This window comes from Cannabis sativa, chromosome 3 (assembly GCF_029168945.1).
Source record: "Cannabis sativa cultivar Pink pepper isolate KNU-18-1 chromosome 3, ASM2916894v1, whole genome shotgun sequence".
Taxonomy (NCBI): domain Eukaryota; kingdom Viridiplantae; phylum Streptophyta; class Magnoliopsida; order Rosales; family Cannabaceae; genus Cannabis; species Cannabis sativa.
In genome coordinates this window covers 72017451-72089539 of record NC_083603.1, presented here as the reverse complement: position 1 = coordinate 72089539, position 72089 = coordinate 72017451, and the positions used below count along the sequence as shown (strand labels likewise).

Here is a 72089-nt window from a genome sequence, read left to right as displayed (position 1 = left end):
CAAAATTTCAAAATTAAGTTGAGGAATTTTAGGCATTGGTTATTAAGATTCTTTAGATATTTTTTAAGTTAATATCTTTTCGAATATTAACTTAAAATGGAATATTTTCAAATTAAGTGGTTACAACTTAATTTTTGATATTTAATTAAATTTAAATTTGAAAAATATTTAAGTTCTAGATTTTTTTCTAATACAACTTAAATTAGATATTTTTTCAAATTTTGTGGAAAAGATACTTAGTCAAATAAGATATTTTCTAGATAGTTATTTCTAGACTACTTATTATTTCTAATATTAAATAGGAAAATATTATACATTGTGAAATTAATTATTTAAATAATTAATTTTGGTACAATTTATTTTAAGTATATTTTTTCCTAGTATTAAACTAGAGATTAATAATTAAGCCTTCTCTACACTTAATTATTTATTTCTTGAATTTAATACATTTAATTAATTTGAAAATTAAATATCTAAGTTGATTTTTATCATCATACTTAAATATTTCTTTTTCATGACATTTAATTAAATAGAAAATTATTTTTAGTTGAAATTTATTTTTTCAACTAAATTTAAATAATTTTCAAAATATATTTTTTCTTTATTTTATTAATCAATTTTCGAAATTGCATTTCTTAAATGCTAGAATTTCGAATTTTATCTTGAAAAATAGATTAAGTTGTAAATTAATTATTTTAATTAATTCTTGGATCAACTTAAATCAATGATTTTTTCATTTATTGATTAATTTAAAATAAATTGAATTAAAGTATATTATTAGAAATAGAATTAATTAGTCAAAGGAAAATCTAGATAGGTGATATTTTTGCTTGAAGTATTTTTCTAGTGTATTTAATTAAATAGAAAATTAATATTTAAGTTGATTTTCATCATCATACTTAAATATTTGTAATTTTTCTTATATATTTAATTAAATAGGAAAATTATATTTTTTGTTGTAAATTAATTTTATTAATTAATTTTGGGCCAACATTAAATTAGAATAATTTTTTCCAGGATTTATTTTTTATTTTAATATGCATTTTTCGAAAATTGTATTCTTATATACTTTAATTTTTCGAAATGCAATATATATTTATAGAAAATTAAATTTGAGTTGTAAATTAATTTAAATTAATTTTGTAACAACTTAAATATTTTTTCTAAATATTTATTGGAAATTATTACTAAGATGGAAATAATTCATGTTATTTTCATATCCATCTAAGTAAAATTTATAAATATTAAATTAAAATTTATATTTAGAATTTTTCATTCTAAATTGGAAATTTTAATTAAATAAATATATATTTAAAATAAATAGAATAAATAAAGAGAATAAAAGAAAATACAACTCTTTTCAAATATTGAGCTTTATTATAGAGACATTCGATCTCCATTGTGGGTTTTACACCGCGTTTGTTTTAGTGAGTAATCCTCCCTAATGGAGGAACGTTCATTAGCAATTTCGCACCGTTTAACCTCGCATGATAAGTAGTTTGTAAGTGTTTTGTATGGTATGGATCACCCTAATGGTGGCGACCATACTTGACTTGCAAATTATGAAACAATGGTGGAAGCTCATAAGATAGAATTGCCTTGACTCTCGCCTAAACGGGACAACGCTGAATTCCAATCTTGATCGAATAAAAGGTTGCTAGAATGTTTAACATTTTAGACGAGCTGACAACTCTATTCAATGAATGGTAGCTTTGACTCTCGCCTAAACGGGACACTGATATCAGTTTGTTGAAAACCTTGGAAATTATTTAGGATTGTAAGTTTTAGTATTTTCACTTGTCATTCCTACTTGCTATATGCTTATAATTTCTGAATTGTGTATGAATTTATATTGAACCATGTGATATTACTAGTTATTAAGTTGTAGTTTAATTTCGAATCTTCATTGTTGGTCTAACTTGGCTTGTTTATCTAATGAGATAAATCCCTAGTGGATTTTCACCATTAGACATACATAATAGTGTTAGATCTCGAAAGATAAATATTGTATATGCGACATCTAGCTGTTCATCCATTGATGACACCTTAGACTAGTATTTTTATGATATGAAACAAGAAGATTATATAAATAAGATTACTTTGACTTTCGCTAATCGAAGCATCGTTGGATTCTTATTTTAAACGAAATTATCCTAATTCCTCTTAGCTTATTCATTTCGAATTAGCTTTCAAAACATATCATTGGATGAATGGTCTATAAATCATTTCATGTCATTTTATATGACGCATATGATTATAATCCCGAAATTCTATTCCCAATTGATATAAATCCTCAATCTTAGAAATCTCCTACTTGTATGGGCAAACTGACTTAGAGTTTGTATTAGTAGTCCGGTCCAAGATAGAATTACTCATAATATTTGGTATAAATTTAAGTCTTTGACTTTAATTTTAGATTCCAAATAGAAATTTTCTTATATTTCTAATTCCAGAATACAATACAGTTACACTTTTTCAAGTGTTTAATATCCATCTTCTATTAATGGATTAAAACTGTATGGAATATGAGTTAGGTATTCTGTGACCAGGATCCACTTGAAGTATTCTAAGAACTCTTTGATGTAACTAAACCTATGTCATCATAGACACTACCACATTTTCTTAATCTATGGCATTTGTATCTTGTTCATAGTGGATTTGACAAGATCAATCTCTGCAAAGAGTTAATATGCTCGTATCCACCGAAAGTAGTTCATCTCATTCGCGAGATGAATGTACATTCAGGGGTGGATATGAGTTTTTCGTTGTATTCTTAAAACGATAACTCTAGATTATACCTTATGCAAAGAAATTTGAAATGTTTGAAAAATTTCATAAATTTCTAGCAATGGTTAAAACCATTAAGGTAAGTGGTTAAAGATCTTGCGAACTGATAGGGGTGGAGAAATAGTTAGTAGATATGCAGTTCAAAGATCATTAAATTGATTTTTGAATTATATCCAAACTTACCTCCCCAGAAATTTCGAGTTGCATGTTGATGATTAGTTACTAGTCGTTGCCTAAATCCTTCTATGGTAATACAATTTCAGAATGATGTAATGGTTGTATACTTAATGTAAATCATTACTAGATTCATGGATGACCTAATCAAAATCTTAAGAAAGGCTAGAACTGTTAACCATGGTTTGTTAGCTTTTCTAAGTGATTAGGGGTGGACCATCCCATTGTCAATAGATAAGAAAGTGTTTGTTCAAACAAATACTACTTTTCTAAGAAAATGACTAAGTCTGAAAAACAAGTAGCAAATAAAGGAGATATTTATTCTTGATTCCAAAAGTGTTCTATCATCTTATAACATATGATGATCCCACTGCCTCTGTTGTCTTGTCACAACCGAAGAGATCAATACCATTTAGTTTTCTTCGACATAATTCACGGTACCTTGTCGTAGTGGGAGAGTTTCTAGGAACTCACCTTCTTATGACTTGGGAGACACAAGTGATTAAAATCCATTGTGAGTTTAAACAAGTAATGGATTGTCAAGATAAGAAACTAAGAAGAAAGCCAATAGAACTATGGTTTAATCCATTCACATGGAATGACCTAAAGTTTTCTATTACAAGGACATAAAAGGAAATTTTCGTTAATAAGTCTATTCTATGGACTTAACAAAACTTCCTGTTCCTAGTATTATAGGTTTGAGTTTATCTAAACCTATGGCTTGTGGTATACCTGGTAATTACTTACTCTAATGCAAGCAACTTACTTTAGTAAGATGCTGAAGCATTTTCTTTCTAATGGCAATCTATAGAAGCTTCACAACTTCTTAGGTATAGATTTTATTTATCTAAGGAAAAGTCTTAACTATTCCAGAAAAGATAAAACCATGAAAGAATTTCTTACATCAACAGTGAGAGGTCTTAGATATGCTTTTGTATGCCTTAGACCAGACACCTGCTTGTTGAGTGGGAGTAATGAGTAGGTATCGGATTAATCCGGGAGAAGAACATTGGAAGACAATCAAGTAAATCCTAAGATAAAGAAGAGGAACTATATGTTAGTCAATAAGGGTGTGTTTAAAACTCTTAGACTACACCATATCAGATTTCGAAATTTGCCTATGTGCTAGTAAATCTTTCTGATAAGATGGTGATTACTGGGGGTGGAATAGTGATTTCGGAGAAGTGTAAAAACCTATCCGAAGTCTCTAGGTCTACCAGAGAGAGACCGAATGTTAAAGGCTGCAGGAAAGGTACTTATTCGGTCTAAGGAAAGTTCTATACATCTTTGGCACCATTCCAAATTGCCTTAAACTACTAGTGTTAATTTCACGATTAACCAAAAGTAGTTGCCAAAGGTATAGAATCCGGTATCCCAAGAGAGTAGACATATAGAGAGGAATTTCACATTATCAATGGTTTTGTGATTAAGGAAGAGTAATGGTGGAGAAAAGGTTGTGTTTAATTCAACCTTTCAGATCCTATTACGAGGAGTTTACTACTACTACACTTGATTTGTATATCAAGGTGTTGAGATTATTTGAAACGCACTTTTTGTTTTATATTAGTGCAAGTGGGAGTTTGTTGGGTTTAATGCCCTAAATAAAACTCATTTCAATATAATCAAATTTACTTATTAATATAGATCAGAAACAACATTTAATGTTGCATGGTTCACATGATTTATTTCTTGATTATATGTACATAATGTATAAATTCATGCGAAACCCTTTTCACATACTTGATCCCGTTTATTGTGCCGTCAACACATTGGAAAGTAAACATGACTATGTGAATAAAGTTTCCTAGATTTATCGGACACGGGGTTTTACCGATATGATAATCTACAACAAGAGTTTACTTGTATTTGGAGAAATACTATGTTCTTTCCGAACATTGGTTAAAGTAAAGCTTAGGTTGGATGCATGGAGTATGCATCGGAAGGGACCGATATTGAACTTTGACTTAGATTTATTAAACTTACCGTAATATCTATTCAAGTCAATATCGCCAAGTTGATCCTAGATCAAATGATCTTAATCCTGATATGATTAGGCTCAATCTTGAAAGGCTATTCGTGTTCTTTGATTTGTTAGTTAAGCCTACTTTTAGGTCAGGGTGATACGTACATTTTGGGAACACGGTAGTGCAATTGAGTGGGAGCGCTAGCATAAACATGGAATCTATAGCTTCTATCAGGCGAATAGTAAGCAAAGGATGATCTCCTTCGAGCTTGACCAAACGAACATAAATGGTGGAGTACTCATTTCACATTAGCCGAAATATCATTTATACGGGGTCAAGTGTTTTAAGGAATAAATACATTGTAGGGTGTAACGGTAATTTAATCCCTTTACAAAGGTGTAGATCATTCATATAGAGGATCATTGATCACATTAGGATTATAACAATGGATAACTAATGATGTGTCTATATGGTGGAACATATAGAGCATTCTATATACTGAGAGTGCAATTCTAAGTTCTATGCGTGGATTCAACGAAGAATTAATAAGTTAGTGAATTTTAGTGCTAAATTCTTGATCTACTTATTGGAAGCTCGGTTATATAGACCCATGGTCCCCCCACTAGTTGAGATAATATTGCTTGTAAGACTCATGTAATTGGTTTTGATTAATCAATTATAATTCTCAAATTAGACTATGTCTATTTGTGAATTTTTCACTAAGTAAGGGCGAAATTGTAAAGAAAGAGTTTATAGGGGCATATTTGTTAATTATGATACTTTCTATGGTTCAATTAATAAATATGATAAATGACAATATTATTTAATAATTATTTATAGTTATTAAATAGTTAGAATTGGCATTTAAATGGTTGAATTAGGAAATTGGTATTTTTGAGAAAATCAGATACAAAAGGTGTTAAAATTGCAAAATTGCAAAAAGCAAGGCCCAATCCACTAAGTGTAGGGCCAGCCACTTTTGTAGGAAATTTAAACTGATTTTTTCATTATTTTAATGCCAAATAATTCAAACCTAACCCTAGTGGAATGCTATAAATAGATAGTGAAGGCTTCAGGAAATTTACACTTAAATTTTCTATTTTTCCTTCAGAGAAAAACCTGAGCCTTCTCTCTCCCTATCTTTAGCTGTCACTTCTTCTCTTCCCTCTTGAGAATTTCGAAATCCTTAGTGATTACAGTAGTGCCCACACACATCAAGTGATACCTCAATCATAGTGAGGAAGATCGTGAAGAAAGATCATCAGCAAAGGAGTTTCAGCATAAAAGATTCAGAGAAAGAGATCCAGGTTCAGATATTGATAATGCTCTGCTACAGAAAGGAATCAAGGGCTAGATATCTGAACGGAAGGAGTCATATTATTCCGCTGCACCCAATGTAAGGTTTCTTAAACTTTATATGTGTTTAATTTATCGTTTTAGAAAGTTCTTATTTAGGATGTTAATAAACATACTTGTGAGTAGATCTAAGATCCTGGTAAAATAAATTCCAACAATATACTCAACATTGGTCTCCCTGCGCTCCCACAAGATGATTCATGGCACTGGCTGGGAGAGAAGAGTGGTGTTTTTACAACAAAATCAGCCTACCACCTTGTTTCAAAACACTCCCTTGAAGACCATTCTAATTGGATTTGGAAAGCCATTTGGAACTCTCCATTTCATGCACGATTTAAACTACTTTGGTGGCAAATCCTTAGCAACTCCCTCCCTACTAGAGAGAAACTGGGGAGTGCTTTTCCCGTTCCTTCCATAGACTGCCCCATTTTTCTAATTGTCGAAATTGTATAACTGGTATTTTTACAGAGCGATTCGCTGCAACGGATCCTGCCCTTGCTGAAGCTCAAATGTTGGGAAGTGCTGCCACTTTCGCAGTCAAAAAGCAGTTTCAAAAAGTCATTTTCTACTACGACAATGCGCTTGTGGTCACCTTCTTCAACGATCGTGCTAAGGAAAGGAGTAATCTTAATTTGGAAGGTGCTGCCACTCGGTTATCTAACACTTGCCAATCCCTGGATTGCTAAAAGCTGCTCAATATCCCAAGGAAGGACAACTTCATGGCCCATAACTCAGCTAAATGGGCACAAGCTAACTTGACTATAGGTGAAATTGAGCTTTCTGCTATCGACGGGGAGGTCCTTTCTGACTTCCAGGAATGGTTCCCGGATCCGGGCTAATGGGATCCTTGTTCTTCTAATGATCCTAGTCCGTTAAAGTACTTCTTCCTTCTTTTCTGTTTGTGTTGTTGTTGCTGGTTAGACTGTTTTTTTTTCTTTTCTCTTATCGTTGTATGTGTTTACTGCTTCTGTGATGAACTTCGTGTTGGAATTTATTTTACCAGGATCTTAGATCTACTCACAAGTATGTTGTTTAAACACTCTAAATATGAACTTTCTAAAACGATAAATTAAACACATATAAAGTTAAGAAAACCTTACATTGATGCAGTGGAATTAATGTCTCCTTCCACTCAGATCTCTAACCCTTGAATCCTTTTTGTAGCAGAGTATTATCAAGATCTGAGCCCGAATGTCCTTCTTCTTTAAGTTTGATCCTTCACAGTCTTCCAATCTATGATTGAGTTACTGCTTGCTGTGTGTGGGCACTTACTCTTTCACTAGGGTCACGAAATTTATGAAGAGAAAAGAGAGAAGAGGGTTTCGGCCAGGTATAGAAAGTAGGGAAGGCTCAGTTTTCTGAAGAGAGAAATTTCTGTCAGATAACTTATGAAAGCATGTGATTTGACTGAGCCATCACTTTCTATTTATAGGCAACTATTAGGTTTAGGTTAGGAATTATTTGGCATTAAAATAATGAAAAAATCAATTTGAAATTCCAGAAATAGTGGCCGGCCATGGTGTAGTTTATGGGCCCCACTTGATTTTGCAGTTTTATCAAATTTTATTTCAATTTTCTCAAAAACGCCAATTTTCCAATTCTAACCTTTTAAATGCCAAAACTAATTATTTAATAACTAAAATAGATTATTAAATAATATTGTCATTTAATTTAATTATTAACTAGACATGTAAAGTCCATTAATAAATAAATAAACCTAGAAACTCTTTTCTTTACAATTTCACCCATGCTTAGTGAAAATTCATAAAATTAGACATAGTCTAACTTTAGAATTATAATTGATCAATCACGAATCAATTAATGAGTCTTACAAGCAGAATGTTCTCAACTAGAATGGGGACCATGGATCTATATGTTGAGCTTCCAATAAGTGAACCAAATTTACCAAGTAAATTCCTACTTATTAATTCTTCGTTGAATCCACTCTTAGAACTTAGAATTGCACTCTCAGACTTATATAGAGCATATTATATGTTCCACAATATCAATATGCTATCTCATTTAACCATTATTATAATCTTATTGTGATTTAAAGATCCTCTATATAGATGATCTACATCGAGATGGGATTTCTTTACCGTTCTCACCCCTCAATGCATTTTGCCCCTTAAAACACTTAGCTACCTGTAAATGGTGTTTAATGATCTAATAATTAGTCAGTTAAACAAGAGCTCATCCATTTACTTATATTTGCTAAGCTCGAAGGGAATCATCACTTGACTTCTATACAGCAGTAGAAGCTATAGATTCCATATTTATGTTCAGCACTCCCACTCAATCATACTATCATGTTCCCAAAATATACGTATCACCCTGACCTAAAAGTAGGCTTAACTAATAAATCAAAGAACATGAATAGGACTCCTGAGTTGAGCCTAAGCATATCAGGATTTAGATTCTTTTAATCTTAAGATCAACTACTGATATTGACTTGGAAAGATATATATAACGGTAAGTTTGTAATATCTTAACTTAGTTGCAATATCGGTCCAGTCCAATGTATACTCCATACATTCGAAACTAGTATACTTTACTAATGTCCTGGAAAGAACATAACACTTACTCCAAGTGTAAGTACACATCATCGCTGATTATCACATTAGTGTAAATCCAATAACACTGATGAAACAGGGACCAAGTCTTTTGATTCACATGTTCACAATCACATTCCACTGTGTTGAAGATACTGTAATTGTGAATAAACATATGATCTGGATTTAACTGATTCTGTGTGTAAATGTAATAAACATATTTAAACCATTAGCATGTAAAATTCATGCAAACATCAATCACTTCAAATTTCTTATATTGATAACTAATCAGATTGTAAAGAGTTTTATTTAGGGCATAAAACCCAACAAACTCCCACTTGCACTAACATAAAACAAACTGTGCAAATAGGTCAATCTGATGTCTTGATCTTCATATCAAGTGTAGTATATTTGAATCCACCCAAACTTCTGGAAACTAGTTCATAGATACACTTATGAAACATCCTTTACTATATGCTTTACTCATCAAGGGATACTGAAATCTTTACTGTTTTTAAAGTACATCTGAATTAACAGAAGACATATCTCTCATATTTTAAAATATGGAATTGAGATAATACAGTGTAGACTTTTCTTCAGCAATATAACTTTCTTGTAATCTCGAATCTACAAAGTTATAACTCTTCTCTGGTAGAGCTTGAATTATTATAGAATAATTCCTCCACCCCCAAAGTAAGCACCATCTCATGAAATCTCGAAATGAGTTGGTGAGATACAAGGACAACTGATACACAGTTCCTTAATATATAACATATAGATCACTTTCATAAATCTTTCTTGAATATCTTCTAATGTTCCCTATTTGATTACATCTCAGATAGCTCCCACTCAATAGCAGATGTCTGGTTAAATAATACTTTTAACCTCTGATTGATTGGAGAGTTACCTAGTTGTGACTTTTGTACTGGTCTAAAACTTTAAGTTAAGACTAAGTCATCAACATAGCAGACTAGTATTTGAAGTGAAAAATACATGCCAGAGATTAAGTAATCAAAATTAAGATACCATAAAATTTTATGAGAATTAAGAATTCTTGGTTCAAGTCATTCGAATGGACTGAACTAGCGTTCTTTATCTTATTCTCATAATTCTGATAAGTTATACCTATCCATGTGTATGGTTAGATTTGCTTTTCAGTAGTGTTCTTAAGTACCTATCACAAGTATCAACCTGATGAAGATGGGTATAGAGCTTTAAAATTCTCCCACTCAATTAAGGTAGTGTGAAACTTTATCAAAGAACTTTTATAGGTATCAAACTTTTACTTACAACAGTAAAATCGAAATGGAACATACAATCAAGATGAAGAATTTATATTGATAATAGCTAACTCATTATATTACTTCCATGTTCAAGGAAGATGTGTGTTACATAGGGAATTGTGGAACAGACTCCACCCCTAAGTATATATATATAGGGTACTGTGGATAACCTCCACCCCTAAGTATATAGAGATTATGATCCTCCCCGAAAGGTTGTAAAGATCATGATTCTCTAAGTGTGATAGAGTTTATGTGGAGTTGAATACTATCCAGAGTTCATTAGATATAAAAGATCGTTGAATTGCATAGTTTTCTTAACTTTTCTCCACCCCTATCAGATCAAAAGATCCTTTTATTAAACAAATTCTTAATAATTGTAGTAGAATGAACAATTATAAATAAACATAGAATTAATTTCTAGTGTTTATTTAATATAACTCTATGAAGAGTTGTAAATATTATAGAATTTGATTCAATAATAAAAACACTTACACATACAAACATATAAATATAATGTGGTAATAATTGATGAAGATTAAATAAATGAAGCTCAATCTCATAAATTGCAATGGTTGAATTCGAAAATAAAGAAACTTTATTAAAAAATATTGCAACAATATGAGAAAAACAGGGATAAATATCCCTAACTAAAATTTGAAATCCAAATTGTCTTTAAACTAAAACAATTAATTCAAAAATAAATTGAAGAGCTTCATCTTCATCTGGACGATTTCACCCTTGGTCTAGCTTTCCGATCCAACTCATCTGAGTTCAAGTAGCTTGGCCTATAAGAAGAAGAAAACAAATAAACAAAGTTAGTCCAAAATCCTAAATCTAATTGGATAATAATTCACTAAAACTTTAAAGTTTATAAAAAGAAATACCTTGTTTCTTTGCAAGAAGTTTAGGACATTGGGGTTTCCAATGACCTTTCTCATTGTAGTAGAACCACTTTCCCTTAAGTGTAGTATCACCAGAAGGAGCAGCCTTTTTATGCTTCATGGCTTTCGCTTCTTGGTGTTCTTCCACTTCTTCTTCGATTTGGGTTTCAAAGCAGAGGCAACATTTTCTTCAGGTTTGTTCGTCCCATTACCATTCCCAGGATTGTGAGGTTTACTCCCTTTCTTCTTGGGTCCTCTAATCAAATTTTCATAAGTTTGAAGGTCATTGACTAATTCATGAAAGTCAATTTCCTTCTTATTCATGACATAATTTGATGTGTATGGTAGAAATGCTGGAGTCAGGCTATTCAAGATAAGGCTTACTTGAGTAGCACTGTCCATTTCAGCACCATGATCCTGGGCTTCTTGGAAATAACTCGCCATGAGGAGAACATGGTCACGCACGTTTTGATGAGGTTCCATCCGTGCATTAATGTACTTCTTAGTCGCGTCAAAGCATGACTGAAGTGATGTCTTACCGAATAGTTCATTTAACTTCGTCATAACTTCAGCAGCCTTCTCGGTTTTAGAAAACTGAGTTTTGAGGGTGTCAACCATGCTGGAAAGCATAAAGTATAGAGCTTTGTCATTTGCTTTCTCCCAACGCTCATACTTTTCTTTCACAGCTTTGGATGCATTGTCCCCATGTATTTCAGGTGGCGGCTCAGTTAAAACAAAAAAGGCACTTTCTCCTATGAGAGCAATATTAATGTTCTCATTCCACTTAGGAAAGTTAGATCCATTCAGCTTATTTTCAGTTAACAGTGATAACATGGGATTCATTATGACAATACAGGATACTACAAAATAATAGAAATCAACAAATAGAAATTAATAATGGTTTAACACAAAAATAATTCAGAAATTATAAGCACATAGCAAGTAGGAATGATATGAGAAAATACTTAAAAAAAATTCAATCCTAAATAATTTCCAAGGTTTTTCAATAAACTGATATCAGTGTCCCGTTTAGGCGAGAGTCAAAGCTATCATCTATTGAATAGAGTTGTCAGCTCATCTAAAATGTTAAACATTCTAGCAACCTTTCATTCGATCAAGATTGGAATCCAGCGTTGTCCCGTTTAGGCGAGAGTCAAGGCTATTCTATCTTATGAGCTACTACCATTGTTTCGCAATTTGCAAGTCAAATATGGTCACCACCATTAGGGTGATCTATACCATATAAAACACTTACAAACTACTTATCTTTCGAGATTAAACGGTGCGAAATTGCTAATGAACGTTCCTCCATTAGGGAGGATTACTCACTAAAACAAACGCGATGTAAAACCAACAATGGAGATCGAATATCTTAATAATATTAAAGCTCATTCTTTAAAATGTATTTTCTTTATTATTCTAATAAATATACTCATTAAATTCGAATTTAAAAAAAAAATCAAGAAATAAGAATTTAATATAATATTTATAAAATTATACTTAGATGGTGATTTGAAATAAAATTAATTATTTCCATCTTAGTAATAATCTTAAATATAAATATTAAGCAAATTAATTTAAGTTGTATTAATTTAAATTAATTAGCAACTTAAAAATTTCCTTGAGAATGTATTTATTGTATTCGAAAATAAAGTATAATAACTATACAAATTTCGAAAATAATAAAACTTAGAAAAGAAATACTTCAAGCAAAAATATCACCTATCTAGATTTTCTTTTGACTAATTAATTCAATTTCTAATAATATATTTTAATTCATTTATTTTTAATTAATCAATAGATGAAAAAAATCATTGATTTAAGTTGGCCCAAGAATTAATTAAAATAAATAATTAATTTACAACTCAATCTATTTTTCATAAAAAAAATTCAAAAAATATTGCATAAATAAAATGCAATTTTTGAAATTGATTAATAAAATAAAATATATATATATTGAAAATTATTTAAATTTAAGTTGAAAAATTAAATTTCAACCAAAAAAAATAATTTTCTATTTAATTAAGTGTCATGAAAAATAAATATTTAAGTATCATGGTAAAAATCAACATAGATATTTAAATTTTTCAAGTTAATTAAATGTATTAAATTCAAGAAATAAATGATTAAGTGCAGAGAACGCTTAATTATTAATTTCTAGTTTAATACTAGGAGAAAAATATACTTTAATAAAATTGTAACAAAATTAATTATTTAAATAATTAATTTCACAATGTATAATATTTTCCTATTTGAATATTAGAAATAATAAGTAGTCTAGAAATAACTATCTAGAAAATATCTTATTTGACTAAGTATCTTTTCAACAAAAATTTAAAAAAATATCTAATTTAAGTTGTTTAGAAAAATCTAGATCTTAAATAATTTCAAATTTAAATTTAATTAAATATCAAAATTAAGTTATAATCACTTAATTTGAAGATATCTTTTTAAGTTAATATTCGAAAAGATATTAACCTAAAAAAAATATCTAAAATATTCCATTTTAAGTTAATATTCGAAAAGATATTAACTTAAAAAATATCTTAAGAATCTTTAATAACTAATTGTTGCTCCAGAATTTGCCCAAAATACGTGGACCAGTCGAGAGGGGACACGTGGATCAGATAACTTGGAAAGATTTGCTAAGTCTTTTTGTGCCACCAGGAAGCGCTGTTAGCATGGGTCCCGGAGGAGACACCCGGAGTATAAGGTACTCCAGGAAGCTAGTATAGCATGAAGGCTCTCCGGGATATGTCAGGTCTCTCCCGAGCAATCAAGTTGCATTTAATGCTGCATGGGAGGAAGCGTGTTGGGACTGTAACACGCAATAAAGTCTGACGGCACAACCCCCGAACAGCAGCGCTACAGTAATGATCATTTAAGTCTAGCGACGGCTACTCTGCGAAGAGTCACGTCAATCACAAGGCAAAAAGGACATTCTCCATAAAAACCCTACAGCACCTAGGGATTTGACCATGCATCACCCATGGTATATTCATCGGAAATGCCCAACTTTATGGATACTTACAGACACATGTGTAAGAATAATTCTATGGATTACCCCACCAAAACACTATAAATACCCCCTCAAAGCTCATTTAATGGGGTCGAGAATCTTGGTTGCAAAAGAGCAAGAAGAGAAAAAACTCACCAAGAACATTCTCTGTATTTAAGAGAAAAACATTCTCTCAAGTGTAGAATCTGTATTAAATACATCCATTAATAGCAGTGGCTCGTGGACTAAGGCTCATTAACGCCCCAACCACGTAAAAAAATCTTCATCTCACTTTCTTACAGCTCCTTATTATAATTATATTTTAATAGTTGCCGAAAACCTCGGTCAACATTTTGGTGCTTTCATTGAGAGCTGAGGAAAGCTGCTTCACAACAAGCATTTAACTTCACAACAATGGTGGAGACAAGAGCTACACGTCATCCTCGCCCTCTAGAAGACGCTCAAGACCCCAATGAGGAAGATGTAGCCTCAAGGGCAGCAGAGGAGTCCGAGGAAGAAGAAGAAGAAATAGTTCCCGATGAAAACTACGAGGAACACCTCGACGAGTATGCCTATGACGGAGGAAGCTACTCGGAGTTGGTGCTCCTTAGACAAAAAGCTATCGATCATGAAGCTGAGATCGAAGCTCAGAAAGCGCAAAATCAAAAAATGCAGGAAGTGATGCTAGCCATGCAGAAAGCCATGGAGGCAGCTGGTATCCACGTGCATCCCAAGGCGATGGCCGCTGGGCTCGACGGGGAGCCAGCAACGTCTTCGCCTAATTCCCAGCAGCAAAGGCCTAGGGAACCTAGCCCTATAAGGCACCCTGCTGAGGAAAACCAAACAAAAAACCCTACTTCTGCCCCTGGTCGAAAGAAAAAGGTGCAGGATCCGCGAAAGGTCCGCTCGGATTTCCCTAAAGGGAAAGGTCCGCAGAGGGGCAAGCCCCAAAGAGGGAGTCTTGGCCCTCAGGATCGAGGGGACCGGAAAAGCGTTTCCGTGCACCAGGAACCAGGGGGTAGAGGAAGAAGAGGACAGAGACGTCCACCCATTGACCTGAGAAATCAAATCAATGGGAATCAAGGTGACCTCCGGGATCACCTTGACCAAAAAAGATACGGGCCCGTGGTCTCCTCGGGTACTGTAAACGAAGGGATTATGGCGGAACTCGCCATACTTCGAAAAGATATTGCTCGAGTCTCCCGGAGGCAGAAGGGAGACGACTCCGACTCGGACAGTGAGGATCGGGAGCCTTGTGCCAAACATATCCTGCAGGCGGAGCTCCCTAAAAACTTCAAGATGCCCGAAATGGCAGCATATACTGGGAACTCCGACCCCAGTGATCACTTGTCACGATTCAACCGGGTCATGACAGTCATGCGGGTCAGTAATGACGCCAAATGCTTATGCTTCCCCCTCACTCTGAGCGGCTCGGCAGAGGAATGGTTCAAGAAATTGGAACCAGGATCGGTGGGTTGTTGGAACAAACTCCAAACCAACTTCCGGAGACAATTTGTCGCTGCCAGGAAGGTCAACTTGGAGGTTAGTGCCTTGACCAACATCAAGCAACTGCCCACCGAGACCTTGAAGAATTACATCAAGAGGTTCCGAGAGGAAGCCTCGAAGACCAAGAAGGTCGACGACGGACAACAGCTTGCGCTTCTCCAAGCAGGATAGCGCACTAGGACTCCCTTCTGGAACGAATTACAGCAAGAAGGCGCTGCTAGCCTTCAGGACTTCCAGAAGCGAGTCCAAAAATATATTAACCTCGAAGAAGCCCAGATCGTGGCTTACGGAGGCTATTATCTCACCGGGATAGCGGGATACATGCCAGGAGTGTCGCCCTCGGGTACTGTCCCGACCGCGACTCCTCCGGTAAGTGGCATACAGTTCTCTGCTACTCCCGGATACAGCCAGGGCCAGGCTTTGGCCCCGGCATCTTCCCATTACGGCAACCCGTCCGGGGTGAATGGACGGGCTCCTTCACAAGCTGCCCCGACTGCTAGCTTAACAGGCCCTACCCAGGGGTCGAGGAGCAAAAGGTCCTCCAAGGGCAGCACCCGAACGGGAGAGAAGCGCCAAAAGAAGGGGTACACACCCCAATACACCCAGTACACAGAGCTCACGGACTCTCAGGAACGTGTATATTTTGCCACAAGGCAGAATACGCACTACCGGAGACCCCAGCCATTGTACAAAGACAGCTCCCGGAGAGATCCGAGTAAAAGGTGCGAGTACCACAACGACATTGGTCATAGCACCAATGAGTGTAAAAATCTCAAAGACGAGATTGAGAATTTGATCCGTTTGGGCCACCTCTATGAGTGGATCAAAAATAGGTTGCCCCACCTTAATCCAAGGCAGGTGGCAGGGGGTATGCCTCCGGGAACACCAGGGGGTACAGCAGGAGTATTGCCTCCAGCTGCTCCCGCAGGTGACACCCAGCATATACCCGGACTACCGCCCCGGCCTAATGGACGGGTAGCCATGATCTCCGGAGGTCCCCATATCGGAGGAAACACTCGCAAGGAGCGAAAAAGATATGCCGAGGCCGCAAGACACAGTGAGGTGTGGGAGGTCACACAACTCCCGCCTCAAAGGCCTCGGCTAATGGACCAACCCATAACGTTCACGGAAGAAGACGCCAAGGCGGTGCGTTTTCCTCACCACGACCCGCTGGTCATAGAGACCCCCATCGCAAATAAGGTGGTGGCTAGGGTCCTGATTGACAATGGGAGTTCCGTGAACTTGCTCTTCAAAGAAGCCTTCATTGCGATAGGGTTGACCGACCGGGACCTTTCGCCTAGTGGATCGCAGCTCACAGGGTTTAACGGGACGACGCTAATCCCGATGGGAAAAGTCAGGCTCCCGGTTACTCTGTGTCCCGATACCCCCCAAAGCACATTCAAGTATTGCACCTTCGTGGTGGTAGACTGTCCAACAGCCTACAACGCAATATTAGGCCGACCGGCCCTCGTCGACTTTGGTGCAATTACTTCAATCCGACATCTATGCCTAAAATTCCCTACCCAGGAAGCCGGAGTCGGAACGGTGAGGGGAAATCAAGGAGAGGCCAGGCAATGTTACAATGTTGCCACCCACTTGCCAGTACTCATGGTCCGGGGGCCCCCTGAGATAGAAAAGGCTGAAGAGGACGAGTTGGATCCTCGCATAGGGTCCGAAAGGGTCGTGGAACCAATGGAGGACGTCGAAGAAATACCAGTGTGCGACGACGACTCCACAAAAGTACTCCGGATAGGGAGGAGCCTGGATCCGGAGGAAAAAGATAAAATAATAAAAACACTGAAGGGTGCCATCGACATTTTCGCATGGCGCCAAGAAGACATGACCGGCATCAGCCCTCATGTCATCACCCATGTACTCAATGTCAACCCGGACATGCCCCCTGTACAGCAAAAGAGACGCCCGCTCGACTCGGTGAAAGCCGAGGCCTTAGAGAAAGAGGTGGACAAACTTTTGTCCAATGGCATGATCCGCGACGTGTATTATCCGGAATGGCTGGCCAATCCGGTCCTGGTGCCCAAGCCGAACGGGACTTGGCGGGTTTGTATAGATTTCACAGATCTAAACAAAGCCTGCCCAAAGGACTGCTTTCCGCTGCCCAGGATCGACCAGATGGTAGACGCCACGTCCGGATTTAAGCTGTTGTCTTTCATGGATGCCTATGCTGGGTACAACCAAATAAAAATGCATACGGCAGACCAGGAGTGCACTAGCTTCAGGACCGATAAGGGGGTATACTGTTACCTAGTCATGCCTTTCAGACTGAAAAACGCCGGAGAAACCTATCAAAGAATGGTTAACCGGATGTTTAAAAGCCTCCTGGGACGAAACATGGAGGTATATGTAGACGACATGCTCGTCAAATCCAAAGCATGCAACAGCCATGCAAGCGACTTAGAGGAATGTTTCGAAGTCGTCCGGAGATACGGCATGAAGCTCAATCTGAAAAAATGCACCTTCGGGGTCAAGTCGGGAAAATTCCTGGGCTTCATAGTCAGCCAAAGGGGGATCGAGGCGAACCCGGAGAAAATCCAAGCTCTCCTGGATATGCCATCCCCCAAGAAACATAAGGACGTGCAGAGTTTGACCGGAAAGGTAGCCGCACTGAGCCGCTTTATCTCACGATCCACGGACAAGTGCATACCCTTCTTCAACATACTGAAGAAATGCCAAAAGTTCGAATGGACAGATGAATGCGAGGAGGCCTTCAAAAGGTTAAAAGACCACATGGCCAAACCTCCTATCCTATCAAAACCCGTCCTTGGAGAAGACTTGTTCCTTTACTTGGCCGTCTCCGAGCATGCGGTCGCGTTGCACCGGGTCCGGGAGGAAGAAAAAATTCAGCACCCCGTGTACTATGTCAGTAAGCGCATGGTAGGGGCCGAGACAAGGTACCCGGTTATTGAAAAATTAGTATTCTGCCTCCTGATGGCATCGAGGAAGTTGAGACCATACTTCCAGGCCCATCCGATCAGAATCTTGACCAATCATCCACTCCGGCAAGTTCTCCAGAAGCCTGAGGCATCCGGAAGACTCCTCAAGTGGGCGATAGAGCTGAGTCAGTTCGACTTACATTACGTGCCCCGGATTTCCATAAAAGGCCAAGCCTTGGCGGACTTCATCACCGAATGTAATGAAGCCGAGGCGACAGCCAATACACCAGAGCCACCAATCCCCACTTGGAGAGTATTTGTGGACGGAGCTTCTAATGAGAACGGATCAGGAGCCGGAGTGGCTATGATATCACCTACTGGATTGCGGCTCCAGGCAGCACTCCGATTCAACTTCACAGCTTCGAATAATGAAGCCGAATATGAGGCCCTGATAGCAGGGCTAAAATTGGCTAAAGCTGTAGGAGCCAAAAGGGCGGAGGTCTACAGTGATTCTCAGCTGGTCGTAAACCAAGTTTCCGGAGAATACCAAACTCGCGGCGAAAGGATGGCCGCGTACGTAACAATAGTCCGAGAACTACTCCACGAATTCACGGACTATAAAATAGAAAGAATCCCCCGAGAAAAGAACGCTCACGCGGACTGTCTGGCTAAGTTAGCCTCGGATAGCGAAATCGAAGAGCTGGGGGTAGTACCAGTGGAACGCTTGGGCAAGAACCCAGCTGGATGGTCCCCATCATAAAGTACATAACCACAGGTGAGTTGCCCCAAGAGAGGGCACTGTCTCGAAAGATTCAGTATCAGGCTCATCGTTATGTAATGATTGATCAAATTCTCTACCGGAGAGGACTCAGCATGCCTTATTTAAGGTGTGTATCGGACCCTGAAGCTAGACAAATCATGCTGGAGGTCCATGAGGGATTCTGTGGAGATCATACGGGAGGACCCAGCCTCTCAAAGAAAATATTGAGGCAAGGGTACTTCTGGCCAACAATGAAAAAAGATTGTATAGACTATGTCCAAAAGTGTGACTCGTGCCAAAGGTACGCGAACATACCGAGAGCCCCTCCAAATGAGATCACTTTGATGACCAGCCCCTGGCCCTTCGCGGTCTGGGGAATAGATCTCATCGGGTCTTTACCTACGGGAAAAGGAGGAGTAAAGTATGCAATAGTAGCAGTCGACTACTTCACCAAGTGGACAGAGGCTGAGCCTATGAAGACAATAACTGCTAAGAAGGCATTAGACTTTGTTATTAAAAACATAGTGTGTCGATACGGCTTGCCTCATAAAATAGTCTCAGACAATGGAAAGCAATTTGATTGCGAGGAATTTACTGACTTCTGCAACCAACACAGAGTGGTAAAAAGCTTCTTCGCGGTAGGCCGGCCTCAAACAAACGGCCAGGCGGAAGCAGTCAATAAAATCCTAAAGGTCACCTTGAAAAAGAAGCTGCTGGCCTGTAAAAATAACTGGCCTGAAGAATTGCCAAGGGTATTGTGGGCCTACCGGACGACCCCTAGAACCACAACCGGTCACTCGCCGTTCTCAATGGCGTACGGTTGTGAAGCAATGGTCCCGGTGGAAACATTATTCCCATCCCACAGGAGGACGACTTATGATCCGGCCACCAATCAGGCCCTGCTCCAAGAGGCTCTGGATCAAGTCGAAGAACTCCGGGATGAGTCTCATATACGGATGGCTGCTTATCAAAAGAAGGTGACCAAGTATTTTAACTCCAAGGTTAAAAACAGAAAATTCGCTATTGGGGATATGGTCCTAAGAAGGGTTTTTCCAGCCACCCAAGAACCCGGAGTGGGGGTACTTGGACCAAATTGGGAAGGACCATATGAAATCGAGGACGAAATCGGTTCTGGCACTTACAAACTGAAAAGAATGGACGGAACTACTGTCCCAAGAGCCTGGAATGCCGATCACCTCAGAAAATATTACCAGTAGCGAATTAAACTTAGATTTTGTTCAAAGGGTTTGTACCGTCTAAATGTATGCCTCCTCTATATTAAATAAAACTGAGTGCCTTAAAAACAAAGTTTCTATGCCACTCAAGGGGGTACTAGGGTATACCGCACGGACAAACAAAAACAAACTAAGTAAAATATCCTGACCCAAAGGGCAGGTCAATCTAAGTAAAATATCCTGACCCAAAGGGCAGGTCAATCTAAGTAAAATATCCTGACCCAAAGGGCAGGTCAAAAAATATGCGCAAAAATAAAAAGCATAAGTATAAAAACCCTGAGCCAAAGGACAGGTTAAAATATCTAAGTGTGACAAATAAAGATCGCATATATAAAAATATCCTAGCCCAAAGGGTAGGTCATATACATATGAATGGCCCGGGGACAGGCCTTAAAATATAACTGTCTCCCCTTCAAATGAAAGCTGTCGCCTATATGTAAATTGTTCTAAGGCAGCAGCAAATATGTACAAACAAAAAAAAAAAGAGTTATAAGAAGAACGGGTAGAATCTGGGTCAATAATACGGCAGCTCAGTCAGCCCGCGGAGGAAGACGAGGTCCAATCCGTGCCTCAAGCGCAGCATCAAGCTTCTTTTTCTTTTCCCGAAATCTGGCAATCATTTCCTCGGGTTTGGGATAAAAAGTAAGCTTGATACTCTGATCATTGGTGGCCCAAGCCATATAGACACCATCATCAAAGCGCTTCGGGCACCGGGCGCAGGAAACAGGAGAAAGGAGCTCGGCCCTCTTCGCCTTCCTGGTGGACTGTTCTTTGAAATCCCTAAGCTCCTTCAACTCCGCAGCTAGAGCGGCCTTGGATTCGATATCCGACTGGTGAGTCTCCTCTAGAGACCTCACCTTGGCGGCCATTTCATCCAAAGCCTCCCTGGCCTCCCGGAGATCTCGCCTGGCCTTCTCGGCAGCCTCGGTTTGAGCCCGTAATTCCTCCTGATGATGGGCCTCCATCCTGTCTCTCCGCTGGGCCTCGTCCCGGATCATGGCCTCCACCTGAGCCTCCCTCCGTTTGGCCTCCTCTTCCTTGGCCTTGGCCGCTGCCTCCTGGCGCTCGGCAGCCTCCTGGTAGATCTGCCTCTCCGCTGTAAGGTCTTGGAGGACCTTCCTGACGTCGTTCATGTCCCCAAAGTCGGACAGAGCGAAGCCATGGTTTATGATGTTCCTGGAGAGGCGGCCAGCCTCAGCAGCAAGCTGAACCATAACGAAGTATAAGGAAAAATTTCTCAAAGGAAGAAAACAAAATACAAACAACAAAAAGGAAATGCAAAAAATTGCAAAGTACTTACCACTGTGAGCGAATGGCTGAGGTCCTGGACCTGGAAGATGGAGTTCAGGGAAGCACAAGTGGCAAACCGCTTGGGCGCACAACGTGTAAGCTGAGAAGCGAACTCGCCGGTCATCTCCGCGGCAAAGGGAGTCAAAGTCGGCCCTAGGAGGGGACGGAACCAGTCCGTTAAGGGGTCCAGATTGAGGTTCCACGGATCATGGTAGTCCGGGTGGTTGATGCTCGCCTCAACCTCCGCTCGCAGAATCCTCCTAAGGGCCTCCACTTCAGCATACCCCCGGGAGTACTCGTCCATAGCATAGTTGTGTTTGGCGATGCGAAGCTCCTGCCTCACCTCATCCCCCGGAATCGGGGTAAGCTCAATGTGGGGAGGAGTAGGATTTTCCTCCATCGGGGAGACCCCGCCGTCTAAGCCATGAGCAGGAGTGTCGGCCCTCCGAGGCCTCTTCGGCTCGTCCTGGGCAATCATCTTGCCCTTGCGCTTGCGAATCAGAGCCACTTCAGGCTCCTCCTCGTCCTCCTCTGCTACCTCCGGAAGGGCTTGAGGCTCTCCTGTACCCTCAACGGCTTCCTCCGAGAAGCCCCACCCTTTCCCTTGGCCTTCTCCCGGAAGCACCTCCTCGTCATCCACTAAGTCAATGGTTTCGGGGGGAGCGCCGGAAGGAACCTTCAAGGAAGGGGCCGGGGGAGAGGGGGTGAAAGCCGGAGGAGCCACTGGAGTATGAACCCCGGCAAGCTGTTCCAGGATGGCATCCATGGAGGTACCTGTTCCAAAAAATAAGCAAGTGTTAGAAGTTCGTGAGGAACCGCTTATAAAAGATGCAGCAAATAAGCTACTCCTACCCGAACTTCCTAATTCGGCCCTAGCAAAGTCCTGAACCTTAATGCTGGCAGCATCATCTCCAAGATAACTGTCCGAGGGCCGAAACCAGCTGGACGCTATGTAAGCCGATGGACCTAAGGGAATAGGTTCCGGAGGGCCGGAGCCCATCCGGGACCGACCTAGGTAATCTCCTAAGTTCGTAAAATAAAATTCCTTCAAACGATCCCCCCACCGGGTCGACGGCATCTTAAATCTATGGAGACGCTCGTCGAACCCTACGGGCCTATGACTGGTATATTCATCAACGGAAGGAACATAGCGAATTATCAAGGGAGACTTACCGCCGGCACCGGAAGTGCTAGCACCGGGAGCACCCGAGTTTGGTTCGGGGGCTGAAGGCTGAGGCCGGGAAGTCTGATTCTCAGAAGAACCTTCAAGACGAAGGGGCCTCCCGGCGGAGTGATCCCCAATCTCTTCTTGAAGTATCTTGTCAAAAAATTTAGCTTCGGACTTCCCGCCAATGGCTTGGCTCCTTCGCACCACCGGACTCCCCACGCGAAGCCCTCTCCCAGAGGCAGCCTGGGCCTTAGAGTACGCCTTCTCCTGGGCCTTCCGGTAGAGATAATCTTGGTACTTCTCTGCCGTAGCAATGAGCTCATCCCGGAAGGCCTTCTCCGCAACCGGCGCCCTCACATTGGGGCAGATGACCCGTGAGAGGTTGGAGTCATCCACGGATTGATGAGAAAGGATAAGTTTGGCCTTCCTACAATTCTCCGTGGTGACTAGGCCCCCGACATCCAGATCGGCGTGGTCGTAGGAGGCGAAGGCTTGGGCCCTTCGAAGGAAAGCCTGAGTGGGAAGCGTCTGCTGGTAAGGTGGGATCCGCACCCACTCCGTGAGAAGCTCCGGGTGGTCCACGGCCCTAAACCCGGACGAGAAGAAAAAGCGGTGGCGGTACTCCTTAACATGAGTCTGCCTATTATATGGAACCACCCCCTCGTTAGCAGGGTGGATCCGGAACCCATAAAAACCATCCTTAAGTTTGTCCCCTTTCTTGGGGACGGATACAAGTTCATAAAAATATAAAATTTCCGCCGGGCTGGGAGACCCCCAGCCACGGGCGGTGTAAAAAATGAATAAGCCTGAGAGCAGGCGGTAAGCTTGAGGAATAAGTTGGTATGGCGCAAGGCCGACAAATACAAGAAAATTCACAAAGTAATCTTGGAGCGGGAGCATGGCACCGGCCATCAAATGGGTCTGACTCCAAGCCCCGAAGCCGTCATAGTTGTGATTAGGCGTCTCCGAGTCACGAGGAGGCCGGTGGAAGGTCCCTGAGGTAGAGGGTTTGATCCCAGCCACATTAATAATGTTCTCCAGCTGGTGAGGACAAGTCAGGGTCGACCGAAGCTCGGCCGCTTCCCAACCAGTTGCACGGGACTTGTACCCCTCCTGGGCAACGGGTCCCAGAGAAACCTCCTCCAGCGTGGCCATACTTTTCCCTTTCTTCTTCGAAGATTTTGAGCCAGAAGCAGACATTTTGTGTTCTGAGAAAAACAAAAGGGAAAAAGAAAAGCCCAGCAGTTAGGTCCCATGCCAAACCCTAAATCAAGAAAAAGGGAGTGGGGGTCCCCTAACCGCTGGAAAGAGGCCCCCTCCGGACACGTGTCACCTGGGAAACTCTGGAGAGAATCCCTCAACCAGTGTCGGGTGCAGTAAAATCGCAGAAAGTGGTTTCGCAAAAAGAAAAAAAAAAGGAAAAAAAGAAAAGCCATTCTATGCCCTAAGCAACTGTTAAACGAAGAACACATGGCCCTCTTCAAACAGAACTGTATAACTACAACAGGGGCATGATAAATGGCGATTCTACAACTAATACAGTAAACATAAAACAGAACTCGAAGAACTTAAACACTCACACACCTAGAAGCCTCTAAGTGCGAACCCAGACAACGAACGAAGTAAATATAAGCATGTTATTATCTAAGGATGCAAGAAACTTACAGTCGATCGTTGAACTGGAGGTACTGAAGGTGGTTGAGTGAGAGTTGAGAAGCACTGACAAAATCAAACACTGGAAAATTGAATGAAGTGTCTGGGTATTAAGACAGTTCGTGCTACTTCGAGAAATTTTCTCTCTAGGAAATTCGAGCAGAAATGGCAAGGAATGGAAAGTAACCAAAATGAAGGAAAGGTGGTGGCTTTTATAGGCAAAAGTGCATGAGGAACAGGCGTCATCACCTACCAATCGCACGGTGGGGGAGACGCACGATTCGAATTCCCAAAGATCAACGGACCAGATCAATCTACCATTAAGGCGGTGGAAACGTTTGAGTATCCGTCTGACACCATCAATGCGCCGCATCAATCATGGGGCGTGAAACGAATTGACCTCTGCAAAAGCGAATCATTGCATTTAATGCCATTATCAGACGCACCTCCACGCGCCCCCAAGTTCGTATCAGAAGACCGAGGAGGCGGCTGGAGACATTCCTGCAAAAAAGCAAATCGCTGCATTAAATGGCATCATTTAATTTGCCCCCACGCGCTCGAGGCTCGAGCTAGGGAAACGAGGAGTCAACCGGAGACACTTGAACAAGCCTTGGTTTATTTTTACTAAGTAAACAAGGCTTGGGGGGTAAATGTTGCTCCAGAATTTGCCCAAAATACGTGGACCAGTCGAGAGGGGACACGTGGATCAGATAACTTGGAAAGATTTGCTAAGTCTTTTTGTGCCACCAGGAAGCGCTGTTAGCATGGGTCCCGGAGGAGACACCCGGAGTATAAGGTACTCCAGGAAGCTAGTATAGCATGAAGGCTCTCCGGGATATGTCAGGTCTCTCCCGAGCAATCAAGTCGCATTTAATGCTGCATGGGAGGAAGCGTGTTGGGACTGTAACACGCAATAAAGTCTGACGGCACAACCCCCGAACAGCAGCGCTACAGTAATGATCATTTAAGTCTAGCGACGGCTACTCTGCGAAGAGTCACGTCAATCACAAGGCAAAAAGGACATTCTCCATAAAAACCCTACAACACCTAGGGATTTGACCATGCATCACCCATGGTATATTCATCGGAAATGCCCAACTTTATGGATACTTACAGACACATGTGTAAGAATAATTCTAGGGATTACCCCACCAAAACACTATAAATACCCCCTCAAAGCTCATTTAATGGGGTCGAGAATCTTGGTTGCAAAAGAGCAAGAAGAGAAAAAACTCACCAAGAACATTCTCTGTATTTAAGAGAAAAACATTCTCTCAAGTGTAGAATCTGTATTAAATACATCCATTAATAGCAGTGGCTCGTGGACTAAGGCTCATTAACGCCCCAACCACGTAAAAAATCTTCATCTCACTTTCTTACAGCTCCTTATTATAATTATATTTTAATAGTTGCCGAAAACCTCGGTCAACACTAATGCCTATGATTCCTCAACTTAATTTAAAATTTAAATAAAATATTCAGATTTAAGTTAGATAAGAAAAATCAGTTGATACAACTAATTTATACCTTAAATGGGAATATTTAATTAAATAAGCTACAGAAAGAATCTAGTTAGTTAAAATTCTTTATTTAATTAAATACAAGAAAAATACAAATAGTTTATCTAGAAATAATATCTAAAACTAAAAGTGTTTTTCTTAAAATTAACTTTAAAATATTAAAATGAAAATAAATTTTCACATATATTTTAAAAGTTAATTATGTTGCTAATTCAATTTTATTAGGTCAAACTAATATAATTAACCTAGTACAGTTATTCAAATCAGGCAAATGGGCCTTCACAATTGAGGTAGTTCATGTGAGGGGGTGCTTGGTTCAGTATGTCGTACTCACTTCTATGGCTCCCAACTCTCACACAAGGCCCAAAAGAGAGGAATTTAACCTTAAAATAAATAACTATTATTCATTGAATAGGTCTAATAACTAAATGGACCTAAATAAAATCTATCAAGGTGTGACATTTTACTTAGCAACAACTTATATGCATCTATATAATAAAATAAACACATAGGCTCACACAGGTACACACTTGGATGGATCCTATCATGTTGCTAGGTCATACATAGATGAAAGAAGATTGTAAAATTTACCTGTTACAAATTATCAACTTGACCAAGGGAGCCATCAGATCATTAGATCTGGCAAAAAGGTAACCATGGCTATTTGCAATCAAGTAATAATAGGTTTTGAAAAACTTACAAACAAGCTAAAAGCACATACTCCTGCAACAAGGTTAGTTGGATAGTTGGGAGTAGGATTTATTTACTTTTAAATAAATAAATTTCAAAATTAATTAAATTAAATAATTAAATTAAAATAAATATTTAATTTTGACAAATAAAATAAATAATAATAATATTAATTTATTTTTCGAAAAATAAAATAAAATAAAATTTAATTTTCGAAAAAAAATTAAAATAAATTTATTTATTTTTGAAAATAAAATAAAAAAAATATTATTAATTTAAATTTTGAAATTATTAAAATAAATATTTAAAATTAAACCTACAATTTTGAAAAAAAAATTAGGTTTCAACTAACCTAAATATCATTTCAAAATTTGCTAACTACTTTTAAAAAAAATGTTATTTTATAAATAAAAATTAAATAAAAAATTAAAAAAGATAAATTAAATATCTTTTTCAGATTTTAAATTTAATTTAAATAAATAAAATAACAAAATTTAAAAGTTAGCAAAATATCTTATATCTATTTAAAATTACATGATTATAGTTATTTTATTTTAAATTTAAATAAGGTCAAAATATTAAAAAAAATTTAATTTAAAAAAATTTAATATCTGACCTTAAATTTAAAAATAAGGTAAGATATAATCAAATTTAAAAATAAGATAGATAATTAAGCAAAAGAAGATAGATATTTACTAATTTCAAATTCAAATTACACTAATATCATTAATTAAATAAAAAAAATATTAAATAAATTAATTATTATAATTAGAATTGAATTAGGAATAGTAAATATATAAATACAAAACTACACAAAAAATTGGAACTTAAATCCATGAAAAAGCATGAAAAAACGAAGAAAAACGAAAAATTTGCGAGCTGTACGGACAGTATGACAAGCATACTGTCCGCGCGCACAAGGGAGGCTGCATGGGCGGGTTTGTGCGGCGCAGAAGGCTGCAAGCAGCCATGTCCGCGCGCGGAGCCCTGATTTCAGACAACCAGGTTGTCTGCGCGCGTGCTGTCCGAGTGACAACTAGGGTCACGAAATTTATGAAGAGAAAAGAGAGAAGAGGGTTTCGGCCAGGTATAGAAAGTAGGGAAGGCTCAGTTTTCTGAAGAGAGAAATTTCTGTCAGATAACTTATGAAAGCATGTGATTTGACTGAGCCATCACTTTCTATTTATAGGCAACTACTAGGTTTAGGTTAGGAATTATTTGGCATTAAAATAATGAAAAAATCAATTTGAAATTCCACAAATAGTGGCCGGCCATGGTGTAGTTTATGGGCCTCACTTGATTTTGCAGTTTTATCAAATTTTATTTCAATTTTCTCAAAAACGACCATTTTCCAATTCTAACCTTTTAAATGCCAAAACTAATTATTTAATAACTAAAATAGATTATTAAATAATATTGTCATTTAATTTAATTATTAACTAGACATGTAAAGTCCATTAATAAATAAATAAACCTAGAAACTCTTTTCTTTACAATTTCACCACTGCTTAGTGAAAATTCATAAAATTAGACATAGTCTAACTTTAGAATTATAATTGATCAATCACGAATCAATTAATGAGTCTTACAAGCAGAATGGTCTCAACTAGAATGGGGACCATGGATCTATATGCTGAGCTTCCAATAAGTGAACCAAATTTACCAAGTAAATTCCTACTTATTAATTCTTCGTTGAATCCACTCTTAGAACTTAGAATTGCACTCTCAGACTTATATAGAGCATATTATATGTTTCACGATATCAATATGCTATCTCATTTAACCATTTTTATAATCTTATTGTGATTTAAAGATCCTCTATATAGATGATCTACATCGAGATGAGATTTCTTTACCGTTCTCACCCCTCAATGTATTTTGCCCCTTAAAACACTTAGCTACCTGTAAATGGTGTTTAGTGATCTAATAATTAGTCAGTTAAACAAGAGCTCATCCATTTACTTCTATTTGCTAAGCTCGAAGGGAATCATCACTTGACTTCTATACAGCAGTAGAAGCTATAGATTTCATATTTATGTTCAGCACTCCCACTCAATCATACTATCATGTTCCCAAAATATATGTATCACCCTGACCTAAAAGTAGGCTTAACTAATAAATCAAAGAACATGAATAGTACTCCTGAGTTGAGCCTAAGCATATCAGGATTTAGATTCTTTTAATATTAAGATCAACTACTGATATTGACTTGGAAAGATATATATAACGGTAAGTTTGTAATATCTTAACTTAGTTGCAATATCGGTCCAGTCCAATGTATACTCCATACATTCGAAACTAGTATACTTTACTAATGTCCTGGAAAGAACATAACACTTACTCCAAGTGTAAGTACACATCATCGCTGATTATCACATTAGTGTAAATCCAATAACACTGATGAAACAGGGACCAAGTCTTTTGATTCACATGATCACAATCACATTCCACTGTGTTGACGATACTGTAATTGTGAATAAACATATGATCTGGATTTAACTGATTCTGTGTGTTAATGTAATAAACATATTTAAACCATTAGCATGTAAAATTCATGCAAACATCAATCACTTCAAATTTCTTATATTGATAACTAATCAGATTGTAAAGAATTTTATTTAGGGCATAAAACCCAACACTTCGTTCACTGCTTTTGTTTTTGTTTTCCCAGTTTGATGAACTAGTGCTTTGCACCTCCTTTTCACCAAAAAAAAATAAAAGTGGCAATATCTTTGGTCCTTAACCAATTAAATTACGAAAAACTCCTTTTACTCTCACCATTTGTATTTAACACCTTAAGTAAAGCATTTGGTTATTTTATATTATCCAAATCACATTCATTATTAATATTATTATTATTATTATTATTATTATTATTATTATTATTATTTGTTGTTGTTTTTAAAGTTCACATCAATATATATGTTATAATTTTAATACAACTATAACAATTAAGTAATTATGAAAATGTGTATTTGATAATAATTTTGTGGGTATTTCAAAAAAAATTGTGATTGTCCATAATTACAACGACATAATTTTTAAATTTCATATATTTTGTAAATATAGTAGACATTTAATAATTTTCTTAATAATTTACATTTTCAAAAATAATATTCAAACAGTTAAATACACACTTAATTTTTTTTAATTATTTATGACAAAACAACTAAATTGTTAATAACAGTTTCACATAATTTTTTTATAGTAATTAAGAAAGTCCAATATATTTGATATGACAAATAAATTAAAAAATAATAACTAAATAAAACTATTGAAAAAATAGTATTAATATTATAAAAGTAACTTCATTTTACTTAAAAATATAATTATAATAAAACTAATTGTTAAGATAAAAAGTAATAAGTTTTCAATTATGATTATATTATTTTATTTGTTCTTTTTATTAAATATTTTGGTTTAATCTATTTTATATTTCAATAATTAAAATTATAGGCTAATATTTTTATTATATGTTGACAATAAAGATAATATATTTTTTTTTGAGTGAATTTTAATTAGTTTCAATTAAGTAGTGATAAATAACAAATTGTTGGCAAAAATATACAAATATAGTACAATTTCGCAGGATAGATAAGAATTTGTCCCAAATACTATTACAATTGTAAAATTTGGTTCTCTAAATTTTTGTTCTATTGCTTGAATTTTTGTTCTATTGCCAAAATTCTTTCGACTAGAAAAAATTACAATTTAGTGTAATTTCTATTACCTTCATCAATTTTTTTGATGTAGTCACATGTCACAAATATATTTACATTACGATAATTTAGTTATCTAACTGACATTATCTAAACTTTAATTTATTGATGCTAAACATACAAAAATTAACTCTTAAAATATTCTTAAATTTTTTCTTTAGAGCACAATTTATGCTTGTATTTTTTGCTAATAAGATTTTTGAATCACACCATATTAACGGCACATCAGTACTACATCAATAAATAGTTTTCAAAATGAACAAAATGTAATATAAAAGACATATTTGCTATAGTTGCTATAGTTTAAGGGAATTTTCTTCGTACAAAAAAAGTTAATAGAATGTGATTCTACAAATTTTATAATTCAAGGAAAATATTTAGTATTTTAAAGTTAATGAACGCACTTTACTACTCGTACTATAAAATTTGTATTTTACGTGCGTAGCACGTGGAGCGATAACTAGTAATAATTAAATACAAAAAACTCAAAACAAAGCACGAACCCCAACCTTTAGAAGAAATTTTGTTGCAAAAGTCAGAATTGCTACCATCAATCAAGTCAATTGAATCCTCACTTTCATAATTTTCCATGAAATTCTGCGTAAGTGACATCACTTTCTAATTATAAATATTCTCTAACAAAAACGGTAAAAACGTTAAAACTAGCATGGATAAATCTATAAATGTAAGGCGTAAACTTAAAAAAATAACACAAAAAAGTGGTCAGAATACATAAAAAAAAATAGGAGAATTTTTTTAAACCACCTGAATCCCAATTCTAAAGTGACATGTGATTACACTCTTAGAACGAATAATAATATACAAAAACGTAAGATCTCCACCTTTTTCTTGTTGGAGTTCATTGCAACATTTTTAATTTTCAAGCCTATTTCTTCTATATTTCTAAAATATATTGGGTTTTTCATAATGCTTGTTAGTCCAAGTAAATCATGAAGATATACAAATAGTTTTTTCTCACTTTTAATAAATTTCTAATAGCTCAAAGAATAATTAGTATTTTTGCTCCTGCACTTTTGACAATACCTGATTCTGCTCCCTAAATATAGGGTGATTCTACAATGCACCCCTTAAAAGTGATGTACTGATGCACCCTTGACTTGTTTCGGCATCCAGAAGAATTTTTTAGTCTATTTTTTTTTTCATATTCATGTACGTTATAGCTATTTAAGTTAACCTACTAAATTTTGAAAAATTCAGAATAATTTACAATATAGAAAACAATGTTCAAACAGTCTATTTTACACGCGTATAAAATAAAATAGTCACACGTGCAACACACTGTTTGAACGTATTTTTTGGCGTGCTAAACTTTTCCGAATTTCTTAAAATTTTACTGGATTTCTTAAGTAACTATAACGTACATGACCATGAAAAAAAATTTAACTAAAAAATTATTTCGAGTGCTAAAACAGATAAGGGTGCATTAATATATCCATTTTAAGGGGGTGCATTATAGAATTTCCCCTAAATATATGACTTGTTAAAAATTCCCCCTAAAATATAGCAATTATATAAGTGTGTCCCTTCTGTTAGGTTCTGTTTCTTTTACCATTAAAAATCAATATTCTTACCTCCTAAACTTTGACCAATACAAAATTCTGCCTCTTTTTATTAAAAAAATTAATTTTAAAAATTACACTGTTATATTAATTCTGAAAAAATCAATAAAAGTTATTAAAAAACCTGACAAAAAATATATAATTAATTAAAAGATATATACTTTACTTGAAAATTTTAAATTATTCTTAATTTTTTTTTTCAAACTCTATTTTATTTATAAACACTTACCTTAAAAAATCAAACTAAACTTGTTGAATATCCAATAAATAATTTAGAACAAACTAAGATTTTTTAAAGAAAAAATCAAGTTTATTATATTTATAAACTCATTAAAAAATAAAGAAATATAATTAAAATTTCAATAAAAATATAAAATTATTTTGAAAAAAAAAATAGAAATTAAACTAAAAAATAGTTATGTTTACTTAAAAAAATTTAGATTTTTAGGGAAAAAAAGAGACTCAAACTTGTTCCCCTAAAATTTAGTTTTTACAAAAATTAAAATTTTAATATATTTTTTTTTTATATCTTAATCTATTTTCTAATAAAAAAATAAATAATTTTTTAAATCAGTTAATTAGTTTTAATATTTTAATTTCTTTTTTAATTTTCTTAATTATTCAAAATAATTTTTTTTAAAGATCTAAATTAATTTTTTAAGCTTTACTAAAAAAAATATTGAATCATTCTCATTTTTATTTTGAGGGAGTACGATTTGATAGTTTTCAAAGTTTAGGGAACAAGGGTGCTAATTTACAAAAATATATCGGCATTTAAACAGAATAATGAGACGAAACCTAACAAAATAACTAAATTTCTAATAATATAAAAGTTCAAGGGAATTTTTAACAAGTCGTATATTTTAAGGAACATAATTAGTATTGTCGAAAATTAAAAGAGCAAATTACTAAGTATTCTAGCTCAAAAATAAATAGTTCATGACCCAACATTAGTGTGTAGTGTAGTAAGCCCATAATTTTTTCTTAGAATTTCTACAATATTAAGCCTAAACAAGACTTAGAAAAATGTGAATACATATATTTGTAGAACACATACGAAAAAAAGCTAATACAAATAAATAATTAACCTAAATAAGATGAATAAGCATGAGGTGGTGAGTATTGAGGATGGTAATAAATTAACAATACTACAATACGTGGTGAAAGGTAGAGACTGAGAGATAAATATTTGTCATCATTAGGGGTGACATTTCGTGTTTGCGGGTCGTGTTCGTGTCGTGTCGAGACTCATGTATAATAAGTATATACTTGACCCGAACACGACTTGTTTATAAATGGGTTGACACGACATGACCCGTGTAACCAATTTATAAGCATATTTTGTTTAACATGTCAACTAATGACACGTTTATGAAGTATTCAACAAGTTTATAGCACATTTATCACATGTTAAAGTACTACAATAACTTTAAATAGGTCATTAACGAGTTAATTTTGTAATAGCCGTGTCAACCCGAACACGACCCGTTTATTAAACGGGTTAGACAAGTCAACCCGATTCCATTTAAAGCAAACCCAAATCCACTAACTCTTGTGCAAGTTTCAAGTTGTGTTATCATGTCTGACCCGATTTGTTAACCCTAGTTATCAATCATCTTGCATTATTTTTGTGAAAACTAAGATAAACAAAGGGAATTTTTTTTTTTATTATTAAATAGGAAAGTTATTTTTGAAATACAATAAAATTCTTGTGAAAAGTAAAAATAAAAGAAATTAAAAGGATAAAGTTGCAAAAATGTGAAATACAATAAGATAGTTGTGAAAAAGTTAAAATAAAAGAAATTAAAAGGATGAAGTTGTAAAAGGTAAAAACTAAAAGACATGAAATCCGATAAATAAAGTAGGGCTGTACAGAAATTTTCGTAAACCGCCCAACCCGAATAACCCGACCAAACCAAACCGACAAAACCGAAAAAAAATACAGACCGACATAACTTGACAAAATTCTAAACCGCCCAATCTGTAAATTGGGCGGGTTGAATTTTGACCCAAACTGCCCAATGAACCCGCCCAAACCGATTTAACCCGATTTTCAGTTTTATTTTTTTTATTTTTTTATTTTTTATATATATATTATATAATATATAATAATATATAATATATATTAAAAAAAACCCAAACCCTAAATTGAATTTAGATTTGGAATATTATGTATTTAATGTTATTAATTTTTATTTTAGTTGAATCTGAAAAAAAAAAAAAAAAAAACATCCTAATTCGGTTTGGGCGGGTTAACCCGCCCAACCCGTCGGTCGGGTACAGAATTTTTTTTTTTTAAATTGGGCAGTTTGCATGCAGAATTTTATAACCCGATCTTTATGTTGGGTTGGAAAATATATAGTATAAACCGACTAAACCGACCGATGTACAACCCTAAAATAAAGGGAATTAATTGTTTTTATTAAATAAGAAAGTTATTTTTAAATTACAATAAAATTCTTGTATAAAAAATTAAAATAAAAAACATTAATCAAAGGGTAAAATTGTAAAAGAGTTTGGAGGTGAAAAAAACTCTTATTATATATAGAGCATTGTTATTAGGTACCAGTGGTGCCTGATACCTTTTCGACATATCGCGTTGCGATTGGCTAGCGATACTTCCTAAAAATTATTATATTAAATTATATGGGATCTCATACTTAGTTGGACCAATAGCGATATTAACACATAGAAGGGTGCTAGACACCACCGGTACCCTTTAACATTTCTCTTATATATAATATAAATAGTCAAATCAAAAGAGCTCATCTACACATGTACATATTGGTAATGGGAGACTACTTACTTCTATAATACATAGAATTGTGTTGGTTTTTTTTTTTTTCAAAAAAGATTATATAAGATTTTTTTTTCCAGAACTATATCTTGTATTTTGTTGTGACCCCTAGTTTATTTGAAAAGAAAAAAAAAAGTACCTCAAACTATTAACAGTGTTGTATAATTCAACTTCTATCCATTTCTTATCATAGAATGATGATGTTAAGATTTACATGGCCATCATTTAACTTGCGGGCACTGTGTGTACGTAGTTGGCACTATCATGTGTATAATCTAAATTAAAAAATACCACAAAAACATATTTTAAATAATTTAATCAATAAAAATTAATTTAAATTATTCACAATCCTAAATAGCCTATTAATGAATTAATTTGAAACTTTTAAAATTAAAATTGTACTTGAAATTTAGCCCCAAAATTGTACTTAAAATTCAATCACAAATATTTATATATGTTAATAAATCAATAAATTAAAACATTTACATTGTATAATCTTTTAATCTTCAGCTTCATCTTTTAGTCCAACAATAAAGTATAAATAGATAATAGTTTTGGGGTACAAATTAATGATAAATAGTTTTAATTTTTTTTTATTTAAATGTTTATATATTACAACCATGCATAACTTGGGACTCGAACCCAGAATCTCCAACACACACACTCCTATGGCCACTTGAGCTAGGCTCGAGTGGTTCAAATAGCTTTAATATTAATATATGAAAAACAAATCTTAATATTTTTTTAGCACTTAATGAATTTTCATATTTAGAATGAAAAGAAAAATTATAAAGAAAAGCACTCAATTTAATAAAATTTTCTACATCAAACTTTAAAATTTAATTAATTTTAAATCAAAAAAAAATTAATTAATTTATTTTTTTCTCTAATTTTTTTTTTTTTTATATTTTTCATATCTTTTTCTTTCCTCACAAAAATTCAACTTATAAATTATAGCCTTAAAAAACTTTAAATATATAAATGTATTAATTAATAATAACCACCTATATTTGGGGCTTTAAGCAATTACCTAACTTTTTTTTTTTTTTGATTCAAGCGTTTATATATTACATCATGTTTTACCTGGGACTCGAACCCAGGACCTCCAACACTCACACACCCACCTATGGCCACTTGAGCTAGCCCCAAGTGGTTATTACCTAACTTTATTTAAAATTAGGCAGCTCTTATATATATTTATACATATAACATTGACTAAATACAGTTATGAAGATGAAATGACTAAATCCCTATAAATACTTGTAAAAACCTTTATCAATAATATAAGAAAAATTGAAAGCCTTTCAAGCAACAATCATGGGCATCATCAATATCATGATTGCCTTTCTTTTTCTTTCCTTTTCCATACATATAGTTATACCGCAATCTACACTTAATAACTTTCAAAGGTTGTATTTACCATCAACTTCAGTAGGCCCTGAAGCAATTATCTTTGACTCCCTTGGTAGAGGACCATATACTGGCATTTCAGATGGCAGAATTATCAAATATAATGGATCTAGTTTCACAGAAGTGTATATTACTTCACCAAATAGGTATCATATATGTATATATATATATATTTATATATTTCTACATTTATAGATTGAAATGAAGTTACCATAAAAATTTATGCTTAACTTTTGTTTTAATTAATATTGTTTGATATAAATTTATGCATTTTCAAATTTGATTATATTTCAGGTCTAGATTAGTGTGTGATGGAAGAAATGCCCTAGGTCTTTTGGGACCAATTTGTGGAAGACCATTAGGAATCGATTTCTATTACAAAGAAAACCTTTTATATATTGCAGATGCTTATAAAGGACTTCTTGTGGGAGCTAATGAAACACTTGCAGTACAACTAGCCACTGAAGCAGAAGGGGTGCCTTTTAAATCGCCTGACGGCTTAAATGTTGACCAACTTACTGGAGAGGTTTATTTCACAGATGCCAGTTCTGTATACCAAATAAGGTATATAAATATAAATATATAGATATATATGCATTCCCAAAGTAAGGGTAGAGAAGAATATAACTTAGGAAATTATTATGTATATATTTGTACGTAAGTACTTGTGTGAGTACGTAGTTTTTACTAAAATTAAGGTTTTACATGTTCTCGCAGCGAATTGCCAGTAGCAGTTTTATTGAATGACTCAACAGGAAGATTACTAAAATACAACCCCGTATCAAAAAATGTAACAGTGCTTCTAAGGGGGCTAGGTGGAGCAGCCGGAGTGGCAATAAGTAATGACAGCTCGTATGTTCTTGTAAGTGAGTACATACCTAAGAGAATTCAAAAATATTGGCTAAAAGGTCCCATGGCTTTTAAATCAGAAGTTATTATCAACCTCGAAGGCAGGCCTGATAACATTAGGAAGAGCCCTAGAGGAGACTCTTTTTGGGTGGCAGTGACAACAACGAATCTAGTTGGTGGAACTATCCCTAAAGCCATAGAGATTAATGGAAATGGTGTCATCTTGCGTAACATATCTCTCGACCGCTATTATTCCACCTCTATTAGTGAATTTAGCCAGCACGGGGAACAGTTTTATGTCGGATCTCTTCAAGCTAGATTTGTTGGTAAATTTAACTAATGAAATCTAGGGGTTACACATTATAAATAGAACAATATGTATGGTTGGTGAAAATAATGTCAGTGAACTCTATACCTATTGATCTAAACATGAGAAATAATAACAAATAATAATTGTAAACCACATAAAATTATAATGTATAAGAATCGAGTGATCTCAAAATATAGTAGAAATGAAAGATAAAAATTACATTCTATTGCGGAACGAGAAGATTGGAGAGAAGAAAATGAAAATGAAATTATATTAAAACTGAATGAATTAGGATTATAGAGATGAGCCTATATATATATAGCTCAATGAGAAGCATATATTAACTAACCAAATCATAAAAATAAACTAACTCTCATTAGTTAGGCCAAACTAACCCAAGCCCAATGGTCATGATAACCCAACTAACCAATGAACAAACAGACTGTAACTAAACTAACAAAACAATAACAAAGCATATTAGAACTTCTTACCCCCCTCAAGATGGGCTTTTATTTAAGGATATTTTGCTGATGTGAGAAGTCAAAACTATAGAAGGGATAGTGGATTGGTAAAGGCATCTGTATGAGCTGAAGTGTGCCATTTATTGGTATGAGTCTGATCATGGAATCTTTGATTTTGTCTCCGATAAAGTGACAATCAATGTAACGACCCGAGTCTTAGATCGTGACAGATATGTAATATCCATAACTTAGGTGGTCAAATATCAAACTTTGACCCTTGTAGGAAGATAAAGTTTATAAATGATCCTTTAATTTATTTTACAAAATACCTATTGAAAATATTAATGGATTAAGTCCTATGTCTATAAGAAAATATTTGGAATAATATTAGGACCACTCTTCAATATAAAAGAGCATTAATATCTCTACAGTTATGTAGTCAGTGAATAGATAGATTTATCAAGTCAATAAAATACATAAATAATATCTAGCATCCATCATTCCTCATTTCTAACTAGTACATAACTAATTTAAGACATCCTGACCATCCATTCACTACTACAAAACTGGTTTTTCTTGATGTTTTCAAATAGTTGAGTAAAGTATTCTCGTCAGTTTCTATAACTGTCACCTTAACGACCGTCACAAAATGGGCAGAATAGGTGGTGATTCGAAACAGTCGCTAATTTCAAATTCCCAATTAATGGTTTAAAACCATGCCCTATACTATAGGCGATAGTTTAAAATTGTCCCCTATACTCCATTATATGCAACGTTTTTAAACTGTGCCATATAGTACAAGTTATGATTTTTAAGTTTAAAATATTTTTTTCGGCGACAGCTTTTTCAATCGTTACATTATAAACATAGAGGAAAAATACTGATTTTCTGCCATTTTTTTTCCTGCGTTAATTTTTAATTTTTTTTACAAATTTATATAGTCAAAATAATTAAGATAACGCTAATATCATCTAAATATATTTAAAAATCTATATAGTAACAATAATTAAACTAACACTAATATCATCTAAATATTATTAAAAATCTATATAGTAATAATAATTAAACTAACACTAATAATCATCTAAATATATTTATAAATATATATAGTAACAATAAATTGAAATATATACACACTGATCAACAACGCAACCATTGTCGCTCTGATTTTGCATTCACGTAAAGAATCCACCGATCATGCATAATATTTATCTCGTCATTTGTGTACAAAATGGAGAACTTACCCTGTAAAATAAATGTAAATATTAATTAATAAAAACTTATTATCATATGCTATTCAATAAAAAATAATATTCATTATAATACTTATTAATTATTTCACCGGTTATGTCAATTCTAGTATTGGATCTTCTACTGTCATATAATTTTCAATGAATTTTATGACGTAGTATCTACATTATTGTCATCTCGTTGTTCAAGACATATAAGAGTTATCCAGTGGATAGGTCTATCAGGTTACCTTGTCATTTGATTGTAAATGGTGAATGATCTACACAAAAAGTAAAGTTAGCATATATAAATTTATAAATATAAAACACGCTTATAAATTGGGATGTTTGATATAGAACTCACATGGATATGATGAATTTTAAATAATCTGGTATGTTGCCATTCCTTCGATCCAAGTACGCCACCATGCGTACTTGGTTTGATGAGTACAAGCATCAAGTGAAACATAATATTAAGATTACCTCTTCTAGGCTCCAACCAACAATGCATCCAATACAAAAAGGTCTGCATATCCAAATTAAACAAGCAACAATTCAGTTTGTAAATTGACCATATTTTTAATTTTGCATTAGATCAATTCGTAAATAATATTAAGATTACCTCTTTTGAACTACCATTAGTAGGTGACGGTGCTGTTGCGGGAGCAAAAACCTTCCTAAAATACAGTCGTGATGGAGTAGAGACATTGGCAGCACCCAATGGTTATGCTATGGGATCTGGTGAAGTAGAGACATTGGCAGGACTCGATGATTGTGCTACAGGATCAGAGGCAAGGTCAGCATGGGCTTGTTCATTCGATGCTCCTCCAGCTATAGAACTTGTCGCATGGGATGTACCCGCAATGCTACTATACTAGAAACAAACTAGACAAATAAGCTCATCCACTTTCTCCTGCAGTTGTCTATTATTTTCCTCTGTCTCATAGATGCGTCTTTTCAAATCTGATGATGTCTTGTTCGACCCATCTGTATTTTTCCTTTTAGGGGATGGTGTGTTGAAATATTTGGCCTAGGTGATGCAATAACCCATGGCTCGAACCCGACCACCATGCTTATTTGTCCCTAGTGCTATGGTCAACACGTCCCTCATACCTTCTACATGCATAACTCCCTCTTCCACTTGCTTACGAAAGTCATCCTACAAACATAAAAAATAGAGTTAGAAATAAATTATGAAACATAACAGTATAAATGAAATTATACTTTAAACTTACAATCTGCTTAACGATTTTTGTAGTTGGGTCCTCCACCATGCCTTTCGTGTTCATGTGAAGTCTTTCCCATATTTCAAATCTATCAAATTTGGTAATTTGGTTGCCTGCCTCTTTCTTTATTTTTTTCTTGAACCATCCTTACACCACCTCATCCGATGTGATAGTTGTAAATACTTTTTGCCCTTCCCTTTCGGGCCTTTTTCTCCTTACCTCAATGTCTGGACCCAATCTTCTAGCCACAAACTCTCTCCATTGTTGCAAATAAATTATGCTTTCATACAGTTTCGGTACCTTATAAAGAAGTTGGGTAGCCACATCTTTGATTGTAAAAATACCTTTTATTAGGGTATTTTTCCAATCCTTTCATCTCTCTCCACCTTTTGAAATGGTTAATTTCTTATCCGTCTTTGGTATATCGAATGCGGCCTAAAAAAATTGACAATCATAGTTATAAGTACAAATTACAACTAATAGTAAAAACGACGAATAGTAAAATTAAGTTTACCTTTATGTCATCCAATAATTAGTTTTTAATGTCCTGACTCACTCTAGGCCACGATATGTCTCAAAGTGGAACATTAATTCGCACCCATGTTCCAATTTAGGTAACTCTTTTCATCGCTACCTTTCCCCATTGTTGTCTATAGTTATTGTACTCAACCTCAAACTTTTTTCCCTCGCTAACTGTTGCCCTGGATTTTTCCTAATACACATGGCAATCCCAAAGTCGACCAAGTGGTAGGAGAGCCTAAATATGAAGAGTAATTAAGGTAAACCTATTTAGACAACAGTTTGAGACCTAATGGTCATGTCCGAGAAGCCCCTCCAGGAGCTTCAGTCATGTTATGCTAAGTTAAGAATTACGCCCACCTCACGGAGCTACAAAAAACATTCAAGTCTGGATGTTGGATCCCGAACCTAAGTTAGTATAGGCGCATCAAATGCAGCATGGGGAAGACATCTATGAATGGCTCTGAAAAGACATGTTAGAGGCATTAAACCCACTATTTGGCGATTACACTCTGATCTATGAATATTATGACGAGTGCACAATGAACTATCACATCAATTAAGGAAGGTTAAGGGCTTATCTCACCAAACACCTAGGAAACGCCTATAGAACCTACCAGATTGACATACATACCCTGTTATCTGAACCTAGGAACTTGTGCAAGTAATACTTCCACTAGGGCTGCACACGGGTCGGGTTTTTGGGTTTTCGGGTGGTCGGGTTTCGGTTTTCGGATTTCGGGTCTTGGAAATGCACAACCAAACCCAATTTTCGGGTGTTCGGGTATGGCGGGTTTCGGGTCGGGTATTGCGGGTTGGGTGTGGTCGGGTTCGGGTGTTATTGGGCTAAGCCCGAATGTTTCATTTATGGACTTAGATGAAATTTAATTTTTTTTATATTTAACATAAACATCCCACAACAATTCCAAAGAACCCCATGCAGTTATAATAGTTCTGACCTTTTAGTTTTCTAGACAGTTCTCTATTAATGGGGGCAAAAGTTTGACCAAGCTAATTATATAATAATAGAGTAAACAATAAATAGGCATATAATTATATATATAAGAAGTTATAAGGTTTTTTTTTTTTGAGTCTTGTGTCTTGGCTTGGACTCTAGTCGAGTTGGTTCGAAAATAATGTATAGTCAGTGACCTTTTAATGAATAATAGTAAACAATAAATGTGACCTTTTAATGAATAGTAAACAATAAATAGGCATATAATAACTATTAGTCACTGACAGTGAATTCAATCGAAAAATATGATAAACTATAAATTAATATTATTAATATTTTAATATAATAAAAAAATAAATTTTTTAATGTTTTTTCGGGTTACGGGTTAGAACCCGACCAACAAAAAAAAAAATTTTAATATCCGAACCCGAAACCCGTGTGGGGTATTTTCGGGTTGAACCCGACCCGCCACACGGGTTTTTAAATTTTTAGTTTTTTTTACAGCGGGTCGGGGCGGGTGGTCGGGTTTTTCGGATTTGCGGGTCTAAATGTTCAGCCCTAACTTCCACACTTGGAACAATAGTAAATTTTTCACCTTCCTTATGAGGCTATCAATACCCCAACTATATTTTGAAAAAGGGATCAGAAAAAACAGTGTAAACACCCTCTGTAAAAACTACTATATTAAATAGCAGTGACTCGTTGACTAAGGCTCATTAATGCCCAAACCACGTAAAAATACTTGCATTGAATTTCTTCTAATTATTTAAACAATTCTAATTAATTTGTTGCTGAAAATATCGATCAACATTTTGGTGCTTTCATTGAGAGTTGTAGGAAGATTTCCATAGAAGGAATATCATAATAAATTCTTAGTACGATGGTGTTGAGAAGGAACAATGCACATCAACCACGTCAACCTCAAGGCCCTAAGAGGCCAGAGAATGAAAAAGTAGCTTCACGTGTAGAGGTGGAAGAACAAGATGAAACTAACAATCAAGAATACGACAAAAACCAAGAGGAATATGAGGCATATGGTGATGGTAGTTACACCGAATTTATAGTGTTAAGACAGAAACGCACTGACTATGAAGCTGAGTTGGAAAAGCAAAAGAAGAAATTTAAATGATGCAAGAAATAATGATTGCCATGCAAAAAGTGATGGAAACTACATGCATCCATGTGCATCTAAGAACAGGACGACTGGGCAAGACAAAATAAAAGAGGAATCTCCACAACCTTAGAAAGTTAGAGGCACAAGAATCAGGAGCAAAGCCCTATTCGATACCCTTCTGAAGGTTCCCCAAAGGCAAACCCAATAGCCATTCATGAAAGAAATAAGAAGCCTCAAGATCCACGAAGAGTTCGTCCTGATATCCTTAAAAGGAAAGGGGCATAGAGGGACAGGTTTCCAAAGCAAAATACTGGTCCTTAAGATCGGGGAGACCAAAAAAGTGTATCTGTGCACCTAGAGTCGAGGGAGAAATAGAGGAAGGGTCACAAGGATCCTCCTATCAACTTGAGACAAAAACTTAACGCCAAGCACAGTGATCTTAGAAATCACTTAGAGGGAAAAAAGAATGTTGTACTAGTCTCAAATAGTGCATTGAATAAGGGCATCCTAGCTGAACTTGCCATCCCCCGAAAAGATATAGCCAAAGTCTTCCTAAGGCAAAGGGGGGATTATTTTGAGTCTGATTGTTAGGACTAGAAAGCTTGTGCCAGAAACATACTTGAAGCGGAGCTCCCAAAGAATTTTAAAATGCCCAAAATGAACTTATGTGATGGAGACTCAGATCCTAGTGATCACTTATCGAGATTTAATCGCGTAATGACAATGATGAGAATCACTAATGACGTGAACTGATTATGTTACCCGCTGACATTAGGAGGGTCCACTGCAATGGGGTTTAAAAAATGTAGCTTGGATCCGTGGACTACTAAAATAAGTTGCAAGTTAGTTTCAAAAGGTAGTTTATGGCAGCCAAGAAAATAAACCTTGAGGTCAGCACTTCAACCAACATTAAACAACTACCAGTTAAAACTCTGAAAAATTTTATAAAAAGATTTAAGGAAGAAGCTTCCACAACCAAAAAAGTGGATGATGGATAGTAGTTGGTGTTGCTACAAGCTGGTATCCGAACGAGAACCTCTTTCTAGAATGAACTTCATCAAGAATGATCCGTTAGTCTTCAAGACTTCCAGAAGAGGGCCCAAAAATCTAACAATTTAGTGGAAGCACAAATAGCTGCTTTTGGAGGATATTACCCTACCGGTTGCCCATGGTATGTTCCTGAAATGTAGTTTCTAAGAATTACCCCACCTGTCACGCCACAGGCAAGTGGAATGCCCATCATATAGTTTTTAACAACACCAGGATATACCCACAACCTTGCTCTTACCCCGACTTAGTCTAGTGTTAGAGTGCTAGGGGTAACCTGGCTCTCAGAGTGAGCTCGCAATATCTCGCTCAATCAGCACCATCTATAGCAAGTGCAGCGGAAGCTCTTTAAACCTTCTAAAGTAAGAGGTCGTTGAAAGGAAGCACGCTGACTTAGAACAAGAGGCAAAAGAAAGGCTACATCTCCCAATATACCCATTATACCGATTTAGTGGACACCCAAGAAAGTGTATACTTGGCCACAAGGGAAAACACCCACTACCGGAGATTGCCTCCTCTGTACCTGGATAGTTCACGGAAAGAGATCCCAACAAAAGATGCAAATATCACAACGATATTGGTCATACTACCAATGAATGCAAAAACTTGAAAGATGAGATTGAGAGCCTAATAAGGCTAGGTCACTTGTACAAATGGATAAATGACAAATTGTCGTACATGAATGGAGGACAAGTTAGAGCACCAGTGCTCCTAGAGCTTAAGGTCCAAAAAAGAAAATTCCATTGAGATTCCTTTCCTAACACCATCTTGTGCCAAGACATCCTCCTAGACTAAATGGAAGGGTAGCAATGATTTTAGGAGGGCCACATAATGGAGGAACTACATGAAATAAGCTGAATCGTTATGCTAATTAAGGACTTTGATCATGATGGAGAAGTATGGGAAGTCAACCAGCTCCTGGCACAAAGGCTTCGCTCATGGACCAAACTATCACCTTTATAGAAGAAGATGCCAAGAAAGTGCGTTTCCCTCATTATGACCCATTGGTAATTGAAACTCCCATTTCCAATAAAATTGCCACCAAAATTATGATAAACAATGGTTGTTCAGTAAACCTTCTATTTAAAGACGATTTTGTTGCCATTAGACTCAATGACTAAGATCTCTCCCTGAGTGGTTCACAGCTCATAGGGTTCAATGGGACTACCCTTGTACCCATGGGAAAGGTAAGGCTCCCAGTCACCTTGTGTCCAAATACCTCCCAAAGCATGTTTAATTATTGCACTTTTGTTGTAGTAGACTGCCCTACAACTTACAATGTGATTTTGGGACATCCGGCCATGGTGGATTTTAGAGCCATTACTGCGATCAGGCACCTATGCCTCAAATTTCCCACTCAAATAGTGAGGGTTCGAACTCTTCGTATAAATCAAAGGGAGATGAAAAAGTGTTATAATGTGGCTACCCATCAAGCCATTTTCATGGCTTAGGGGACTGGAAATACAATCTTGTTAAAAGGGAAAGATGAGTTGGATCCCTGTATTGGCTCTAAGACCATTTCAAGGCCTATGGAAAAGATCGAGGAAGTAGGAATTCGTGATCAAGACCGAACCAAAGTCATTTGCTTAGGGAAAGGCTTGGGGTCCTGATGATATGAATGAAATTTTAAGCACCATCAAAGAGTCAGTGGATGTATTTGTATGGTGTCATGGAGATATTATCAAAATGAGCCCGCATGTGATCACTCATGTTTGAAACGTTAACGAAGACATGCCTCCTATACTAAAAAAAGGCATCCTCTAAATTTGGTAAAGTTAAAAGCCTTAGAAAAAGCGTGGGTAAGATGATATCGAACACCTTCATCAGAGATGTGTACTATCCAAAATGGCTGGCTACCTAGTTCTAGTACCCAAACTGAACAAAAAATTGTGAATATGCATTGACTTCACAGATCTGAACAAGGCCTGCCCGAAAGATTGCTTGTCGTTACCCAAAATTGATTAAATGATGGACGCCACCTCCAATTTGGAGTTATTTTCCTTCATGGATGCATACACTAGAAATAACTAGATCAAAATACATGTAGCAGATCAGGAATGTACCAATTTCCAAACCGATAAAGGGGTATATTACTATCTATTCATGCCCTTTGGACTAAAAACTGTAGGAGCCACATATCAACACATGGTGAACCGAATGTTCAAGAATTTCTTAGAAAAAAATATGGAGGTATATGTAGATGACACACTAGCCAAATCTAAAACTAGTAAAGGTCAATTAGATGATCTCAAAAAGTGTTTTGAAGTAGTGAGGAAGTACGAGATGAAGCTCAATCCCAAGAAATACACTTTCGGTGTCAAGTTTAGAAAATTTCTTGGATTCATAGTAAGACAACAAGGGATAGAAACAAACTCAGTAAAAATACAAGTCTTGCTAGACATGCCTCCACCTAAGAAACAAAAGTATGTGCAAAGCTCAACAAGAAAGATAGCTACTTTGAGCTGATTCATCTCTCAATTTACCAATAAATGTATCCCATTTTTTAACATCCTAAAGAAGAGTCAAAAGTTTAAGTGGACCAAAGATTGCAAAGAAGTATTCAAGAAATTGAAAGAACATATGTGCAATCGCCAGTCTTGTCCAAACCAGTTCACGAGGAAGATCTGTACTTATACCTAGCCATCTCTGAGAATGTAGTCAGTGTAGCCCTAGTCTAAGAGGATGGAGAAGTTCAGCACCCGGTGAATTACATCAATAAGCAGGTAATAAAGGCTAAAATCTGATACCCTTTAATTGAAAAGTTAGATATTTGCCTTTTGATTGCATCAGGGAAGTTGTAGTCGTAATTTTAGGCACATACAATTAAAGTATTCACAAACCATCCGCTATGGCAAGTCTTTTAGAAACCAGAAGCCTCTGAGAGGCTCCTCAAATGAGTGATGGATCTTAGTCAGTTTGATATATAATATATTATCCACAATGTGATTAAAGGACAAGCCCTCACAGCCTTTATGTTTGAATACAATGAAACAGAAGTGATGGATGACTTACCAGACCCTGTTCTTCCCACTTGAAGGGTATACGTTGATGGTGCATCAAACGAGAACGGATCTGTGGCAGGATTACCATTGATATCTCTAGAGGGGTTAAGGCTCCAAATAGCTTGAAGGTTTAAATTTCTAGTTTCTAATAATGAAGACGAGTATAAAGCCTTATTCGTAAGGTTGAGACTGGCCAAAGCCATGGGAGCCCACAAGATAAAAGTCTTTAGTGACTCTCCACTGGTTATTAACTAAGTGTTGGGAGAATATCAAACCCAAGGAGAAAAGATTTCTGCATGTGTCTTAGCTACGATTGAGTTTCTCCAAGAATTCAAGAGCTACAGAATTGAATAAATTCCCCAAGAAAAGAATGTTCATGCAGACTGCTTAGCTAAGTTAGCATTAGATCAGGAAATGGAAAAACTGGGAGTACCCCCTATCAAGTATCTTGTAGCCCCAAGTATTGTGTCCAAGGTTGAGATTGTAAAGAATGATAAGTATCAAGTTGGATGGACTTGATCATCGACTATTTTACAAAGGGAGAATTGCCTCAAGATCGGACAGCTTCCAGAAGGATACAATATCAATCCCCCCATTATCTCACGATAGATAGTATCCTTTACTGGAGAGGCCTAGCATGCCATACCTGAGGTGTGTCTCAAACTCCAAAGCTAAACAAATCATACAAGAGATTCAGAAATGATTTTGTGGAGATCACACTAGGGATCCAAGCCTCTCTAAGAAGGGTTTTAAGACAAGGCTACTTCTGGCCCACTATGAAGAAAGATTGCATAGACTACATCCTAAATTGTGACCCATGTCAATGGTTCGCAAACATCCCAAGGACCCCACCAAATTAAATCACATTGATGACAAGCCCTTGGCCCTTTGCGGTATGGGGCATTGACCTTATAGGATCTCTCCCAACGAGAAAATGTAGAGTTAAATATGCAATAGTTACTGTGGATTATTTCATGAAGTGGATAGAAGTAGAGTTGATGAAATCTATAACGGAAAAAAATGTCTTGGATTTTGTAATAAAAAACATTGTCTATTGGTACTGACTGCCCCATAAGATCATCTTGGACAATGGCAAGTATTTTGACTGCAATGCATTCAAGGAATTCTGCAAGAAATATTGAGTTATCAAAAGTTTCTCCATAGTTGCAAGACTGTAGGCGAATGGCCAAGTAGAAGTCGTGAACAAAATAATAAAGGTCACCCTCAAGAAAAAGCTCTTGGCTTGCCAAAATAATTGGCTGGATGAGCTACCACGCGTACTATGGGCGTATAGGACCACTACCCAAACAACCACTGGACATTCTCCATTTTTAATGGTGTACAGATGCGAAGCTATGTTCCTTGTGGAGAATATAATCCTTTCCCATAGAAGAACTACTTAGATCATCTCCAATGGAGATGCTATGAAGGATGCTTGATGACATGTATACATTTTTAGCATTTTTTTAATTGATGCTTACCATTGGAATGAAAAAGAATGCCACAAAAGAATGCCCTACCATAGCATCTTTTATATCTTCTCTTTCTTATTTTTTTTTTTATAATTTGATCATAAAGGAAATGCTTACCATTGGATTATTTTAGAACAACAAGTGCCAAAAATAATGTGGAAGAGAGATAAAAATAAAACAATATATTTTTAAGTGATGTAGAAGTTTTTGACACTTTTAAAGAATGTCACCATTGTAGATGCTCTTATGATCTAGCCACAAACCAAGCCCTATTATAGGAAGCACTGGATCTCGTAGAAGAACTCTGAGAAGAATCCTAAATACGCATGACAACGTACCAAAAGAAAAGTGGCCAAACATGTCAATTCAAAAGTCAAAGACCGAAAGTTTTCAATTGGAGATTTGGTGTTAAGGAGATTATTTCCCTCATCACAAGGGTAGGAATGGAGCATTTGTAAGTGGGCACTCTCTGAAAGCAGTAGTGTCGGACCTGTTGGATATCTTAGGAAATGAAATAGTTTCAGGCATGTCCCCCCACCTTCGATAAAGACATACTTTTGGTATCACCCAACCACTGATAGCCAATTTGGATAAAGTAGAAGTACCCCGTTTGATTCTACTTCAGAGGAGATTTCAAGTTAAAATAGCATCTAATCTCATAAGGAGTAGGCTGAGGCCAGCCTAGCTCTACATAAAGAACAAACATCGCTGAAAGGTACTTGATACCTTTTGGGGTGAGTTGTGTTGGGCACATTTTAAAGTATGATGTAATGTCTCTAAAGTATGGGTGCAAAGGTAGTACTTCCCCTGTTGAATGTGGTGCTCGGACCACGCCATCAAGTTGAGGGCCAACTGGTGTGCTTGTTGGTTCCTTGACGGTACCTCACACTGGACACCTCTCACTAGTCCACTCTCTCTTATCTTATTAAGAGTCTCGGCACTGATAACAGATGAAGGAGAGACGCAATGGTCTCACTCGAGAACTTGAGGCTCACCAGCCTATATTAGAACATGTTCTACACCAATCATCGAAGGCTAGCCAAGCCTATTCAAGGGTTGTTTGTCACCATGATACGAGTTAGGGGGCTGTTGGAGAAAAAAGAATAGGTCATGTATTGTCTCCTCCTAGCAGGTACAACCTCCTCCACCTCAGACTTGCTATTTGGGGTCTCCACACCATGGTCGACTACAGGCACCTCTACCTAGCCAACCTCTTGATCTCTACCGTCTAGAGGTTGCGTGGACTCCTCCACTATACTGACCCTACCCATTGTTACCAGCCTGGAATGTGAGGGTCAAAAGTTGGTGCTCTACGTTAAGACTACTTAGTTTTGGCCATAATGTATCAATATCAACCCAGAGTTCACTCAGAAAGTCATTAGAGCGGACTAGATGCTAGTCCACAAAGGTAAGACTCACTGAACCTATGATAACACAGTTGTCACCTCCCCAGACCAATACTTGAAATCACCTACATAGAAAAGACAAGAGGAGGTGAGCAACTTGACAAAGCTACAAGGTACAGACAAAATTCTGGCCAATCATACCAAAGGGTACTTGCTATATAAATTGTATTGTACAAGGCTAGGTATCAGCGAAGTACCGTCTCAAGTACATCAAATTAAACAAATGGCAAATTTTAAGCTGTACACTCGACTATAATAAACTCACCATTAACTCTTATATAGAGTTTCCAAGGGAACCACATATGAGATTACAAATTTATATGCCTACAAGGCCTTGACAAAACCTCTATTGAGCTCAAAAGAGAACAAAAACTCAGTCACCTGCTTGGAACTAGGCCTTGGCCAGCCAGGATTCCCAAGCATAGATAGGGCCGACTAGGGTTCTATGACCCAGCCTAGGGTCGAGCAGGGACCCTAAGTCTAAGCATTGGTCGGCTAGACTTTTGGGTACACCCCTATGGCTAGCCAGCTCCCATGAGAATACCCATGGTCACCCAAGTCTTGAACAAGACACGTATGGTCGACCATGGTGTATTACAGATCAAATTGTTTTTTAAGAACAAAATACATTCTTCGTGTTATTTATGACTCAAAGAGTAAAGAATCACAACGAAGGTCAAAATTAGATCTTTTTCGTCCGAAAATCACACATTATACATCCTAAAACTATCATGCAGATTTAACTTCCAAAAAGATTACAATCTAATGTGGGTATCGAAAAATGTTAAAAGTGAAGAAAAGCTTCAAACAACCATGGAAAAATCAAATACACAAGTGAATAATAGAATTTGAAAGTTTACCCACTACTAGAAATTGTTGATGCAATAGATGGGAAGCTTGAACCGTTAAAATGGCACAAAAATCTCGAGAGATAGAGCATTATGGGCGTCGGCCTCTAGAGAGAAGGAAGAGCTTTCAAGAGTTACATTGAAATGTGGGGATTGAAAAGTGATTTCCCTCCCATAAGCATATATAGCTTTTGTGGGACCCCTTTTTTACTTGCCACGCTGCGTGTAACTAAAAACCATGCAGAAGAGTAATGTAGTTAATTTACTGCTAAGGAATGTGATCAGACAGTCAAGAGAAAATATTCAAAGGCTAATTTACTGTAATGTTTGCCCGATTAAGGCTACATCAGTCCCAACTAAGCTAGAAAGTCCCTATCCACACAAACATCTGCACAGGAACTTAGGAACAAATGTTATCCCAATTTTTGCCCACCTTACGTGGCATGTCCACGTGGCCAATATTAATGCCACGTGGGAGTACAGCTTGCCAACAAGAAGACCAATCCATCTACTCAGCACTTCAACCAATGAGAGGTCCAAGTACTCAGGAGGGACAACAAATGATGAACCAGCCACCTCAAGGGGGTTGGCCGGCCCTATGGTCAGCATAGGTCAGCCAACTTTTGGATATCATATGGCTGACCAGCATGCACTCTATAGGTGCATGGCCAGGTAGACTTTGGCCTGGTAGGTTTTGGTGTGCAGCTTTCATCCAAGGACAGCAAGTCAAACCATAAATTGGGCCTTAATAGTCCACAAAAATAGAGGGAAAATATCAGTAACTTCCCTATTTTCGAGGGGCAATTTAGTTATTCATATTTTATGAATTTATTATGTAACTAATATCTTATTTACCTATTTTTACGAAATATTAAGGATGTAAGCTCTCCTATATCTATGTCTATCACACACACACACACACACACACACACCCATTGCTCTATTCTCACTTGAGATTTTCCAACTCTAGTTCTCACATTGTAATCTTAAGAGAGCCACTTTAAATTCTATTACTATAGTGATCTAAGTGGTATTATTTCTGGTATCAATACAAGTAAAAGGGGAGTAGGTCATTACCTGCTAACTAAGGGGGTCAAATCTCTATAAAATCCTATGTTTATTTACTTTTCGGTTCTAATTGTGTAACACGTGACATGCATCAATGTTAAATTTGACTCCGTTGTCGGTTGGCCAAATCTGTGGTCAACAAAAACTATATTAATTAGTTAAATATAATATTACTCTTAAATAATTATTTAAAAGAGAAATATATTATTTTAATGAAAATAATATGTATTTTAATTCTTGTGAAATAAGATATTAATGAGAAATAATAAAATTATTTATTGACGGAATGAATAATAAATCTTATTTGTGGTAAAATTGAGAAATCAATATTGATCTTAAAATATGGTCCACACGTGTGAGTCTAGCTCAAAAGTGTAGGGTGACATATAAAGGTCCATGTTAATTTTATTTGATTATTTTATTGGTTAAAATAATTCAAATTAAATTAATCAATTATCTTTTAATTATTGAATTAAATATAGTATTGGATAATCTATTTAATTAAAAAAATAATAATAAAATAAAAGGATTTAACTAATTTTTGTTAATCTGTTATATGATATTCATATTTGAATTTGAATCAAATTAGATATTATCTTTTATTTTAAAGAATTAAATAAAGATTTGTTTCTAACATTACATATATGATATATATCAGTATAAACTAACAAAAACCCTAGAAAAAAGTAGAGAAAAATAAGTGTCAGGTTTGAGAGAAAATAGGATTGATTTTTCACTCTCAAACTCTCTTTATCTCCTCATCTTGCACGCACCACACACATCACTATGGTGTGAGTTTTGTGATCGACCATATCTCATCACACTATCTCATGTGTTAAGAATATATTATGATTGCATAATTATACTCGTCCTATAGAATCTAATAGCCCACTCTATTCTTGAGTGTTGAGGCTGGCTTGGAAGATTGTCGTGTGAACTCTTCATCAAGTTCTTGGATTAAATGTTTGATAATAATACAAAAAGATAGCAAGAATCTCCTGATAGGCTATAAGAGGTATTGTCTCTCTATTCATTAGTCTAGATTTAATCTATATATATTTTATGCTGAGATCCTTGGGCTAATGGTTCATATTAGATAAAAAAAAGTTTATCAAATTCGCTTTTGCTTTTCTAACTCTAATATGGACTATCAAAACCATCAGGAGGTCCTATTAAATGGGGATAAAATAATCCAAAAAATATGGAAAAATATATTTAGACTATTTTTTACCGTAGTTGATAATCTAACGGTGAGAATTTACTTTTAAGGTTGATTGTCATTTTTTGGAGTTCTAGTCGCAACGGTAGGACCCGATCTGGGTATGTTGTAGCTTAAATTCGTAACTCCTTTGAGGGTGAAATTTGGAGTCAATAGCTTTAGAATTGTGATTGAATTGTGAGACATCACTTAATAGAGCATTAAAATAGCTTCAAAGTCAAATTGAATCGTGTCAATCGAATCAATATTGAGTGAGTTATGACTGTTTTACTGAAGGTTGTTTTGGGCCTAACGCCCAGGTTGACATTCCAGTGCCTAGGTTGACATCAAGTGCTCAGGTTGACATGTGATGTCAACCTAGATGCTAGGTGAGTGAGAAAATATGGTAGGGATGTATTTTTTTTTTTATTTCTAAGTGATATTTTGACATCACTTAGTCCATTTTTATGTTTTGGCAAAGCTAGTCACCAGTTCTCAGAGATGTTGCTGTTTTGCAGACACAGGAGACTTGAAAATACCTGGTTTCCGAGTAAATCACCTTGTCAGAAAAGTAAAAATATGAAGTTATGAATTTGATTTCATGACTCTCAATTATTGTGAAAAATTATACGAACGGTCGAGACGGAACCAGATCGGATAAGCAGAAACCAACGCACCAGGCCATTTGTTAACCTGGTGCTGGGTGCTTATTCTAGAGCTTCCAAGATGTCATTTTGGCACTTACAAGGTTCTTGAACTTGAGGAAGAGGTCTCTTACCCTATTTTTTGTTGGGTTTTATGCCCTAAATAAAACTCATTTCAATATACTTATTAATATAGATCAGAAATAACATTTAACGTTGCATGGTTCACATGATTTATTTCATGATTATATGTACATAATGTATGAATTCATCTGAAACCCTTTTCACATACTTGATCCTGTTTATTGTGTTGTCAACACTTTGGAAAGTAAACATGACTATGTGAATAAAGTTTCCTAGATTTATCAAACACAAGGTTTTACTGATATGATAATCTACAACAGAGTTTACTTGCATTTGGAGAAATGCTATGTTCTTTCCAGAGCATTGGTTAAAGTAAAGCTCAGGTTGGATGCATGGAGTATGCATCAGAAGGGACCGATATTGAACTTTGACTTACATTTATTAAACTTACCGTAATATCTATTCAAGTCAATATCGCCTAGTTGATCCTAGATCAAATGATCTTAATCCTGTTATGATTAGGCTCAATCTCAAGAGGTTATTCGTGTTCTTTGATTTGTTAGTTAAGCCTACTTTTGGGTCAGGTTGATACGTACATTTTGGGAACACGGTAATGCAATAAAATGGGAGCGCTAACATAAACATGGAATCTATAGCTTCTATCTGACGAATTGTAAGTAAAGGATGATCTCCTTCGAGCTTCACCAAACGAAAATAAATGGTGGAGTACTCATTTCACATAAGTTGAAATATCATTTATACGGGGTTAAGTGATACCTCAATCATAGTGAGGAAGATCGCAAAGAAAGACTTTCAGCAAGAAGGACTTTCAACACTAAAGAATCAGAAAAAGAGATCCAGGTTCAGATCTTGATAATACTCTGCGACAGAAAGGATACAAGGGTTAGAGATCTGAACGGAAGGAGTCATATTATTCCGCTGCAGCCAATGTAAGGTTTACTAAACTTTATATGTGTTTATTTTATCATTTTAGAAAGTTCATATTTACGGTGTTAATCAACATACTTGTGAGTAGATCTAAGATCCTGGTAAAATAATTTCCAACAGTAACGGTAATCTAATCCCTTTACAGTGTAGATCATTCATATAGAGGATCATTGATCAAATTAGAATTATAACAATGGATAACTAATGATGTGTCTATATGGTGGAACATATAGAGCATTCTATATACTGAGAGTGCAATTCTAAGTTCTATGCGTGGATTCAACGAAGAATTAATAAGTCAGTGAATTTAGGTTATAAATTCTTGATCTGCTTATTGGAAGCTCGGTTATGTAGACCCATGGTCCCCCCACTAGTTGAGATAACATTGCTTGTAAGACTCATATAATTGGTTTTGATTAATCAATTATAATTCTCAATTTAGACTATGTCTATTTGTGAATTTTTCACTAAGTAAGGGCGAAATTGTAAAGAAAGAGTTTTAGGGGCATATTTGTTAATTATGATACTTTGCATGGTTCAATTAATAAATATGATAAATGATAATATTATTTAATAATTATTTATAGTTATTAAATTGTTAGAATTGGCATTTAAATGGTTGGATTTGAAAATTGGTGTTTTTGAGAAAATGAGATGCTGAAATGATAAAACTACAAAATTGCAAAAGTGAGGCCCAAATCCATATTCCTAGGGCCGGCCACTTTTGTAGGGTTTTTCATCTGATATTTTCATTATTTTAATGCCAAATAATTCTAACCTAACCTTAGTGGAATGCTATAAATAGATAGTGAAGGCTTCAGGAAATTTACACTTAACTTTCACACTTTTCCTTCAGAGAAAAACCTGAGCCTTCTCTCTCTATACCTAGCCACCACCTTCTTCTCTTTCTTCTTCCTTGAAATTTCGAACCGCTTAGTGATTAGAGTAGTGCCCACACACAGCAAGTGATACCTCAATCATAGTGATCATGAAGAAAGACATTCAACAAGGAGTTTCAGCACTAAAGAAGGAGAGAAAGAGATCCAGGTTCAGATCTTGATAATACTCTGCGACAAAAAGGATACAAGGGTTAGAGATCTGAACGGAAGGAGTCATATTATTCCGCTGCACCCAATGTAAGGTTTCTCATACTTTATATGTGTTTATTTCATAATCGTTTTAGAAGTTCATATTTAGGGTGTTAATCAACATACTTGTGAGTAGATCTAAGATCCTGGTAAAATAGTTTCCAACATTTTTACCATTTCAGAGAGAATACTTGGAGCAGAATTGACATTTGAATGATCAAAACTAGCGCACCAAGTTGATTGTCAAATTCGGCCCTAGGCTCAGTTTCCAGGCCCTCAAGATTGTGGTTTTCTCCCCGAGTTTGCTTGTATCTTTGTTATTTCTGATGATAGAAAAAATGCTCAAAACGCTTTTTTAGAAAATTGATTGGAAACAGCCTAGGTTGAAAATTTGTCAACCTGGGCGCTGAGCCTAGTGTCAAGTGTCAACTTGGGCGTTGGGTTCAGTTTCAGGCCACTTGGAAGTTCCGTTTGGTCCCTAAAAATACTTGAATCTTAATCTTTGCTAAAAATGGAGAATATGCCTAATAGAATTTTTGAAAAAACTCTCAGAATTGGCCCAGGTTGACAAAATTTTAATCTGGGCAGTGGGCCAGCCCCAGGTGTCAACCTAGGTACTAGGTCGTTGTTCTGACACCCAGGATGTGCTGTTTCTTCTCCAAAATCACGTGTATCCCCATTTTTGATGAAGACGAAGAAGATGCACAGGTTGAATTGTTGATATGATGTTTGAAAGGGACTCAGGTTGACAGATTGTGAACTGAGCACCGGGTGTCCAAGTGCTCAAAAATGAAAGTTCTTTGAATCTAATTTTGATGCCTCAAATATGTTCATAACATGTCTAGTTCATCTTCCAATGTAAAGTTTGATCCATTTGCACTAAGATAGTCTTGGAAACTGAAACCCTAGGTGCCAAGCTTTACTTTTGAGGTGCTGATTCATGTATTTTCAGCTCTCGAGGCCTGGAATTGGTTGCTCCATGTCTTCATGGTACAGAATACTGAAAGATAGCACTACTACAAAAAGGAGTTTTTACATCGGTCAACGCATCTGGTCAAACTTTTTGACCGACGCGTAAGTCAACCTACAGTTTTTAACTTTAGTTATCCACTGTCATAAATAATTATTAATTAGCGTCCATTATCTATCCGACGCTAAAACAAAAACTGAAGCAAAAGATGAATATAAAATAATATGTACACTATTAGCGTTGGTCTACAACCGACGCAAAAAGCCATTATATACACTATTAGCGTCAGTGCACAACCGATGCAAAAAGGCATTAAGAAAATCACTTATGGGCTTCAACCCATTTTAAAAAAATCTAACCCTAAAATATAAATCTAACTTCTAATCTTAATTTTTTTCTCAGCCGCCCCTCTCTCATCTATCTCGCTCTAACCTAGTTCCCTCTCTTCACCCATCATCACCTTCATCTTCTTCCTTTCTTCTCAGCCCAACCCAAAGCATGAACCTCTCAAACTCTAACTCTCTCTTTCTCATTTTTTTTCGTAAGTGGCGTTAGAGCTCATTGTTGGCCATCATGGAGCACGGGACCGTCTCCATCGCCCTCGCCCCCCCCCCTCTCTCTCTCTCTCTCTGTCTCGAGAAAATGGAGTTTTCAAATGTGAGATTCATTATGTTTTTTCTCATTCCCCATCTCGTGCCCCCAACTCCAGCTCCAATCTCTCTCTTTCTCATTTGAGTTCTCTCTCTCGCTCTCTGATTTTTTTTTTTTTTGCAAACAGTGGTGGTGGTCTAGTGGGATGGTGGTGGTTCGATGTGCTTTTGGTGGTATGATGGGTTGTTGTGGTGGCGGTATTTATTGTTGTTGGGTTGTTGTGACGGTCTGAAGGGTTATGGTGGTCTAAAGGTTTATGGTTTTTTTAATTTTTTTTAATTATTTTGCTTCAGTTCATAGCCGGAGCGATAAACTAATTTGCGTCAGTGCTTTACTATTTGCTTTGGTTATGAATTGAAGAAAAAATCGTTTAGCGTCTGTTACTAAGTGAAGTGAAAAATAAGACTATTTGCATCTACAGTTATAGCATCGGTTACACAAACCGATGCAAATTCTTTATGTGTCACTTAAAAACTGGAACAAAATGCCATTTTTGTAGTAGTGTAGTGAGGTTGAATTGGCTTATCGAAATTCGAACACCCATTTCAGAGTTCCTAGAGTCAACTTGGGCACAAGGCTAGGGACCCCTCCTAGGTCAACTGCAATGACTCGAGACTACTCAACTCCGAGATGTTATCTTTCTTGTCGCGTGTCAAACATTGATGTCCACATCACTAAGGAATATTTTTGGGTTAACACTAACTCCATCGTTATGTAAGGTGGTCGAACGACAATAGCACACCGTCAACGGGTGGTCCGACTGGTAGAGTGTGGGTGTGGTGTGACTATCCTAGAGAGAGATGGGAAGCTTGGTGTTAAATGAATTGTTAGTTTTTTTTTATTTTTTTTAGGAGTAAAATTAGAACAAAAATTTAATTATAACGTATTTTGGATGATGTAAAATAATAGTAGCATAGTTTAAGTGCGTAAACTCAATTTAAGTATGGATTCTCAAATTTTTTTTTAGTAAATAATATAAATATTTATTTTTTTCTTGGGCTGCTGTAAATATTTATTGGGTAACTTACAAAAATACTGGATTTTGACATAATCTTTACAAAAATACTGTCACACGGCAAAAATAACTTTTATACTGTCTTGGGACTTTTTTTTTTCTTTTATACTGTTCTTGCTCCAAAATTCGCCCAATATACGTGGACCAGTCAAGAGGGGACACGTGGATCAGATAACTTGGAAAGATTTGCTAAGTCTTTTTATGCCACCAGGAAGCGCTATTAACATGGGTCCCGGAGGAGACACTCGGAGTACGAGTTACTCCCGGAAGCTAGTATAGCGTGAAGGCCCTCCGGGATGTGTCAGGTCTCTCCCGAGAAATCAAGTCGCATTTAATGCTGCATGGGAGGAAGCGTGTTGGGACTGTAACACGCAATAAAGTCTGACGGCACAACCCCCAAACAGCAGCGCTACAGTAATGATCATTTAAGTCTAGCGACGGCTATTCTGGGAAGAGTCACGTCAATCATAAGACAAAAAGGACATTCTCCATAAAATCCCTACAGCACCTAGGGATTTGACCATGCATCACCCATGGTATATTCATCGGAAATGCCCAACTTTATGGATACTTACAGACACATGTGTAAGAACAATTCTAGGGATTATCCCACCAAAACACTATAAATACCCCCTCAGAGCTCATTTAAAGGGGTCGGAGAATCTTGGTTGCAAAAGAGCAAGAAGAGAAAAAACTCACCAAGAACATTCTCTGTATTTAAGAGAAAAACATTCTCTCAAGTGTAGAATCTGTATTAAATACATCCATTAATAGCAGTGGCTCGTGGACTAAGGCTCATTAACGCCCCAACCACGTAAAAAGTCTTCATCTCACTTTCTTACAGCTCATTATTATAATTATATTTTAACAGTTGCCGAAAACCTCGGTCAACATTTTGGTGCTTTCATTGAGAGCTGAGGAAAGCTGCTTCACAACAAGCATTTAACTTCACGATAATGGTGGAGACAAGAGCTACACGTCATCCTCGCCCTCTAGAAGACGCTCAAGATCCCAATGAGGAAGATGTAGCCTCAAGGGCAGCAGAGGAGTCCGAGGAAGAAGAAGAAGGAATAGTTCCCGATGAAAACCACGAGGAACACCTCGACGAGTACGCTTATGATGATGGAAGCTACCAAGAGCTGGTGCTCCTCAGACAAAAAGCTATCGATCATGAAGCTGAGATCGAAGCTCAGAAAGTGCAAAATCAAAAAATGCATGAAGTGATGCTAGCCATGCAGAAAGCCATGGAGGCAGCTGGTATTCACGTGCATCCTAAGGCGATGGCCGCTGGACTCGACGGGGAGCCAGCAACGTCTTCGCCTAATTCCCAGCAGCAAAGGCCTAGGGAACCTAGCCCTATAAGGCACCCTGCTGAGGAGAACCAAACAAAAAACCCTACTTCTGCCCCCGGTCGAAAGAAAAAGGCGCAGGATCCGCGTCAGGTCCGCTCAGATTTCCCTAAAGGGAAAGGTCCGCAGAGGGGCAAGCCCCAAAGAGGGAGTCTTGGCCCTCAGGATCGAGGGGACCGGAAAAGCGTTTCCGTGCACCAGGAACCAGGGGGTAGAGGAAGAGGGGGACAGAGATGTCCACCCATTGATCTGAGGAATCAAATCAATGGGAATCAAGGTGACCTCCGGGATCACCTTGACCAAAAAAGATACAGACCCGTAGTCTCCTCGGGCATCAGAACGAAGGAATTATGGCAGAGCTTGCCATCCTTCGAAAAGATATTGCCCGAGCCTCCCGGAGGCAGAAGGGAGATGACTCCGACTCGGACAGTGAGGACCGGGAGCCTTGTGCCAAACATATCCTGGAGGCGGAGCTCCCTAAAAACTTCAAGATGCCCGAGATGGCGGCATATACTGGGAACTCCGACCCCAGTGATCACTTGTCACGATTCAACCGAGTCATGACAGTCATGCGGGTCAGCAATGACGCCAAATGCCTATGCTTCCCCCTCACTCTGAGCGGATCGGCAGAGGAATGGTTCAAGAAATTGGAACCAGGATCGGTGGGATGTTGGAATAAACTCCAAACCAACTTCCGGAGACAATTTGTCGCCGCCAGGAAGGTCAACTTGGAGGTTAGTGCCTTGACCAACATCAAGCAACTACCCACCGAGACCTTGAAGAATTACATCAAGAGGTTCCGAGAGGAAGCCTCGAAGACCAAGAAGGTCGACGACGGACAACAGCTTGCGCTTCTCCAAGCAGGAATCCGCACTGGGACTCCCTTCTGGAACGAATTACAGCAAGAAGGCGCTGCTAGCCTTCAGGACTTTCAGAAGCGAGTCCAAAAATATATTAACCTTGAAGAAGCCCAGATCGTGGCTTACGGAGGCTATTATCCCACCGGGATAGCAGGATACATGCCAGGAGTATCGCCCTCGGGTACTGTCCCGACCGCGACCCCTCCGGTAAGTGGCATACAGTTTTCTGCTACTCCCGGATACAACAAGGGCCAAGCTTTGCCCCCGGCATCTTCCCATTACGGCAACCCGTCCGGGGTGAATGGACGGGCTCCTTCACAGGCTGCCCCGACTGCTAGCTTAACAGGCCCTACCCAGGGGTCGAGAAGCAAAAGGTCTTCCAAGGGCAGCACCCGAACGGGAGAGAAGCGCCAAAAGAAGGGGTACACACCCCAATACACCCAGTACACAGAGCTCACGGACTCTCAGGAACGTGTCTATTTTGCCACAAGGCAGAATACGCACTACGGAGACCCCGGCCATTGTACGAGACGGCTCCGGAGAGATCCGAGTAAAAGGTGCGAGTACCACAACGACATTGGCCACAGCACCAATGAGTGTAAAAATCTCAAAGATGAGATTGAGAATGCCGATCCGTTTGGGCCACCTCATGAGTGGATCAAAAATAGGTTACCCCACCTTAACCGGGGCGAGGTGGCGGGGGTATGCCTTCGGGAACACCGGGGGTACGGCGGGAGTATTGCCTCCAGCTGCTCCCGCAGGTGACGCCCAGCATATACCCGGACTACCGCCCCGGCCTAATGGACGGGTAGCCATGATCTCCGGAGGTCCCCATATCGGAGGAAACACTCGAAAGGAGCGAAAGAGATATGCCGAGGCCGCAAGACACAGTGAGGTGTGGGAGGTCACTCAACTCCCAGCTCAAAGGCCTCGGCTAATGGACCAGCCCATAACGTTCACGGAAGAAGACGCCAAGACGGTGCGTTTTCCTCATCACGACCCGCTGGTCATAGAGACCCCCATTGCAAATAAAGTGGTGGCTAGGGTCCTGATTGACAATGGAAGTTCCGTGAACTTGCTCTTCAAAGAGGCCTTCACTGCAATAGGATTGACCGACCGGGACCTCTCTCCTAGTGGATCGCAGCTCACAGGGTTTAACGGGACAACGCTAATCCCGATGGGAAAAGTCAGGCTCCCAGTTACCCTGTGCCCGGATACCCCCCAAAGCACATTCAAGTATTGCACCTTTGTGGTGGTAGACTGTCCAACAGCCTACAACGCAATCTTAGGCCGACCGGCCCTCGTCGACTTTGGTGCAATAACTTCAATCCGACACTTATGCCTAAAATTCCCTACTCAGGAAGCCGGAGTCGGAACGGTGAGGGGAAATCAAGGAGAGGCCAGGCAATGTTACAATGTTGCCACCCACTTGCCAGTACTCATGGTCCGGGGGCCCCCTGAAATAGAGAAGGCTGAAGAAGACGAGCTGGATCCTCGCATAGGATCCGAAAGGGTCGTAGAACCAATGGAGGACGTCGAAGAGATACCAGTGTGCGACGACGACTCCACCAAAGTACTCCGGATAGGGAGAAGCCTAGATCCGGAGGAAAAAGACAAAATAATAAAAACACTGAAGGGCGCCATCGACATTTTCGCATGGCGCCAAGAAGACATGACCGGCATCAGCCCTCATGTCATCACCCATGTACTCAATGTCAACCCGGACATGCCCCCTGTACAGCAAAAGAGACGCCCGCTCGACTCGGTGAAAGCCGAGGCCTTAGAGAAAGAGGTGGATAAACTTTTGTCCAATAGCATGATCCGCGACGTATACTATCCGGAATGGCTGGCCAATCCGGTCCTGGTGCCCAAGCCAAACGGGACTTGGCGGGTTTGTATAGATTTCACAGATCTAAACAAAGCCTGCCCAAAGGACTGCTTTCCGCTGCCCAGGATCGACCAGATGGTGGACGCCACATCCGGATTTAAACTGCTATCTTTCATGGATGCCTATGCTGGGTACAACCAAATAAAAATGCATACGGCGGACAGGGGCGCACTAGCTGCGGGGCCAGATAAGGGGGTATACTGTTACCTAGTCATGCCTTTCGGACTGAAAAACGCCGGAGCAACCTATCAAAGAATGGTTAACCGGATGTTTAAAAGCCTCCTGGGACGAAACATGGAAGTATACGTAGATGACATGCTCGTCAAATCCAAAGCATGCAATAGTCATGCAAGCGACTTAGAGGAATGTTTCGAAGTCGTCCGGAGATACGGCATGAAACTCAACCCGAAAAAATGCACCTTCGGGGTCAAGTCGGGAAAATTCCTGGGCTTCATAGTCAGCCAAAGGGGGATCGAGGCGAACCCGGAGAAAATCCAAGCTCTCCTGGACATGCCATCCCCCAAAAAACATAAGGATGTGCAAAGTTTGACCGGAAAGGTAGCCGCACTGAGCCGCTTTATCTCACGGTCCACGGACAAGTGCATACCCTTCTTCAACATACTGAAGAAATGCCAAAAGTTCGAATGGACGGATGAATGCGAGGAGGCATTCAAAAGGTTAAAAGACCACATGGCCAAACCTCCTATCCTATCAAAACCCGTCCTTGGAGAAGACTTGTTCCTTTATTTGGCCGTCTCCGAGCATGCGGTCAGTGCTGCGTTGGTCCGGGAGGAAGAAAAAATTCAGCACCCCGTATACTATGTCAGTAAACACATGGTAGGGGCCGAGACAAGGTACCCGGTTATTGAAAAGTTAGTATTCTGCCTCCTGATGGCATCACGGAAGTTGAGACCATACTTCCAAGCCCATCCGATCAGAATTTTGACCAATCATCCACTCCGACAAGTTCTCCAGAAACCTGAAGCCTCCGGAAGACTCCTCAAATGGGCAATGGAACTGAGTCAGTTCGACTTACATTACGTGCCCCGGATTTCCATAAAAGGCCAAGCCTTGGCGGACTTCATCACCGAATGTAATGAAGCCGAGGCAACAGCCAATACACCGGAGCCACCCATCCCCACTTGGAGAGTATTTGTGGATGGAGCTTCTAATGAAAACGGTTCAGGAGCCGGAGTGGCTATGATATCACCCACTGGGTTGCGGCTCCAGGCAGCACTCCGATTCAACTTCACAGCTTCGAATAATGAAGCCGAATATGAGGCCCTGATAGCAGGGCTAAAATTGGCTAAAGCTGTAGGAGCCAAGAGGGTGGAAGTCTACAGCGATTCTCAGCTGGTAGTAAACCAAGTTTCCGGAGAATACCAAACTCGCGGCGAAAGGATGGCCGCGTACGTAACAATAGTCCGAGAGCTGCTCCACGAGTTCACGGACTATAAAATAGAAAGAATCCCCCGAGAAAAGAACGCTCACGCGGACTGTCTGGCTAAGTTAGCCTCGGACAGCGAAATCGAAGAGCTGGGGGTAGTACCAGTGGAACGTTTGGCAGAGCCAAGCATCAAAATAAAAGAGACCACACAAACGGTTGGGCAAGAACCCAGCTGGATGGTCCCCATCATAAAATACATAACCACAGGTGAGTTGCCCCAAGAGAGGGCACTGTCTCGAAAGATTCAGTATCAGGCTCATCGTTATGTAATGATGGATCAAATTCTCTACCGGAGAGGACTCAGCATGCCTTATTAAGGTGTGTATCGGACCCTGAAGCTAGACAAATCATGCTGGAGGTCCATGAAGGGTTCTGTGGAGATCATACGGGAGGACCCAGCCTCTCAAAGAAAATATTGAGGCAGGGATACTTCTGGCCAACAATGAAAAAAGATTGTATAGACTATGTCCAAAAGTGTGACTCGTGCCAAAGGTACGCGAACATACCGAGAGCTCCTCCAAATGAGATCACTCTGATGACCAGCCCCTGGCCCTTCGCGGTCTGGGGCATAGACCTCATCGGGTCTCTACCTACGGGAAAAGGAGGAGTAAAGTATGCAATAGTAGCAGTGGACTACTTCACCAAGTGGACAGAGGCTGAGCCTATGAAGACAATAACCGCTAAGAAGGCGTTGGACTTTGTTATCAAAAACATAGTGTGTCGATACGGCTTGCCTCACAAGATAGTCTCAGACAATGGAAAGCAATTTGATTGCGAGGAATTTGCCGACACGCAACCAACACGGAGTAGTGAAAAGCTTCTCCGCGGTAGCCGGCCTCGGACAAACGGCCGGGCGGAAGCGATCAATAAAATCCTAAAGGTCACCTTGAAAAAGAAGCCGCCGCTGTAAAAATAGCGGCCCGAAGAATTGCCAAGGGTATTGTGGGCCTACCGGGCGACCCCTAGAACCACAACCGGTCACTCGCCGTTCTCAATGGCGTACGGTTGTGAAGCAATGGTCCGGTGGAAACATTATTCCCATCCCACGGGAGGACGACTTACGATCCGCCACCAATCGTGCCCCGCTCCAAGAAGCTCTGGATCAAGTCGAAGAACTCCGGGATGAGTCCCAAATACGGATGGCCGCTTATCAAAAGAAGGTGACCAAGTATTTTAACTCCAAGGTTAAAAACAGAAAATTCGCTATTGGGGATATGGTCCTAAGAAGGGTTTTCCCAGCCACCCAAGAACCCGGAGTGGGGGTACTTGGACCAAATTGGGAAGGACCATATGAAATCGAGGACGAGATCGGTTCTGGCACTTACAAACTGAAAAGAATGGACGGAACTACTGTCCCGAGAGCCTGGAATGCCGATCACCTCAGAAAATATTACCAGTAGCGAATTAAACTTAGATTTTGTTCAAAGGGTTTGTATCGTCCAAATGTATGCCTCCTTTATATTAAATAAAACTGAGTGCCTTAAAAACAAAGTTTCTATGCCACTCAGGGGGGTACTAGGGTATACCGCACGGACAAACAAAAACAATCTAAGTAAAATATCCTGACCCAAAGGGCAGGTCAAGCTAAGTAAAATATCCTGACCCAAAGGGCAGGTCAAGCTAAGTAAAATATCCTGACCCAAAGGGCAGGTCAAAAAACATGCGCAAAAATAAAGAGCGTAAGTATAAAAACCCTGAGCCAAAGGACAGGTTGAAATATATAAGTGTGAAAAAAGATCGCATATATATATAAATAAAAAAAAAATATCCTAGCCCGAAGGGTAGGTCATACACATGTAAATGGCCCGGGGACAGGCCTTAAATTGGCTCCCCTTCAAATAAAAGCTGCCACCTGTATGTAAATTGTTCTAAGGCAGCAGCAAGTATGTACAAACAAAAAAAAAAAGTTATAAGAAGAACGGGTAAAATCTGGGTCAATAATATGGCAGCTCAGTCAGCCCGCGGTGGAAGACGAGGTCCAATCCGTGCCTCAAGCTCAGCATCAAGCCTCTTCTTCTTTTCCCGAAATTTGGCAATCATGTCCTCGGGTTTGGGATAAAAAGTAAGCTTGATACTCTGATCATTGGTGGCCCAAGCCATGTAGACACCATCATCAAAGCGCTTTGGGCACCGGGCGCAGGAGACAGGAGAAAGGAGCTCGGCCCTCTTGGCCTTCCTGGTAGACTGATCTTTGTAGTCTCGAAGCTCCTTCAACTCCGCAGCTAGAGCGGCCTTGGATTCGATATCCGACTGGTGAGTCTCCTCTAGAGACCTCACCTTGGCGGCCATTTCATCCAAAGCCTCCCTGGCCTCCCGAAGATCTCGCCTAGCCTTCTCGGCAGCCTCGGTTTGAGCCCTTAGTTCCTCCTGATGATGGGCCTCCATCCTGCCTCTCCGCTGGGCCTCGGCCTGGATCATGGCCTCCGCCTGAGCCTCCCTCCGGATGGCCTCCTCTTCCTTGGCCTTGGCTTTCTCTTCCTTGGCCTTGGCCGCTGCTTCCTGGCGCTCGGCAGCCTCCTGGTAGATCTGCCTCTCCGCTGTGAGGTCTTGGAGGACCTTCCTGACGTCGTTCATGTCCCCAAAGTCGGACAGAGCGAAGCCATGGTTGATGATGTTCCTGGAGAGGCGACCAGCCTCAGCAGCAAGCTGAGCCATAACGGGGTATAAGAAAAAATTTCTCAAAGGAAGAAAACAAAATACAAACAACAAAAAGGAAACGCAAAAAATTGCAAAGTACTTACCACTGTGAGGGAATGGCTGAGGTCCTGAACCTGGAAGATGGAGTTTAGGGAAGCGCAAGTGGCAAACCGTTTGGGCGCACAGCGTGTAAGCTGAGAAGCGAACTCACCGGTCATTTCCGCGGCAAAGGGAGCCAAAGTGGGCCCTAGGAGGGGACGGAACCAGTCCGTTAAAGGGTCCAGGTTGAGGTTCCACGGATCATGATAGTCCGGATGGTTGATACTCGCCTCAACCTCAGCTCGCAGAATCCTCCTAAGGGCCTCCACCTCGGCATATCCCCGGGAGTACTCATCCATAGCGTAGTTGTGTTTGGCTATGCGAAGCTCCTGCCTCACCTCATCCCCCGGAATCGGGGTAAGATCAATGTGAGGAGGAGCAGGATTTTCCTCCATCGGAGAAACCCCGCCGTCTAGGCCATGAGCAGGAGTGTCGGCCCTCCGAGGCCTCTTCGGCTCGTCCTGGGCAATCATCTTGCCCTTACGCTTGCGAATCAGAGCCACTTCAGGCTCCTCCTCGTCCTCCTCTGCTACCACTGGAAGGGCTTGAGGCTCTCCAGTACCCTCGGCGACATCCTCCGAGAAGTCCCAGCCTTTCCCTTGGCTTTCCCCCGGAAGCACCTCCTCGTCATCCACTAAGTCAATGGTTTCGGGAGGAGCGCCGGAAGGAACCTTCAAGGAAGGAGCCGGGGGAGAGGGGGTGAAAGCCGGAGGAGCCACCGGAGTATGGACCCCGGCAAGCTGTTCCAGGATGGCATCCATGGAGGTACCTGTTCCAATAAAATAAGCAAGTGTTAGAAGTTCGTGAGAAACTGCTTACAAAAGGTGCAACAAATAAACTACTCCTACCCGGACTTCCTAATTCGGCCCTAGCAAAGTCCCGAACTTTAATGCTGGCAGCATCATCTCCAAGATAACTGTCCGAGGGCCGGAACCAGCTGGACGCTATGTAAGCCGACGGACCTAAGGGAATAGGTTCCGGAGGGCCGGGGCCCATCCGGGACCGACCTAGGTAATCTCCTAAGTTCGTAAAATAAAATTCCTTCAAATGATCCCCCCACCGGGTCGACGGCATCTTAAACCTACGGAGACGCTCGTCGAACCCTATGGGCCTACGACTGGTATATTCATCAACGGAAGGAACATAGTGAATTATCAAGGGAGACTTACCACCAGCACCGGAAGTGCTAGCACCGGGAGCACCCGAGTTTGGTTCGGGGGCTGAAGGCTGAGGCCGGGAAGTCTGGTTCTCAGAAGAACCTTCAAGACGAAGGGGCCCCCCGGCGGAAGGACCCCCAATCTCTTCTTGAAGAATCTTGTCAAAAAATTTTGCCTCGGACTTCCCGCCAATGGCTTGGCTCCTTCGCACCACCGGACTCCCCACGCGAAGCCCTCTCCCGCAGGCAGCACGGGCCTTAGAATACGCCTTCTCCTGGGCCTTCCGGTAGAGATAATCTTGATACTTCTTCTCTGCCGTGGCAATGAGCTCATCCCGGAAGGCCTTCTCCGCAACCGGCGCCCTCACATTAGGGCAGATGACCTTGGAGAGGTTGGAGTCATCCACGGATTGATGAGAAAGGATAAGTTTGGCCTTCCTACAATTCTCCGTGGTGACTAGGCCCCCGACATCAAGATCGGCGTGGTCATAGGAGGCGAAGGCTTGGGCCCTTCGAAGGAAAGCCTGAGTGGGGAGCGTCCGCTGGTAAGGTGGGATCCGCACCCACTCCGTGAGAAGCTCCGGGTGGTCCACGGCCCGGAACCCGGATGAGAAGAAAAATCGATGGCGGTACTCCTTAACATGAGTCTGCCTATTATACGGAACCATCCCCTCGTTAGCAGGGTGGATCCGGAACCCATAAAAATCATCCTTAAGTTTGTCCCCTTTCTTGGGGACGGATACAAGTTCATAAAAATACAAAATTTCCGCCGGGCTGGGAGACCTCAGCCGCCGCGGTGTAAAATAAATAAGCCTGAGAGCAGGCGGTAAGCTTGAGGAATAAGTTGGTATGGCGCAAGGCCGACAAATACAAGAAAATTAACAAAATAATCCTGGAGCGGGAGCATGGCACCGGCCATCAAATGGGTCTGACTCCAAGCCCCGAAGCCATCATAGTTGTGATTAGGCGTCTCCGAGTCGCGAGGAGGCCGGTGGAAGGTCCCTGAGGTAGAGGGTTTGATCCCAGCCACATTAATGATGTTCTCCAGCTGGTGAGGGCAAGTTAGGGTCGATCGAAGCTCGGCCGCTTCCCAACCAGTGGCACGGGACTTGTACCCTTCCTGGGCAACAGGTCCCAGAGAAACCTCCTCCAGGGTGGCTATGTTTTTCCCTTTCTTCTTCGAAGATTTCGAGCCAGATGCAGACATTTTATGTTCTGAGAAAAACAAAAGGAAAAAACCCAGCAGTTAGGTCCCATACCAATCTTGAAAAAGGGAGTGGGGGTCCCCTAACCGCTGGAAAGAGGCCCCCTCCGGACACGTGTCACCTGGGAAACTCAAAAGAGAATCCCTGAACAGGTGTCGGGTGCAGTAAAATCGCAGAAAAGTGTTTTTGCAAAAAGGAAAAGAAAAAGAGAAAAGCCTTCCTATGCCCTAAGCAATTGCTAATCGAAGAACACATGGCCTTCTTCAAGCAAAGCTGTATGCCTATGACAGAGGCATGACAATGGCGACTCTACAACTAGCACAATAAACATAAAGCAGAACTCGAAGAACTCAAACACTCACACACCCAGAAGTCTCTTAGTGCGAACCCAGAAAACAAACAAAGTAAATGTAAGCATGTTATTATTTAAAGATGCAAGAAACTTACAGTTGATTGTTGAACTGGGGGTACTGAGTATGGTTGAATGAGAGTTGAGAGGCACTGGCAAAACCGAACACTGGAAAATAAAAAGAAGTGTTTAAGTGTTAAAGCAGTTTGTGCTACTTTGAGGAATTTTCTCTCTGAGAAATTCGAGCAGAAATGGCAAGGAATGGAAAGTAACCGAAATGAAGGAAAGGTGGTGGCTTTTATAGGCAAAAGTGCATGAGGAACAGGCGTCTTCACCTACCAATCGTACGGTGGGGGAAACGCGCGATTCGAATTCCCAATAAATCAACGGACCAGATCAATCTACCATTAAGGCGGTGGAAACGTTTGAGTATCCGTCTGACACCATCAATGCGCCGCACCAATCATGGGGCGCGAAACGAATCGACCTCTGCAAAAGTAAATCGCCGCATTTAATGCCATTATTAGACACACCTTCACGCGCCCCCAAGTCATAGCAGAAGACCGAGGAGGCGGCTGGAAACATTCCTGCAAACAAACATATTGCTGCATTAAATGACATCATTTAATGTGCCCCCACGCGCTCGAGGCTCGAGCTAGGGAAACGAGGGGCCAACTGGAGACACTTGAACAAGCCTTGGTTTATTTTTACTAAGTAAACAAGGCTTGGGGGGTAAATGTTGCTCAAAAATTCGCCCAATATACGTGGACCAGTCAAGAGGGGACACGTGGATCAGATAACTTGGAAAGATTTGCTAAGTCTTTTTATGCCACCAGGAAGCGCTATTAACATGGGTCCCGGAGGAGACACCCGGAGTACGAGTTACTCCCGGAAGCTAGTATAGCGTGAAGGCCCTCCGGGATGTGTCAGGTCTCTCCCGAGAAATCAAGTCGCATTTAATGCTGCATGGGAGGAAGCGTGTTGGGACTGTAACACGCAATAAAGTCTGACGGCACAACCCCCAAACAGCAGCGCTACAGTAATGATCATTTAAGTCTAGCGACGGCTATTCTGCGAAGAGTCACGTCAATCATAAGACAAAAAGGACATTCTCCATAAAAGCCCTACAGCACCTAGGGATTTGACCATGCATCACCCATGGTATATTCATCGGAAATGCCCAACTTTATGGATACTTACAGACACATGTGTAAGAACAATTCTAGGGATTATCCCACCAAAACACTATAAATACCCCCTCAGAGCTCATTTAAAGGGGTCGGAGAATCTTGGTTGCAAAAGAGCAAGAAGAGAAAAAACTCACCAAGAACATTCTCTGTATTTAAGAGAAAAACATTCTCTCAAGTGTAGAATCTGTATTAAATACATCCATTAATAGCAGTGGCTCGTGGACTAAGGCTCATTAACGCCCCAACCACGTAAAAAGTCTTCATCTCACTTTCTTACAGCTCATTATTATAATTATATTTTAACAGTTGCCGAAAACCTCGGTCAACAACTGTAAACACCGAAAATGAGAAACGAGGTCTCCATCTTCTACACTCGCATACAGAACCACCACAACAATACCAGAACAACCGAAAAATAACCATTAAATCCGGTGAGATGAAGCAAAAACATTAAAACTATTAATATTAGGACTATCATGGTTTTTCTAATGTTGTTTTTGGGTTGTTCTACTATTGTTTCGTATGTTTAACAATTGTAGGTTTTTAATTACACATGTTAAACCAACCACTAAATATTTGTTTGAGGTAACCAGAATGAAAGAATCATGGACAGTAATAGTCATACCTTCTATTAAAGTGGTGAAATCTAGAAGATAAAAAAAAAAAGAGGATAGAAGTTGACTAGGAAAAACAACAACATAACAAATGCAGCAAATGTGGGAAACTGGGGCACAACAATAGAACAGGAGAAGACATCAAAAATGAAAAGAATGAGAACAACTAAAAAACAACAGTGGAACAACAAAGGAAAACTGAACATATATCGCAGTATATGATACTAAAGAAAATAACTTACATACAAATTTTATTATTTCCCTATTGCTATTAAAAATAGAGCAGTACAATAATATTAAGAAAAATGTGATAAAAAAAAATGACAGAAAACAACAGTAAAACAACATTAAAACAATAATAAAACAATAACAAAATAAGCCAAGAGCCATCAAACGATACAACACCACCACTGACAAAAATAGAGCTAACTATAATCCAGTAAAAAAAAACATAATTAGTAAAAACAACAAAAACCCAGTAAACTTTATATCCTTCTAGAAAAAATAAATAAGGAAAAAAGAGAATTTTTTTTACTTAGAAAGTTTGAGTTGTCTGATGTTCTTCTTCTTCCAAAGTATTGTTCTTCTTGAAGATATTCTCATGGGATAGGCTCTCTTCACCAAGAGAGCCTCCACACTCCTAGCACACCCACAAAAATTTTCTCTCTCTCTCTCTCTCTCTCTCTCTCTCTCTCTCTCTCTCTCTCTCTCTCTCTCTCTCTCTCTCTCTCTCTCTCTCTCTCTCTCTCTCTCTCTCTCTATATATATATATATATATATCTTGATTTTCTCTCTCAAAACCCAACTAAAAAATGAATGAAATGAGCAAGCTTTGTAAGTTTTTGAAATAGTGAAGAATGAAGATGGGTTTTATATAAAGTCCTTGGTTTATCTTAGACACCAATTTCAAGAATTTTTCTACAGACACAACCCACAAAAAGAGATAAATAGAGAAACACAATACATATATAAACTTG

The 72089-nt window shown here is 38.5% G+C and overlaps 1 protein-coding gene across 1 annotated transcript; it reads left to right on the top strand.

The window, feature by feature from the left end:
• The first annotated feature begins 36039 nt into the window (after positions 1–36039).
• Positions 36040–37565, top strand: LOC115711308 (protein STRICTOSIDINE SYNTHASE-LIKE 12-like). Its single transcript, XM_030639644.2, has 3 exons — positions 36040–36360; positions 36509–36778; positions 36932–37565. The coding sequence occupies exons 1-3, from the start codon at positions 36122–36124 to the stop codon at positions 37401–37403; spliced, it is 981 nt and encodes a 326-aa protein (XP_030495504.1). The 5' UTR covers positions 36040–36121; the 3' UTR covers positions 37404–37565.
• Positions 37566–72089: the final 34524 nt, after the last annotated feature.

What these genes read in the sequence shown, in the direction of transcription:
- LOC115711308 (XM_030639644.2), top strand. Translation starts at nt 36,122, where the DNA reads ATGGGCATCATCAATATCATGATTGCCTTTCTTTTTCTTTCCTTTTCC. An exon ending in TATATTACTTCACCAAATAG is followed by an intron (nt 36,361 to 36,508) that starts GTATCATATATG and finishes ATTATATTTCAG; the next exon opens with GTCTAGATTAGTGTGTGATG. An exon ending in AGTTCTGTATACCAAATAAG is followed by an intron (nt 36,779 to 36,931) that starts GTATATAAATAT and finishes ATGTTCTCGCAG; the next exon opens with CGAATTGCCAGTAGCAGTTT.